This window comes from Simochromis diagramma, unplaced genomic scaffold (genome assembly GCF_900408965.1).
Source record: "Simochromis diagramma unplaced genomic scaffold, fSimDia1.1 OVJJ01000483.1, whole genome shotgun sequence".
In the NCBI taxonomy this organism is placed as follows: Eukaryota; Metazoa; Chordata; class Actinopteri; order Cichliformes; family Cichlidae; genus Simochromis; species Simochromis diagramma.
Window position 1 is genome coordinate 3,354,915 of NW_024386835.1, and position 52,655 is coordinate 3,407,569.

At 41.2% G+C, this 52,655-nt stretch overlaps 5 protein-coding genes across 14 annotated transcripts; 4 read left to right on the plus strand and 1 right to left on the minus strand.

Annotated features, from left to right (window-relative positions):
* The first annotated feature begins 1,327 nt into the window (after positions 1 to 1,327).
* On the plus strand, positions 1,328 to 7,469 carry LOC120731734 (25-hydroxyvitamin D-1 alpha hydroxylase, mitochondrial). The gene is made up of 9 exons (XM_040028917.1): positions 1,328 to 1,817; positions 2,360 to 2,550; positions 2,835 to 3,025; positions 3,588 to 3,788; positions 4,497 to 4,660; positions 4,752 to 4,918; positions 5,021 to 5,102; positions 5,203 to 5,400; positions 6,523 to 7,469. Exons 1-9 carry the CDS (start codon positions 1,590 to 1,592, stop codon positions 6,634 to 6,636), a joined length of 1,536 nt encoding a protein of 511 aa, XP_039884851.1. The 5' UTR covers positions 1,328 to 1,589; the 3' UTR covers positions 6,637 to 7,469.
* Positions 7,470 to 8,814: 1,345 nt separating this feature from the next.
* Positions 8,815 to 15,998, plus strand: mcrs1 (microspherule protein 1). 2 transcript variants are annotated; one of them, XM_040028918.1, is made up of 14 exons: positions 8,815 to 9,094; positions 9,731 to 9,885; positions 10,071 to 10,209; positions 10,334 to 10,498; positions 10,648 to 10,757; positions 10,896 to 11,004; positions 11,202 to 11,340; positions 11,683 to 11,758; positions 11,921 to 11,949; positions 13,473 to 13,565; positions 13,682 to 13,764; positions 13,921 to 14,008; positions 15,359 to 15,486; positions 15,565 to 15,998. In XM_040028918.1, the coding sequence occupies exons 2-14, from the start codon at positions 9,731 to 9,733 to the stop codon at positions 15,649 to 15,651; spliced, it is 1,401 nt and encodes a 466-aa protein (XP_039884852.1). In that variant the 5' UTR covers positions 8,815 to 9,094; the 3' UTR covers positions 15,652 to 15,998. The 2 variants fall into 2 exon arrangements, with proteins under 2 accessions (XP_039884852.1, XP_039884854.1); XM_040028920.1 differs by lacking the exons at positions 8,815 to 9,094; positions 9,731 to 9,885 and having other exon boundaries at positions 10,099 to 10,208; positions 10,332 to 10,498.
* Positions 15,999 to 18,986: 2,988 nt separating this feature from the next.
* suox (sulfite oxidase) lies at positions 18,987 to 29,725 on the plus strand. 6 transcript variants are annotated; one of them, XM_040028911.1, is made up of 8 exons: positions 18,991 to 19,059; positions 19,140 to 19,212; positions 19,501 to 19,633; positions 20,489 to 20,569; positions 24,882 to 24,952; positions 25,773 to 25,938; positions 26,589 to 26,831; positions 27,596 to 29,725. In XM_040028911.1, the coding sequence occupies exons 5-8, from the start codon at positions 24,894 to 24,896 to the stop codon at positions 28,814 to 28,816; spliced, it is 1,689 nt and encodes a 562-aa protein (XP_039884845.1). In that variant the 5' UTR covers positions 18,991 to 19,059; positions 19,140 to 19,212; positions 19,501 to 19,633; positions 20,489 to 20,569; positions 24,882 to 24,893; the 3' UTR covers positions 28,817 to 29,725. The 6 variants fall into 6 exon arrangements, with proteins under 6 accessions (XP_039884847.1, XP_039884845.1, XP_039884848.1 ...); XM_040028914.1 differs by lacking the exon at positions 20,489 to 20,569; XM_040028912.1 differs by lacking the exon at positions 19,140 to 19,212 and having other exon boundaries at positions 19,043 to 19,059.
* A 4,129-nt stretch (positions 29,726 to 33,854) lies between these two features.
* Positions 33,855 to 38,529, plus strand: mmp19 (matrix metallopeptidase 19). The gene is made up of 9 exons (XM_040028921.1): positions 33,855 to 35,277; positions 35,458 to 35,543; positions 35,703 to 35,833; positions 36,317 to 36,529; positions 36,617 to 36,862; positions 37,031 to 37,156; positions 37,341 to 37,505; positions 37,600 to 37,727; positions 37,829 to 38,529. Exons 1-9 carry the CDS (start codon positions 35,170 to 35,172, stop codon positions 38,057 to 38,059), a joined length of 1,434 nt encoding a protein of 477 aa, XP_039884855.1. The 5' UTR covers positions 33,855 to 35,169; the 3' UTR covers positions 38,060 to 38,529.
* A 311-nt stretch (positions 38,530 to 38,840) lies between these two features.
* On the minus strand, positions 38,841 to 51,874 carry LOC120731737 (transmembrane protein 198-like). Of its 4 annotated transcripts, XM_040028923.1 has the most exons (6): positions 51,294 to 51,871; positions 47,964 to 48,046; positions 41,277 to 41,525; positions 40,516 to 41,091; positions 40,045 to 40,193; positions 38,841 to 39,930 (listed from the first exon to the last, which is right to left on the minus strand). In XM_040028923.1, exons 3-6 carry the CDS (start codon positions 41,422 to 41,424, stop codon positions 39,781 to 39,783), a joined length of 1,023 nt encoding a protein of 340 aa, XP_039884857.1. In that variant the 5' UTR covers positions 41,425 to 41,525; positions 47,964 to 48,046; positions 51,294 to 51,871; the 3' UTR covers positions 38,841 to 39,780. The 4 variants fall into 4 exon arrangements, with proteins under 4 accessions (XP_039884857.1, XP_039884859.1, XP_039884856.1 ...); XM_040028925.1 differs by lacking the exon at positions 47,964 to 48,046 and having other exon boundaries at positions 40,116 to 40,193; positions 51,294 to 51,874; XM_040028922.1 differs by lacking the exon at positions 47,964 to 48,046.
* Between the last annotated feature and the right edge of the window lie 781 nt (positions 51,875 to 52,655).

Consider the following 52,655-nt stretch of genomic DNA (forward strand, 5'->3'; position numbering starts at 1 on the left):
GACATTAGATTACACACAGGCGCACTCTATTTAGTCATTAGCACTCATCAGGCAATGTCTATGCGTAACTGACTGCACTCAGACCAAAGGGGGCTGAATAATTACACACACCCCACTTTGCAGTTATTTATTTGTAAAAACGTGTTTGGAATCATGCATGATTTCCGTTCCACTTCTCACGTGTACACCACTTTGTGTTGGTCTTTCATGTGGAATTCCAATAAAATTGATTCATGTTTGTGGCTGTAATGTGACAAAATGTGGGAAAGTTCAAGGGGGCCGAATACTTTTGCAAGCCACTGTATTATTTGTAGACACAACGCAGGTTAACAGTTAAGTGCCTTTTTATGCTTGAATGATTCATACATCAGTGTTAAGTGGCTTAACAAACAAAACTCGTGTTTCTTTGAAAATGGTCAGGTACAAGGACAGGACTGGAAATGAGTGAAAAAGCAGCCAAGGCCAAACCTTTGAAAGACCTTCAGAAACCCTGGAGAACTATTGCTAAAGAGCAGTTTAATGAGGGGTGTGTGGCACAAGGGTTTTTCACAGTACTATATAATATAGCACTTAGAAATGCTTTCTTCCTGTAGCTCCCTTGGTGTGAAATAACAGACTTTCTTTTGAATTAATCAAAATGTGCATTTTTCCTGCACTGCAGTGCCAAAAACATGCATGCAAAACATGTTTGCAGGCTTGCCCTGTAAACATTCAACATGTTTGAATGTGCCATAGCGAATATGAAAAACGAAGAAAGCTGCATGAGCTGAGATATTGCACCCTCATCCAACCTTTGGGTGTGTTTCTGCCTGAAAATGCCGGTCATTCCTCTGCGTTTCTGTGAAACTGGGTGATCTAAGATGGGAGCAAATGTCAAAGCAGATTCTGAGTACAGCCCCAGGGTTGTTACTTCACAGTCCACACACATGGTGCTTTGGACAGCTTCCAGTATGAAATCAGGTCAGGATTTTCTGCTAGGAAACCCACCAAGTCAGCAAAAGAACTGGCCATAGCTGTATAAACAAAGCTTGGGCAGGACACAGACTAGCTCTACCTATTTTCTTCCTCAGTTTCATTACAGATATTTGTCTAGTGTTTCTAAAGGTTTTTAGTTATTGGATCAACGGGCTGCCTGTCATGTTTATTTAAGGCGAAACTAACCTTCAGCACTGTTATCACTGTTAAATAGACCTTATCCCCTTTCAGATAATTTGGATTTACCATAGCATTGGCCGTGGGTGGGTGATGGTGGTGGGGGACTATCGGAGACCAAAGTGCTTCTCGGGACTAGAACCTCAACAGTAACACAAGTATCTTGGGATTCCACGTGTGCCGCCGCTGGGATGGTCTGGGTTCAGCCTTCTGATTGGACACACCTTTTTCTTGGTACACGCCTTCCCCATTTTCATCCATGTGGGGCGGGACCTGAGCTGCCTTTGCACCCATGATTGGCCCAGACTAAGCAAATTTACAGCTTTTGCTCGCCTGGTTCGAGGAGCAGGTCATAAAGGCAGTTATAAATAGGACGCTCAACTGGTAAAACAAAATGAGCGTCGACATCCGAGAGGCCCGCGTTCCGTCACCGCTCCATGATCTTAGTGAGAAGGATGTTGCAGCAAGCGCTCAGAGTATCCGGCCGGAGCTCATTCCCGCTGGTCAAATTGATGGAGAGGTGGACTGAGGGTGCAGCAGCCGGTTCGGAGGGCACCAAGATGCAGGGAGTGAAGACGCTGAACGAGATGCCCGGGCCGTCGGTCACCAGCTTCGCCTGGGACTTGTTTGCCAAACGCGGTCTGTCACGCCTGCATGAGTTACAGGTAAGAAGATGAACACGAAAAAAAACCAACCCTGTATGAGATATTTACAATTATTGCACTTTTACTAAAAATATCCAAAGTGCACGTATCGTCATTGTAGACTAAAAACGTGAGTGTATTATTCTGTGCAGGTGGTTCTTTTTACATAAAACAATGCAAGTACTTTGACTCCCCTCTCAATGTGACATTTATAAAATATCCTCTTAAATTATTTTTCGTCCCCTCTGCGAAGTTTCGCTATCTCACAAAAGCACATCCAGTCTATACCTCCTGCTTCAAGCTGTCTCTCACTTCAGTTTAAAATCTCTGTATCTACTGAGAGCTTTGCACTTCACTCTAAGCTGAATGAACTGTCCTTTGTCAACGTGACAGATCGTGCCTATGTGAAGTGAATGCATCCTTAAAACAAATAACTAATAACTAGTGCATTAAAACGCCTGCAAGGCAAATACATCTCTGCAGTGAGCTCTAAACTGGAGGGAGGAGGGTGCCTCCAAAGGTGATGATTGCAGTGCCTTTACAACCTTTGTCTAATCTCCTAGCTGGAGGGAGTCCAGCGGTATGGACCTATGTGGAAGGCAAGCTTTGGTCCCATCCTGACAGTTCATGTGGCTGATCCATCGCTCATTGAGCAGATCCTGAGGCAGGAAGGCGAGCACCCAATGCGCTCTGATCTTTCCTCCTGGAAGGACTACAGGAAGCTGAGAGGTCATCACTACGGACTTTTGACAGCGTAAGCTTGCAGGAAAATCTTTCTGCTTTACTTCCTCCTCTTTTCCATTTTGTTTCTCATCAGATGATAAAGCTGAAGTAAATGTAATATTTGGCCATGCTCATTCAGTTCAAAGACTTTATACCACTCTTCTTTCAGCTTTCCTTCACTTACAGATAGAAAGAGCCAGAACTTTAGCGTATGCAGTCAGTATACAATGCAATACAGCAGTTAACTGAATTGTGTGCACAGCTGGAGCCACTGTATCAGTTTTTACATTAAAGTGTGTGCGCGCGTGTGTCTAGTGAGGGGGAGGAGTGGCAGACAGTGAGGAGTCTCCTGGGGAAACACATGCTGCGGCCGAAGGCAGTGGAAGCTTATGATAAAACCCTGAACAGTGTCGTCAGTGATCTCATTTCCAAACTTCGCCTCAGCAGACATCCTCAGGGCCTTGTCACCGACATCGCCAGCGAGTTCTATCGCTTCGGCCTCGAGGGTAAGGTTTCATGCCGTCTCAAGCATCTTCACAGGATGTACCGTGCCACGTAAACGCTGTAATCAAAGCCATCTGTATGCACAAATATTATGTCACATTGTTAACATTTTAAACACACATTCCTGTGCAGGCATGCCTTAATAATTCATGCTCATGTGCAGTTTACCATTCTGTCATCATTGTTATTGTACAGCTGGAGGGGAAAAAAGCATGTAACCATGTTTTGATGAGAAATGACCCATTGTTGATCTTACGCAATGATATAAATAGCTACACTGAGGCTCTTTTATAGTCACTTTTGCAGGAGTTAAATATAAATGCTGGATACTTGGAGCTGATGAAAGCTGCCAATATTTAAGTTTTCACTTTGCATGCAGATAGTATTATTTATTTAACTGTAACACCTTTAGTTAATAGGCATTTCTGATAAAGAGGCTAAAAACCTGGCAAATAAATGTCATGCATGGTCACCTCGGAAGCTTTCAGTGTAAAAAAAAAAAAAAAAGCCGCTAGTCATCTTTTCTTGCCTTCGTCATGAGCTTTGTTTTATTTGCTTTGGCAGGCATTTCTTCGGTCTTGTTCGAATCCAGAATTGGTTGCCTGGATCAGGTTGTTCCCGAAGACACGGAGCGTTTCATCCAATCTATCAACACCATGTTTGTGATGACGCTTCTTACCATGGCCATGCCCAGCTGGTTGCACCAGTTGTTCCCCAAACCCTGGAATATCTTTTGCCAGTGCTGGGACTACATGTTTGAGTTTGGTAAGCTATTTCTCACAGCACAACATTTTAAGCTTGGACAGAAAAATGTTTAGAGATGATTGTAGTGGTACTTTAAAATTAAAAGTGATAACAGAAACTACAAGCAGGCTGCAGTCTCCAAAAAAGCACTTGGTAAAATATTATATAAAATGCACAAGTAAAAACTAAATATAAGTCATATACCAGAGATGAGACTACAGGATATTATAAAGATGCTTCTGGCTGTACTCAAGCTGGAGATGCGTTACACAAGCTGGCACTGCAATGTGGAACCAAGACAAACATGATGTTTCCACACTTGATGTTATTATTTTCCTTCTGCTCTCCTCTCTTGTCATTGGCTGCCGCCGGTTTCCACTTAGCCCTGGGTTGACATCCCACGCTCTCTCACACAGTACATTAAGACTCACAGAAGATCTGAGACATCAGACATGTTTTGACGTAATCGCACTGGTTCGAGCTAGATCGGCAAGAGGGAGATTAAAGTCTTTAACCTTCACGCGCTTCAAGATCATCTGCGCTGAAACACGCGTAAATGTTAGTCATGAAATTGATACGTGGTTTTAGGGATTTTTTTTTTTTTTTTTTTAAGAAGGGGAATTTGACCTCACTTTATTGAACCTGACACCGGAAAGTTAAAGACTTAACGCTCTGTGTCATCATCATCGAGGGATAAATGTGTCATGGCTTATCTCCACGTATCTGCAGCAAAAGGTCACATTGACCAGCGTCTGACTGCCGAAGCAGATAAGGTTGCCCGAGGAGAGAAAGTAGAGGGCCGTTATCTCACCTACTTCCTGTCGCAGACGGGGCTGCCCATGAAGACAGTCTACAGCAACGTCACGGAGCTGCTCCTTGCAGGAGTTGACACAGTGAGAGTGGTTCCCTTTGCCGTCTTCCTTTACCAGTTCCTGATTTTAGGCCAGCAAATGGTTAAAACCATCCGTCGCTCTGTTGTTTCAGATCTCCAGCACCATGTCCTGGTCTTTGTACGAGCTGTCCCGTCATCCAGATGTACAGGCCACTCTCCGGGCGGAGGTGTTGACTGTACTTGAAGGCCGAAAGATACCAGAGGCTGCCGATGTAGCTCAAATGCCTTTCCTGAAGGCCATAGTCAAAGAAGTGCTCAGGTATAACTCAAAAGGTTTCAGATATTTGAAGATGTTTTGAGATTTGAAATCAAATTTAGCTTACGCTATTGTGTTTTGTTTTGTTTTCCTTATTTTTTTTAGGTTATACCCTGTTATTCCTGCTAATGCAAGGGTCATTCCAGAAAGAGACATCCAGGTTGGAGGCTACCTCATCCCAAAAAATGTGAGTTCACCATCTGACTCTAGCCAGTATCAAGTTGTAATGCTTCAGTTTTTCCATTATAGTCAAAAACCTATCTGACCAAAATAAAATTCCCTTTCAGACTTTGATTACCCTGTGCCACTTTGCAACATCGCGGGATCCAGGAGTGTTTGCAAACCCAAATCATTTCAATCCCTATCGATGGCTGAACAAAGACCAGACTTATCACCCATATGCCTCTGTGCCCTTCGGTGTGGGAAAACGCAGCTGCATAGGTCGCCGTATTGCTGAGCTGGAGCTCTACCTTGCGCTTGCCAGGGTGAGTTACAGCAATTTTTGTCTTTTTCTTGGTTTTTTTTTTTTCTGTGTGTTTTTTCTTTTTTCATTTGCAATTAAACTCAGACTAAAAAAAACAAACAAACCCTAAAAGCATTCTTAAAGAATATACAACCCCATTTACCCCCAAAATATTAGGAAACTGTAATAAAGACAACATGTCAAATATTTAAGCTGTTGCATTTAATTACAGTGACATCCCTTTCTGTCACACTTTTGTGTTTCCTTGGTGATATTTGTTGATTTTAATCGAGCACAGGTCTGGACTGCAGACAGACAATCTTTCTATCACCCTATCCCGAGCATACTTTTCTATCACACCAACTCTCTGAATGTCCTCCTTCACCACTTCTCTGTGGTCTTGCTCTTTTCCTCCTGCCTCCAGCTACATCGTCAACATCCCTCCTCTGCACATGTCCAAATCCTCTCAGCCTTGCCTCTTTAACTTTGTCTCTAACCTCCAATTGTTTAATTGTTCAAGTACTTGCATGTAGTCATTGAAACAGCTGAACTCGAAAGTGAAAGACTCCTGGAGAATTTCATTTAATAACCAATCATGTCACTAATTAATCCAATTAGCTATGAGATGTTTTACCCGGTGTCTTTTAAGGATTATGTAGTATTTCCAGTCCTTTCTGAAAACTTGTTACTTGCATCTGAATTTAAACTGAACATATTATATCACATATTTTAAAATTTTCACTTTTGATATTTGATATTTTGTCTTTGTACTATTTTAATTAATTATGGGGTAGAAAAGCCTTTCAAGTCATTACTTTAATTTGTTTTTTACTTGCATGTTACACTGCATCCCAACTTTTTGGGGGAAATTAGGTTGTACAGTGTATGTCAGCTTTTGGGAATGTATTTAATTAAGAAAAACACATTCTGTTACTTGGTGTTTGAACACAGTTTGTGTTGTAAGTAATTTACACAGCGTAGGATTTTGATAAATGTGTTAGAAGTTGTTCCCACAAATCTTCTTACTCTATTATTTCTCTGAGTCATGTAAGGAATTGTAGATTTCAGGGTCACTACGAAGCACTTGATTGCTTTTCATTTCAGGCGCCCTGTGCTTAATCTGCTCTGTTTCTGATTTCATTAGATCATTTCAGAGTTTGATGTGAAGCCGAACACAGAGGGAGCTTCTGTGAAGCCCATGACACGGACACTTCTAGTTCCTGAAAATGTCATCAGCCTGCAGTTTATTGAACGGTGACCTAATCTCCTGGAACTGATCAGTTACGTGCCTGTGAGCGGCAACAAGCAGGACAGAACAAGCAGGCGCCGTTATCGCGGTGCTATATTTCAGAGCGGGCCTTCAGCCTTCATCCCAACTAAGACCAAAGCCCTTCTCACCTGCAGCCTGCAGGCGGACATGTGGAGAAGGACAGATGGATGAAGGGTGAGGGCTGATGGATTATTACAGAGGCATTATCAACTGGGAGAAGGGTAACGTCCAGTTTTATCAAAAGGTGCTCATTTGTGCAAAGGCCAGACCCAAAGAAGGGATCTTCTGTCTGTCGTCTGTTCCGTCTGCTGTGCGGTACAATTCATGCAAACTTTGGGCAAAATCTGGGCCGGTGTGGAAAACTGATTGAGAAAGGAGGAGTGGGGAGAGAGTTGAAAGATATACAGTAAGGAAATGAAATCTGACGTTTGCGCCTCGCCTGACGTGTGTGCCCTCGCTACTCGTCCTTCATTTGATCTTTTTAGTCATTGCCGCATTTCTTGGAATTTGACAGAAATTAGTTTCCCTGAATTTGGTAACAGTCTCTTAAATCTGATTATGAACTGTGATCGTGCACGCTCGTAGATACGTGGTATCTGCAGTTTCCTGCGTGTCCTGATTGTGCAAATATTTCAAGAGAGTTTCTATGTACGTCCAGAACATCATGAACTGCAGAGAATTTGGAGCTCAGAGTTCAGTCTTGCACACGGAAGAAAGAAAAATCTACAGAGGTGTCCGTAAACATGATTGTCAGTATGTTGATTGAACTGTGTTTTTAAAGGTGCTTTTATGGTGCAAAAACCTCTAGTGATGGGTTCCTTAAAAAAAGGCAGCTGCTAAGATTATGCTTGTGTATGAATATATATAATGCCACTAAAATCCAAAAATAGGCCACTCTGTACTGTTTTAAAATTCTTCAATACTGTCTTTAGTTCACTGGCGAAGCTTATCTATTTTTTTTATTTTTTTTTTATTCTTTTTTTTTTTTTTTTTTTTTTTTTTAATACATCTAAACTTGAAAGATATTACATCATTTTGTAAGTAATAAGCTTCACGATCTGAACTTTGTATTTATTCTAATTTATCGCATTTGGAAACTGTCACTGTAAATGTCAATAAACTGTTTCACGATGAATCTCTGCCTACTGTTTGCACCATGTGTTTCTTTATGTGATGCCTTTGTGTCTCGTTAAAGAAAATATCTCCCTCCAGCATCATCCACAGCACCATCAGACTAGGGCTCAGGTCAATCAAGCATGTTTTACATGGACCACACGTTTTCTACAAATGTTTGCATAAAATAACGCTGGGTATCAAAGTTCCTGTGTGACATGACCGTGTAAGCTGCTGTGACTCAATAGCTTGGACCACATTGCTGCCAAGCACAACCTCAACCACTGTCATGTGTTTTATAGGTATGTGCTTCAGTTATTACAGTTGTGGTCACAGGTTTACTCATCATGGGCATGAGCTGTTCTTTTTTTCCATAATTCCACCATAATCAAAAATGAATGGGGCTGTACATGTATATTTGAGCGTGCATGTATATTTTTGACCTTGTGGGTATTAGAGAGAATCCAAAATAAATCCAAACTTGTACACAGTGTTCTTGTTTTTAAACGACATGTACGATGATGATGATTCCACCCAGGAAAAAGAACAATTCAAAGAAATCATTGGCCCCAAATAACCATGACATTCAAGTGTGTTCTTGACCCCAAATCTATATTTTGCTATAGATAAATGGATATGGAAGAATCTGTGTGAATACTGTGATACAGTATCTGTTCTGCCAGGCCATGCAGATGAAATAAATGCTGCAACTTATACCCTGTAGTGGGTACATTTGCAAAAGCGCCAGAAATACCATAAAACTCTTCTGGAAAAGTTTTAAAGTGTCTGCTGGGAAAAGGACCAATGAGGCGTGGTGTATTAGATACAAAAGTATCAAATTACAATATTAAAACTGCTGGGCTGGTCACTACATTTACCTGGTGGACAAGATGTTTTTTCATGAAGCTGCATAATTACATTCAAATGTGAAAATGTGGATTTTATTCACTTTTACACATATCGGGATTCACTTTGCCGGTTACATCTATAATAGAGAAGAAGTTTAATAAAAAAAAGTTACGTTTCAAATACTTACGACGTGCATTGTTCTGACAGATGAATATTCAGAGGAAGGCACTGTAATACAATATGTTAAAGATAACGGAGGCCACTGTTACTTTAGCCCGGATGGCGGCGGTGTTGCGAACAGCGGGTGAGCTAGACAGGAAGAAAACAACTGTCTAGCCAAACGGCTATTGCTAACGAGGCAAGCGTCAAGTAAGCGAGTTAGCCATGTAGCCGAAGCAACGAGGGATTTACAAAGAGAAATACTGGACTATAATAACTTAATCTTTTCCTTTAAAGACACAACGAAGGGGGACAGTGTGGGAAGGTGAGTGGCAAAACAGCGTAACTTGTTACTTTAACTCGTTAATAATCAAAGCTAGCAGTTAGCTTAGCTAATGTTAGCTAGCCAACACAAACCAACGGTCATTTAAATCAAATTACGCTTGTTAGCTAAACAGACCTTAGTGTGTTGCTTTCCTAGAGAGAGGTTTGTTATAGATATCAAATTGTTATTTAATATAACGTTCTGAAGGCAGCAATAGATGGCATTTGTTTACATGTCAACAAAGGCCCCTCAAAGCTAGCTAACTTGTTAGTCGTTAATTCCCCTGACTCCTATAAGCAACAACAAAAACAGCAATAATAATATTAGTCAGTTTTATACACAATTGTGAATTTAAACTATTAATAAAATATTTATCCTGTAATCTTTGTGCCCGGAGTAACTTTCGGTTTACGTCTGGAGTTATACTTTTATTGTTATTCCAGTGTTAATAAAATGCTTAATATCATGGCGTTTGAATTGTGTGAAAACCTACCAGAGGAACCCGCAGTTCATCGCAAATGTAAAGAAACCTTTACAGACAACAGCATATTTAAAGTTTAGCGACTCTGTGAAACAAAGTGTTGCTGAGAAACGTTTTAACTCTTTCTTGCTTTGTTTCCTGACGCATTTGAACAGATGCAGGCTGGTGACCCTGTGGTTGGCACCTCGATGGGAGTAGGTGGTGCTCAGAGTCGGTCAGAGGATGAAGAGTCACTTGGAGTAAAGGACCTGAAAAGGACAGCAACACAAGCATTTGGCAGTGGTGTTCCCAAACGCAGAAGTTCATCCAGGTTTGATATCTACTAATGTATATTTCATTATTTCAGTCAGGGTGGTATTCCAGCATAATTAGCAGGAAGAAATGAACCTTCGTTTTCTATGCTGATGGTGTTTCAGTACTGTGCTTTGTTTTGTTTTTTTCCCTGGTTAATCTTTAAATTTTTAAAGAACTACTTTATTATCACAATTTCTTTAGGTCAATAAAGCGAAAAAAGTTTGACGATGAGCTGGTGGAAAGCAGTCTTGTGAAGTCATCCAGTAGAGTCAAAGGTCCACCCGTAATGGAGCCTGTGCGCTGTTCGGGGAGTGAGCCTTCCTCAAGTGAGAAAAAAAAGGTAAATAAGACCAACAAATCCACAGATTATTGAGTGAATTCACATTAAAGATGATAAATATGCACATTTTTTATGATTCTCTCTCTTTTCTTATCCCCCCCCCCCCTTTATGATGCTTTTTCAGGTAACAAAATCAGGAGCAACTCTTACACCATCTCTGACAATGGTACTAAACCCTGCACCTTTAACCAAAAGAGTTAAGAAAAGCAAGCAGCCTTTACATATTACTAAAGACTTGGGCCGATGGAAACCCACAGATGATCTGCTGCTTATAAATGCAGTGTTGCAGGTGAGCTACCAAAAAGAAGATTATTGTCAAAAAGGTTGTCCTGAATTAGCTCAAAGGAGCTGCTTTGTTTAATGGCTTTGATTGTCAGTGTATGATCTAATGTGTATTGATTCATGGTATCTTGTGTGGTATTCTGTGTTTGTCTGTAGACCACAGACTTAACTTCTGTTCATCTGGGGGTCAAGTTCAGCTGTCGTTTCACTTTGCGTGAAATTAAAGAGCGGTGGTACGCTTTGCTCTACGATCCCGTCATCTCAAAGTAAGACGCCTAGCATCTGTTGTTGACTCTGACTGGGTTTTTGCAGTCTCCCAGTCCTGCATATCTCCATATGCTTTATTACACTTGTGTGTTTGAGTCATCTTTTAAGCACATTCTTGGTTTTGTGTGTCTATTTAGGCTGGCATGGCAGGCCATGCGGCAGCTTCACCCAGAAGCAATTGCAGCAATCCAAAGCAAAGCTCTCTTCAGTCAGGCTGAGGAGGCACTGCTGGCCAAGATTGGTTCAGTAAGTTATATTGAGTGGGCTATCATATATATTCTATTATAAGTGCTCCACAGGGAAAATGCATTCCCAGTTAAGGTCACTTTTTAATGGCTCATAATTGTAAGATTTCACCTGGATTGGAATGAAACACATTATTACTGTACATATTGGACTGTTGTATTCACACACAGTGTTGTGTTATGTTTCTCTCTAAACAGACCAGTCAGCCTAAACTGGACGTGTTTCAGGAGCTTTTAAGTAAGCACCCTAACGTCTTCCACCCGTCTCGCAGTCCCAAGAGCCTACTGGTGCACTGGCAGCTGCTCAAGCAGTACTACCTACTGGATGACCAGAGTGGTGAGTTCAGTTTCCCGGGGGATCCATCCAAATTCCTGTTGACAGTTTGAGTATTGAGCAGCTGGAAAACCATACAAGTATAACTCATGTCAACATCAGATGCATTGATCACCTTTGTGGCTTTGTGAGATCTGCAATGTAAACATTTTAATAGAGGAGAGGAGGTTGTTTGGACCTAAGATAGCAAGCAGTTACTCCAACAGTGTTTTGAAAGATGAATGTTATCATTTTCTCCCAATAAAACTACTGAGAATTAACTTGACATACCTGGTTGTTCTCTAAAATATGTACAAAAGAAAAAAAAACTGTTAAAAACATCTTACCTGTGACTATGTTTTGCAGTACAGCCCCTCCCGAAAGGTGACCAAGTTCTCAACTTCTCCGACGCCGAGCAGATGGTTGATGATGTAAAATTAAAGTAAGTCAGACATTCACTTCAGTGTTCAGCAAATTTTTACTGCTTGTAACATTTCCGGTCATGCTAAAGGATATTACATGCTATATTTTCCAAATTTTTAAAAAGCATTGCATTTCCATGACTTCAGGGCACCTATAAGTTGTTTTGTTGCTTTTCACACAGGGACAGCAGAGATGAAGTGTTGGAACATGGTAAGTAATTTGCTTACGACGTAGATTCAGTTAATCTTGCACATCACACATCACCTTTATTCACATTAAAAGAAGAAGAGACAGGAGAGGTCACTGTGGATTACTGTGATTTAGGAAATAGTGGATTTTCTAATGTTCTTCTGGGTTCAAAGTGGTCCATATGTCAGTTTGTCCATGAGATGATACCGAACAGTAGACTGACCCTGATGCACCCATTGAAGTGTGAGTGTGTCTGTGATAGTTGGAAAGCACTGAAAAGCATGAGACAGCACTGTAAATGGGTGTATTTGGGTTGTAATGAAAAGTGCATTGAGCGTTCACTTCAGAAAGAAATGTACTATAAAAGCACCAGTCCATTTACAATTTACCAACCCATTTAATCTGTGAATGTCAAAAGAAGCTCAGATCACTTATTATCAATGTGAGCTGAAGTCAAATTCCAGATCAGATGCGTTTTGTTCCAGTAGTTCTTTATTGCAGATAATTTGTTTTTCCTTGTTAATTACCTGGAATTAAAATGTCTTAATGTATCCGTCTGTAGATGACATGGACGTAAACCTCTGGTTATATTAATATTTACATGAACGTCCTTTCTCCTGAAACCTGTTAAACCTAAGCAGGTTTAGCAAACACTGATGTCTGATTTGGCAACCAAAGGTTGCGAACAACAATGTCATTGTTAAAGAGCTAGACTAAATATTTATTCAGCTGTAATTTAAGAACAGAGATGGCAATATAGATCAAACTGATAAGACAGATAGGTAATGTGCAGAAGAAAAAAACAGCATCATGTAATTAATTAATCTAAACACACTGCAGAGTTTGAATGGTGTAACTTAAATGCTCTTAAAACTAGATCAATAAAGACTCTGGTTCAAACTACATTTAGTCAAGTATTCAAATGTTCAAAAGTCTTTTTTTTAGCTGCACTACGCATGCACTAAAACACTAAAAACAGTCAGCCAAAGTCTGAAATATTACATAATCTGAACCATTTACATAATCTTCTTGATATCTAGGACATGAATGTTCCAGCAGTATGCCCTGCCAGAACATGAGAAATTATCATTCATGTATTTTGCTCTTTTTCATTCAGGCTTTTTAATTATTCATTGATTGTGCTGATGTGCAGCAAATGTAAAAAGTTAAGGGGAACTCATTGGCTCATTGGTCAACCTGGCTGTTCACTTAATGCGCTTGGATGCATTGGGGCATTACAAAAGCCATTGTGTAGATTTATTCTGAATCCACAATGTGTATCTTTGAATGTCAGGACATTGCTATGTTCTGACCAGGGATCCTAAAAGCTGCGTCATTACTATGAGTAGGCATTGGATAAGAAACTGATGTCTAAAAGGAACTAAAAGGAATTCTGCTGTTGACATCTGTTTGTTTTAATGTCCTTTGTATGGATGGGGAAGTTCACACTGCTGCGTCAGGGGTTGAGTTTAAGTTCACAGTGACTCACTGGAAACTGACTCAGAGTAATCTCAGTTGCTCACCACACTTTTTTTTTCTTTCAGAGCTGATGATTTCAGACCGTCACCAGAAAAGAGAAATCAGACAGCTGGAGCAGGAGTTGCCTCGTTGGCAGGTTCTTGTGGACAGTATCACAGGTTACTTAAGCTTTCATTCATAAAGTGCAAATGAAAGCCTTTATATTTGTTTATGTTCTGAGGAATGCAGAACTTATTTGTGTGCATATGTTTTTATTTTGTTTTCGGGGTTTCAGGGATGAGCATGCCTGACTTTGACAACCAGACGCTTGCAGCATTACGTGGAAGAATGGTACGCTACCTTATGAGATCAAGAGAGGTAAGTAATCTTTCAATAATAGAAACAAGGACTAAAGAGAAAATATGCTTAAGGAAGATGTTTGTTAGAAAATGTCAAGTAACTGTAAAAGAAAATATTTTTTTCCTTTTTGTTGGAGTATGATACATTTTTTTTGTTTAACCCGTATTCACACAGATTACATTAGGCAGAGCAACTAAGGACAAACAGATCGATGTAGATCTGTCGCTAGAGGGGCCTGCTTGGAAAATCTCAAGAAAACAAGGTAACTTAGCATTTTCTTGAACAACACCATGTCGTTTCATCATTTGCTTTCTTTTTTTCCTAAGTCCAATCACGCACACACATCACTGTTAGTCCCTTCATTTGGATTTTGGCCAAACGCATGCATAAAGAAAGCATGACAAGTATAGCTTGTCTTCATGGCTTATCCAGTAACCATTTAGAGACTCTGAAATCGCACCATTCCTTCTTGTTTGAAGTTGTCATGGACAGATTAATAGATAAGGTCAGGCAGGATTCTCCATGGATTATGATGTTTACAGATAACACTGTGATCTGTAGTGGGAGCAGTTGGAAGAGAGCATGAAAAGGTAGAGGAGAAAAGCAGAATGAAAGTCATTAGAAACAAAACAGAAAATGTGTGTAAATGACAGGGAGAGAGTTGGAAAGGTGAAGATGCAACGAGTAGAGAGTGCGAAGGTAGATGAGTATAAATACCTGAGGTCAACCATCCAAAGCAACAGACAGTGCAGAAGAGAGTGCAGGCAGAGTGGAATGGGTAGAAACTAGTATCAGGTTATTTGTGACAGATGGATGGCAGCAAGAGTGCATGGGAAGGTTTACATCATGGTACTGAGACCTGTTGGGATGTATGGTAACAGGAGGTCAGTTTGGAGGTGGCAGAGTTGAAGATGTTAAGATTGTTATTCGGAGTGACCATGCTGCTGCTCGGTTCCTCACAGGCACCTGAAAAAGACATCAGATCTCACCTGTTTTAGCTGCTTGGCAGTAAAGTTCAGAATCGATTTCAGATCATCTTGTTTGCCTACAAAGGCCGTAGTGATTTGACTCACTCATTAAATCTCTGACCTCTTACACCCCTGATCAGCTTCCAGGTCATTCTTGTCTGCTGATCCGATGCATCTGACTGTCCCTTGCTCTGGAGTTAAACTCAGAGGAGACTGTTCTCTGTGCTGTGGAACAGCATTTCTCTCACAGTCAAATCTGCTCCCTTCCCTCTGTCTGATTGCTCATTGTGTCTCCTGTGCCTTTTACAGCCATGATTATTGATGTTTCTCACCCACATGTATCTATTTATTGGACATGGACATGTGCAGAGGAAGGATTATAGATGTATTGGTCAAAGGATATTGAATATGGAGCTGCCAGGTAGAAGGAAAAGAGGAGGAGCACAAAATATTCATAGGGAACGGGTGAGATGGAAGCAGATAATATACTTCTGTGACCCTTAAAGGGAGCAGCTGAAAACAGAAGAAGAAGAACTGAATCATTCTTTTGAAAATGGAAGCATCAGTTTGTCTGGTTAAATTTTAGTGTTTCAGCTTGGAGAGGTCGATCAGATGTACTTGATGTTTACTGTTTGTTTTGCCAGGAATTATTAAGTTGAAGAACAACGGAGACTTCTTCATTGCCAATGAGGGCAGGCGGCCTATTTACATAGATGGCAGACCGGTCCTGTCAGGCAACAAGTGGAAATTAAATAATAACTCAGTGGTGGAGGTAATGTCAGAATCTTAACCAAGTTAAACGGCTGTTTAATCTTTTATTCTTGCTTAAATAACCTGTCTGTTTCTTCAGATTGCAGGTCTTCGCTTCGTGTTTCTTATTAATCTGGAGCTCATCTCTCTAATAAAAGCTGAAGCGGCCAAGATGACACAACAGTGATCGTCAGCCTTGCAGCTGCAGAATCGGCCTATGGCAGCAGAGCATGTCATATCAGGCAGTCTGCTCAACACTGGTTACAGGTGCTCTTGTGAGGCATTGTAGTGCTTCGAGGGGATAGGACTGACAATGGCCTTCTCACCCCTCAGCCTGAAATGTGATTTTCACACAGGCTTCAGCTAAATCCTGGAGCACGACAGCAACAGGTTTTTACTTGGTGTGTGGATATTTTATGTTGTATGTAATGTAGACATTCTCACAGAGCCTCGCTTTTTCCAGCTTTTCACAATATTGTATTTAAATTCTGTAGTAAAACTTTTTCAAATTAATAAACTTGTATACACAATGAATGTCTGGCTGTTTGAATATTAAATTTTGCATGTTCCCAAAAAAGAAAAAAACAGTTTTGGACGAAACAAACTTGCAAAGAAATCTGTTTGTAAATAAGAAGTTAATAGAAAAACAGCTGAAAACACTGAATATTGACTTTACACAAGATGACTCGAGGTATAAGTCCACTATATCTTTTGACTGAGACTCTTTATATGCTTATTTAGCATGCAGCAGGTATGATGAAGCATACTGACTAAAAATGAACTCCCTGTTTAACTTAGACACTTTAAGTGCTGAACACCACTTAAAGTGTCTGAGAGCACCAGTGATCGCTAGTTCCGCTTTTCAAATTAAAAAGGTAATACATGTGAGCAAAACTGAGTGTGTTACGTTGTTCCTCTTGGGCTGAGTGCCTTTAACTTAAGTTTAATCAGTTTTATTCCATCATCTCAACAGTAAGAAAGATTTTACTAAACTATAACAGTGAGGTCAATGCACGGATTGGGAGAATTTGAGGGGAAAATTATTTATGGTCTTTGCTTTTCCTGTGTGATGTTAGTCTGCAACAGCTTTATTTGTTGTATAAGAGGCGCCCTGCAGGCCTTTGCCCTGTTCTTCTGTTTAACTAAGCTTAATATGCCTTAATTAGGCTAAAATATTGTTTGCTCACAAAACTAATTTCATTCTCTATTATTAATTTATTAATCCTAGAGGAAGTTATCTTGCCTAACATTCAGTTACTGTAGGATGGAGTAGAGTCATTAACTTTTACATTAAACTTTATTTTCACCATAGAGCTTTGTTGAATGATAACGAGTAATGAGGCATGAATAGTCAATGGTCTTCCCAAAATACATACCAAGTGCATTTAAAGGACTGACAAAATAACACATTTCATTAAACTGACAGCATGTCAGTGCAGGTTTAACCATCCTGCTCTGATTTGTTCGAGATGAATTTTAAAGAACCGGAAAATCCAGACTCCTCTCAAGTGTCACCCTTTTTGTTACCAAAGTGCTGAAGTATTAAGACACGAGGAGTACATTTGACCAGTAGATGGCACTAGAAAGCCAACCAGTTAACAAAACAACAGGATCACTATTCTAGGTGTTATTATGCACATATGTGACAGAATTTTCCTACAGAGACATAAAAACACTTACACACTCTTCCCACCTCTTTCACTGCTCAGAGAATAAATTCTATAAGCTGTTGAAAATCTATATGAACTCCACAGCAATAAGAACATAATCCATTCAATTTTTTCACCTGAACTGAACCCTATAGGGATCTTTACAACTCTTGTAAATTAGTACATTCCACCGAATTGCAACAACCTACACACCACTGGCAGACTGTTAGTATTACATAAGTAACTCTTAAATATTTATATAAGGTGTGTGTAAAGTTTGAATGTAACCTGGTGGCTCTCTTTCCATGTGGAATCTGTCATTAACCAGGTTTTGTCTGTGAATTGTTAAAATACACAACATGAGTACCTGTTTCACGGGCTACCTAGCAACAACATGAAGAAACAAAAGAAAAGGCAATGTATCACTACTTGGATACGAAAATATATATTTTGATTTACAAGAAGACTATGTGTGCAAATGTAAATGGCCTGTATTTGTATAGCGCTTTACTTAGTCCCTATGGACCCCAAAGCGCTTTACACTACATTCAGTCATCCACCCAATCACACACACATTCACAAATGTACCAGGAGATTGCCAAAATAAAGATAGGGCAGTCCACTAAATCTGCTGTTGACATAGCAACCCTGTCCTCAGACCAGTTTTGACTGGATTACTCAAACATGGCAAAGCTCACATATTGGCCAAGTTTAAACAAAGGAAAGGGGCAACACTCTGACACATCAAACACAAGAGTGGACCAATGTGGACACACTGCTAAGTTCTTCCAAAATGTGAGTCACTGCAGGGTTTTCCATTTGCATGTGTAAAGGAAAGTGAAACTGCGGGCGTGACCTCAAAATGAAACTGAAAAGATGGGATTAAAAGAGAAAACAGGTTGCCATGCCATCATAAAAAAGGCATTTTGTCTTCATTTTGCAGTTTCATTCACCTCTTCCTGCTGAGATGCACAGAATAAAAACGTTTCTGAGTTCAATTCCACTTCCATTGCACGTTCTCCCTGTGTTTGTGTGGGTTCCCTCCAGGTACTCTGGCTTCCTCCCACCGTCCAAAGACATGCAGTTTGTGGGAATAGGTTAACTGATTAATCCAAATTGCCCAATGGTTGTCTGTCTCTGTGTGTCAGGGCGTATCTCACCCTGAAAAGGATAAGTGGAAGCGAATGGATAAGGATCTATGTGCCTGGGAGCAATAATGCTCAATCATAATAATATCTGCACTAATTTGAGAAGGTATTGTAACCGTGTTGCCAACCTGTCAGAGCTATCGTAACCTCTACAAATATGAATGCAGATGGATAAATGTCATGCTACTGGTCCAAATTTTGGGATTCACTTCAAATTCCTTGCATTTGAAAAGAAAGTACAAGGTCTTTTGTTCTGTCTTCCTCCCCTCACCCCTGTCCCTGTGCCCGCTTCTATTAAACGTTTGTTCCTGTTAAAAAGGAGTTTTTCCTTTCCACTGTCACCAAGTGCTTGTTCATATGGGCTCGTCTGATTGTCGCTTTCTCTGTATTATTATTTAGGGTCTTTACCTTATAATGTAAAATGCCTCGAAGTGACCGTTGTTGTGATTTGGCGCTATAAAAATAAATAAATTGAATCGACTTTTATGTTTATCTAATATAATGCTATACTGATCAGAAATGTTGTAACAATTAATGATTAATCAAACGACCAGATATAAATTTTTAGCAGAACATCTGCAAAAGTGTAGAGTAAGGCGGCAGCCACCATTTCTGCAAGTTTACCATGCATAAAGACTAGTGAGTGTAACAAGTGTCACCTGGCAGTTTGTTGCTCTCTGCCAGGTGATTGGCTGAAGAGCTGTGAAAAGGTAGTGGGTGTGTGGGGGGAGTCAGCGCTCTTCTGTGGAAAAAACCAGAGGCAATTAATTCACTCAGGTGCGAGTGGGTATACTGTCGGTAAGAGACTTTTGCCATTTTTGTTTGGATCATTTGCTATTGCATGTGCCTATTTTTAATGTGTCATTGGACTTTTTTAGTGTGACCACGAATTTTAATAGAAGAATTGATCAAGCCCTAGATCGACTGCGCGCAGGGAAACTGATCAATATTGTAGGTATATTGAGTGTTTTAGCTTCATGATTTTGAATGGTTTCATAAAATTGATATTTTATTGGGTAATATTTTAATTGATAATGTTGTTTGTTTTTCAGCTGTGCTGTCTCCGCTGTCCTTTTTTTCGTCCTTTTTTCGTTCTTTTGATTAATTTGTAATTTTGTTTTGGTTAGTCCGTCCAGCCGTAAAGGCGGTTATTGATTGAGAGTAAGTTGTGTAAGGGCGGACTAACCTCCCTTTTTGTTTTTTGTTTAATTGTTTGTGCCACTTCCCTTTATCTCCCAGATCGCAGGCCATGCATAGCACTGATTCCCAGCTCCGCTGAGACCCGAATTGTTTGCGGTGTGTGCCACGATTGCAGTGTCGCTAAGCGGGGTGTGACGGGTTGCAGTGTTGTTATTTTCGCACAGTTTGTGTGGTAAGTCTCATGTGCAGCTGGGATATCAGCAGGATGTGTAGTAAGTCCTGTCTGGAAATGACTGGGAATTTGTATGTCTAGCTCATGTAATAAATAAATGATCAATTTATTTCTTTGCCCCGTTTACTCATCCCTTGTCCTCGATTACATGAGCAAAGCGGAAAACTGCTGTGCTGATTGAAGAAACAATACATTCAGTTAGTCTTGTGTCTGGAACATTAGCAGCTCCTTCAGAGCTTTCTTGTCTCTGTGAAAGTGAGGCTGTTCCCATTCATTATATTTGCTCGTTTTAGCAGCGCATGAAGGCTTTTCGTGGCTTCTACATTTGTGCATTTGTTCAGGGTGTGGTCTCTGTGTTTTCTGTTCTCTTGCTCTATCTCAATTTTTGGTGTGGAGGACAAGCTGTATTCTGCATACCAGTTAGTATTTAACCTGTCAATCAGGTGCGTTCAGGATTATCTGGTCATTTAACTAGAGCTGAGCGTGTTAAAGTCACTGCTGGCACAGTCAATTTAGCAAATTGCTTATAATGCCTGTTATGTAAAATTCTGCCATAGATGTTGATATCACATTAATAACTATATGATAATACGCTAATAAATGTTTTATATTTTGCAGCAAAAAATAATAACGAGGTGTACATGGTTAATTAAGGGTATAAAAAGGGTGTTTTATTTGTTAAACAGTTAGTAGTGAAGTTGTTGTTTTTTTTGTTTTTTAAGACAGGAGAATATTCAAAATTTAGTTTTATTATTAATTATTTCGGCGGATGAAGCGTGCCCTGTGCTGTCATTACGTGGACGATGTAAGTAGTAGCTTTCTTGAACGTTCCTCGTTCACTGTGTGTGTGTGTAGGTACGTTCAGAGATCCGCAGGGTAGCTGTCCTTCGGGCATCTTGAGCAACCCAGAACACTTCACACAGAAACACAGGAGAGGTGAGTGCGCTGCGGTTTGGACCAAAAAGCGGGAGAAAACAGATTTCTTTTGTTCATGAAGACTTATTTACAAGTTGGGTGAGGAAGGGCTACAAGAAGCATGCTTGCTAACTGAAATGTTAGCTAGGTTAGCCGTGAGGATGGTGATGAAGCGCAACGCCGGCATGTTTGTTACGTAAACATTGAAGTGCTGCCATTTAAAAAAAATTAAATTAAAACTGTGTGCTTGTGTTGAATTCGTTAGGATTATTACCGCCTTGGTTCGCTGCGGTTAATATAAAATAGTCAGTGAAGATTTTTAATAGATTTTTCCCTCGCTTGTCATCAGAAGCCTCTAACCGGTTTAGCTAATGTGTACTCAGCGTGAACCAGCAGGGACCTGGAGCCTCTGTGCCCTCATACTCCTTTTTTGGTATTATTATTATTATGATGATGTTGTCCATGCTGGTTGTTTTGCCAGGTTTGACCAAACTAAAAAGGACATTCCTCTGTATTTTATTTCTGTCTTGGTGGTTTTGAAAGTACATTGTCCTTTTAGTTTTTCTGAAATGCAGGATTTTATATTGTTTTCATTTTAGTTTCATACATTTTATATAAGTCTGCTAATACATGTAATTTACTTTTAGGGTAAGGGGTTCAGACTATGCTGAAAGGTCATGGTGGTAAACATATGAAGTGTAAGTGTGTCCTGTCCATATAGTGTTAGCTTTGAGGAACACCATGCAGATACTACAGAAACAAGGTGATTTAGCACTTTACAAAAAATGTTGAACCCGACCAAATATGGGATTTTGCAGATTTTGTTGATTTGTAAATTCAGTATTCCAATATATTGGCCAATATTTTTTTTTTTTCTTCGAGGCACATATTTACATAACATTTGTTGTGTGTTATTTATTTACTCCTTTATGCTCTGCCCGACCTTGCTGGGATCAGTTGTTCTTGTTGCTTTCCAAAGATTTTACCAAAGATGTAGTTTGTCCAGCCAAGGCTGGACAAATTACGCAATGTTAACACTCATAACATGGGTGATTGGCGTTTATCCTATCCCTTTCTTTTTAAAATTCCATCTACTGGATGATATAAATGCTGATGGTGACTGATTAGATCAGTTGGTAAGGCTGTAACATACATTTATTCATTTGTCCTTTCACCATTCAGAGCTGCGACAGTGACTGAGCTCTGCCCTGGCAGACTGTGCTGGGGGAAGTTGTGTCTGTGGTTGTGGTTACTGATTGTGGTTGAATTTCAGAGGTGGGTCGAGTATCCAAAAATTGTACTCAAGAGTAGCATTACTTTAAAATATTATTACTCAAGTAAAAGTGAAAAGTAGTCTTCAAAAAAGTTACTCGAGTAAGAGTAAAAAAGTACTTGGTGAAAAGACTACTCAAGTAGCAAGTAACTGTTTGAAATGTCCGATTTATTTTATAAATAAATGCTATCAGACAAACAAAAATAAATAAATATACAAATTTTAGTATTTTCAAAAGGAATATATGTAAAAAGATCAACAAAATAAGGCACAACAATTCTAATTTCCAGATTTCAGATTTTCACAAAATTTTTCAAACAAGCTTTTTTCACCAATACTTACAGTAAACAATATATATATATAAACAGTGCAAACAATTTCCAGTGACAAGATATGCTGTAAACTTTATATTCATTTTTGCTCCAAATGGCACAGCAGCCTCAGAGAAAACCTTAGAACGAGGCATCTTCAACATATGTACATACAAGGCAGCTCAGTTTACCATAAGTTGTATGGGTGTGCATCTATTCCTGCATATTTAGCAAAAATGTGCCATTTCTTCACTCAGTGAGGTGATGGTTAAGCTTCAGCAGCAGTTTGCTCTCAAGGTTCTTGCTGTGAAGCTGTCACTGTTTAGAAGTGAACAGGAGTCCTGCATGACTGAGAAGTCCTTCACAAGCTCCAGATGCATGAAGAGCTGTATTGATTTTGATCGACAGCTTCTTGATGTGAGGAACGCCATGCAATAGAGCCACACCTCCAGTGAATGGACATGAAAGGTACCTCTCCAGCCCTGCTTCTGGCTTTCCTGACCCCATGGATCCATCATCTTAGTCGGTTAGGCTGCTGTTTGTGCTGGCCTCATCCAGCTCTGTCTAGGTGATGTCTGATGAAGTTGAGACCTGTGGAGAGATGCAAGGTTTTCAAAAGAATTAGCTCTGGTCATTATAGTGCTGTATTCACTGCAAAGCTGCGGATGTTTGGCAAGAAGATTCGATCACACTGGAGATGTTTTTTACTAACTCTTGTAGAAAAAACAATCTTGTCATTCATATCCCGCACAAACAGTTTGCAATGAATTCCAGATTAAGTTTAAAATAAGAATGCGTGCAAGGCTAAGCAGTGCTAGCCAATAGATCCTCCTGTTTGGCTGTTACTCTGGGAAAAGACGGTGATGGAAGTGTGACTGGAGCTGCGACGTAGCCTATGTAATATTTATATTGTACGAATGTGATAATTCTGTATATTGTAATAACGTGATATTATATTGATATGCTTCCGTATCCAAGGCTTTTCAATGTGGCCTCACAAAATTATCACAATTACAACAACCATGAAAAGAGTTGGATGGACATTGCTGCTCAATCACAGCTGCCTGGTCAATGTCTTTCATTAGTAATTTAGCAAAGTTGACGGTGGTGGTGTGTGCCTGTGTGAGTGAGTGAAAGACAGAGAGAGGGAGAGCGAGAGACAGATTTTGTATGATAAGCTTCATATTATGAATGCACAGTTTGAGCACTCAGGTCGCATCAGGCCGTATAGTGTGAGACCCTGCACCGTGGCCTATGAACTTCTACCCATAAATTCATATGGATATTTCACCATCTATCACCATTCAGACACAAAGAGTCTGTGATACCTTATTTAACAGGATTTTATGCATTTTCTTGTTATTTCAAGCCTTTTGATGAACAAAAATCTGTTTTTTCAAGTTGGAGTAAATCAACCCCCGCTTGAACAGGTTTTATGTATTTATTTTCTATATCTATTCATCTTTTTCTTATCGCTGTGGGTGCCAACAAAAACCGCATCATTGTGCTTTTGTCACATGTTAGCATACTTGTAACAATACTGCTGCATGTAGCTCGTCTTACACCCATTCATAAAGTAATGTGTTACCAAGAATCATAATTGCTAGTATACATCCACATTTAAAACCAGAACCACGGTGAAAGCTGTCATCTTTTAAATACAGTCTGTCCAAATCAGGTTTGTAGTTGAAATCAACAGTGCAGAATCGTGCAGAGCGTTGTACCAAGTTTGGTCCCAATACTTTATATGATAAAATATAAGGTAAGCTTAACTCTACAGGTTAGACACACACACAGATGTTTTTCTGTAGCCCTGTTGTTATTTTACACCAATACAGTTGTGTTTATGGTGATATGCTCAGTTGTAACATCTCCGAAAGGAAATAAAATTTGATGAAGTTTCTGCTAAAAAGTGAAATTTTCAGTTGTCATTCTGAGTGAGACAGACTGAGGTCATGGCATTACTTCTGTTCAGCTTTGTGAACACATGACTCGGTGGTTGCACAATGCTTTCTGTTAAAAAAGAAAAAAAAAAAGAAAAAGAAAGTGCTTAGATTCAGGAGTTAATGACGTCATTCTTGAAAGTCTTTGAAAATCTGAATTTCCTCAGTGACTGTAATTGTGCTGCTTCTTTAAAAGCTGTCAGATAAGTCAAAGTAATGTTTATGGCTGCTGTGATAAGATATGTGTAATCACCTGATAAAGCACAGCTACGTCATGTGATATCCTCTGGTTTATCAGTGGTCTGTAAATAAGTTTTTTGTTGGTAGTTCTAGTTTAGTATTGTATTGTTCTCGATTCTCGGGTTAGTCAATCTTCTATTCCTCAGTTTTTATTGTTTGCTGGACAACATACAAGAGTGAATTGAACCCTTGGCCTCCTTGTTCCCCTCCTCCCTGCTCACTCCCCCTCAGCTGGTTGGCTATTTTTTGAAGGATGAAGTAACAGCTTGTTGGTCAGTTGATTAGAAATGGAAACATTTTAAGGTTCTGTTTGTCATTTACTCAAAACCCATTGGCTGTAAGTGTACACACAGTTTGGAGTTTCTCGAGGAGTGCAACAACACTGAATTATACAAGTAAAAATTGGGATCTCTGTTGAAATGTTTCATATTACTGACATTTTCAGAAGTACATTTATCTGCCCCTAAGACCTGCTAACCAAGTGTGGATGGAAAAATAATGATCAGCTACCAGATGATGCTCATGTGCTTTTTTTTTTTTTTTTTTTAAATTTCTTTCTTTGTCAGAACGTCAGTGCAATGCTGCTCCTCAGACGCTGCCACAGGCTGAATCCAATTGGCCCGCTCAGCATTGACAGGTACATTATTCTAACAACGTAATTCTAATGTTTATTTCATATAATTTACTTCATTTTTACTTGTGATGTAGCTCAGTAGCTGAGCTCCACTAAGACAACTCTTTCTGGTTAACAGACTGTGTACCTGCAAATTAATTTAGTGTTACGAGTTGTTAGGTTACATTTTAGTGTACAATAAATCTAAAAGCTTGCACTTTATTTTGGTGCTACAGTAGCAATTAGCAACAGATATTCCAGGTTTTTCCTGGTGAACATTTAAAACTGACAGAAAACTGACAACTACAGGATGTCTCTTAGTTTTCTTTTTTTTTTTTTTTTTTTTTTGGTCTTGCATTGTGCACTTCTGCTTTCTGTCACAGGCATAATCTGTAAACAAATGATGGCTGTAGCTTCCAGTGAATAAAAAGTAAAGAAAATTCAGAAGTGCCTTAAACCTGGAAAGTGTCTGATTGACAAGAACATTTTTCAGCTTAACCCAAACACATTGCCAGTGTAGTAAAAGCATGCATCAGTCATGGATTGGCCATTCCCGGAGCTCAGACCTCAACTTTACTGACCCAGTGTGGGATCATTATGACAGAGAACCGAACAAAGAGCAGCCATCTTCCAAAGAAGCGCTTTAAATGTCCTTCAAGAAGCCTAGCCTTCTGAAGACTAGTTAATGAAATGACAAGAAAGCTGCCTAAGAGAGTCAGACTGTGTTTAAGAATGAAGGTGGTCATACCAAACATTCACTTTCATTCTCATTAGAATTTTACTAGTAGGTTTTGCTGTGTGTATATATGTCAAAGTTATATTTCAATTTTTAAAATGTTCTCAGAAATCAGGTGGCACCTGTAGTTGCATCGTGTGCAGTTCGTCTCTGCAGCAGCAGCAATGACCAGAGGTTTCACCAACATGGCTTCAGTGCCAGCTGGAGACACGTCCTGGCAGGACTGCTGGCTGGCACAGGGGCTGTACTAGGATATGGTCTACACCGTCACAAGGTTACAAACAGACAATATCTGTCCATTTTTACTTTCTTTTTAAAGTTTAATGCACTTTTTTTTTTTTTGCCATAATTTGCTAAATTATGCTAATTACATATGTTTTTAACCACAGCAGCAAATGAAAATTTAAAATTGCACCGTCTCAGCAAAAATCTACATCAGCAGATTTTGTACCTTCAGAGCTTGTCAAGCAAAAACAGAGCACTGCCCTACAAAGTCCACGGTCGTTACAGAAACCCTTTCTCAGCAGTACAACCAGATTAACAGCACCGACAGCATAATTTTCTCAAACTGCCAAGTCTGAAATTTTCTAACTTTAACAGTTAAATATCAACTGATGTCTTTCCAGGAATTAGGCTGTACCTAATGAGGCTCGTATGCTAGCAGTCAGTGCTAACTCTCAAGGAGCTGCTTACTGGTTGTTTATTTAATCAAATAAAAAAGGCCACACGGTTTTATGTTAAGGTAGTAAGCAGCAGTAGCGCTTCAAATTTGAAAAGTTGAAAGCTCATATATTTTCTTCTTTTGACATCCCACGGAACTTTTTGGTGTTTTTAATATAAGTAGGGAGGATATAGGTCTGTGCATGACCATTAGTTTATTGCTATTTTGATAGAAACTGATGCCTGATGCCTCTTTCTGTGCAGGCTATAGAGAAGAGCTCCCCGCTTTCTATCATCAGCCAGGAGGAAGTTACAAGGCATCGCTCCCTGAAAGATGGCGTTTGGGTCACCTACCAAGGCGGCGTCTATGACATTACAGAGTTTGTTTCCATACACCCTGGTGGGGAGAAAATCATGATGGCAGCAGGTGGTGCCATTGAGCCCTTCTGGTCGCTTTATGCGGTACACAATCAGGAGCATGTGCTGGAAATCCTCTCTGAGTATAAGGTGAGAAACCCGCTTGTTTCTGTTGATTTAACTAAAGCGCTGTTACATACTAAGGAGTTAAAATGTACTGCACTGGGGTTTGTTATTCAGTATTAAAAGATCAGGTGTGACCACTGAGCTTGGTTAGTTTAACATAATCAACCCAGTAGTAAGTTAGCTAAAGGGGAGCGTGGGTGTAAAAGCTTTAGTAACACTGCTATTCATAGAAATTTACCAGGAAAAAAAAACTTTCTTATGGGTGGAAATAGTTGTGTCAAACGGGATATTACACAGTATAGCTGTGTGGAAATTTGCACTTAAACCAAACTGCAGACCTCAACACATGTGTGAGCCTTTCATTTGACATCAACACAGACATACCCACTGCTAAGCTTGCAGAGCTCTTTCTTTTAATAAGGTTCTCACTCAAAAGAAAAGCTGACATAATAATAAAACAGTAGATGCTGTTCATTAGATGTTTTTGAAAAATTGCAACAGAGGTTGATGAGCTTTCGCAGCACATCGCTTGAATTTATCCTTAAATTAACTTTTTAAATGTATGTTGTTCATCTTGCCCTTCTGTTCAGTGCAGACACATATGAAAAGGTCTGCTGCACACTATATACTGAGGAAAACCTCATGGCTGTAAGCTGAATGCTGGCACTCCCTCAAGTGGTCACTGAGAAAAAATGTGTGGCTGATGTTTTTATTAGCTTCTTGAGCTGAAGAGAAGTTCAGTTGCAGTTTTGGTCTAATAAAATCTTTGTGTCTGTGGTTGATGCAAGATTGGTGAGCTGAAAGCAGAAGACCTGAAGAAGCAATATACTTTTAAATCATCAGACCCCTACTCTTCTGACCCTGAGCGTCACCCTGCCCTGCGCGCCAACAGCCTCAAGCCCTTCAACGCTGAACCTCCACCTGAAATCCTCGCTGACAGCTACATTACGCCCACTGCTTTCTTCTTCAAAAGAAACCACCTCCCGGTTCCTCAGGTGGACCCCGATTTATATCGCCTACATGTGGAGGGGCTACCCAGAGGAGTGCTCACACTGTCTTTAGAAGAGTTGAAGACTCGATTCCCCAAACACACCATCACAGCTACCCTGCAGTGTGCAGGAAACCGCCGTAGTGAGATGAATAAGGCCCGGCAGGTTAAGGGACTGAACTGGGGCTTTGGTGCCATTGGTAATGCGACATGGAGCGGCGCCAAGCTCAGGGATGTCCTGCTGGCTGCAGGTTACGGGCCAGATGTAGCCCAGTGGGCTCGCCACGTTCAGTTTGAAGGACTGGATAAAGAAATAACAGGGAGTGCGTACGGTGCTTCAATCCCTATAAATAAGGCAGTTAGCGAGGAGGGTGATGTGCTGCTGGCCTATGAAATGAACGGCAAGGATATTCCGGCCGACCATGGCTTCCCCATTCGTGTGGTTGTACCAGGTGTAGTGGGCACACGCAACGTGAAGTGGCTGGGTAAAATAGTAGTCAGTGCACAGGAGAGCAGCAGCCACTGGCAGCAGAAAGATTACAAAGGTTTCTCCCCTGGAATAGACTGGGACACAGTGGACTACAATTCTGCTCCAGCCATCCAAGAGCTGCCTGTTCAATCTGCCATTACCACACCTGCAGAAGGCTCCGTGATCGATCGCAGCGAAGAAACGCTGACTGTGAAGGGCTATGCTTGGAGCGGCGGGGGCAGAGAGGTGATACGCGTTGATGTTTCTGTGGACGGAGGGAAGACGTGGAAGGAGGCCAAGTTGAAGAGCAGCGACAAGGAAGGAGATCAAACTTCTCCCCCACTAGGACGAGCTTGGGCATGGAAGCTGTGGGAGATAACGGTTCCTCTTCCTCCAGAGGCCCAAGAGCTGGAGCTCATTTGCAAGGCAGTGGACAACAGTTACAACACGCAGCCGGACACATTCGGTCCGATCTGGAATGTGAGGGGCTTGCTGAGTAACGCCTGGCACAGAGTGAAGGTGAAGATCAGCGAGGATGACAACGAAGAATAGGCTCAGCGGTTGAAGTACAGAAATCAAAAGACTTAGAGCTTAAACAGAGTCATCTCAGAGTGGGCTATTTTTGTCTTTTTTAATTACATTTGTGTCATGGACTCAGCAAATGTAGGATCAACCAGAAGTAGCACTACATTTTGAAATATTTTTGACAAACAGCCTTAAAAATTTATTCATTTTGTTGCCTGTGAGATTTGCAGCGGTACGCACATGGGATGAAGCTCAAGGCTGTGAACAGCCAAATTAAATTATGTCTGGTTATCTCCATTTATTAGTCACTTTCTTTTATTCTTAAGCAAAACTGTGGTTCAGTTTGACTCTGAAGCTCTGTGGTTTATAATGATGAAGCATTTATTTTTTATAATCCATATTTATAACACTGAAGATGAACTTTGAGCTATTCAAAGAAAATCTACCTGTAGTAACCATCTCGTTGAAGTAATCGATGTTTGGCTTAGGTTAGCGCATCAGTGGTGGACTGTGGCCCTCTGACTAATCATGCTGTGGGCCTGTCCTCTGCTCTTTCAGAGGAGATATGAAATACAAAACTACAGTGTGAAGTTCCAGCTGAAGTCCAGCTGTGTACAGGACAACGCTACAGCGCAGCAGAGGTCCCTGTGTGGTAAGGAGAGGCCAGAAAAAATATACTGTTGAGAAGTGAGTGCAGACTCCTTACACTCAGAGAGAGGACGGGGGAATAATATGTAGGACCAGTAAAATGTAACGGTTAGTCATTTTAGCATTTGTTTGAAGAACTGGAGAAACTGCAGGTTTTATTTTTTACAACATTATGAAAATATGCCGATGCACTGCTCTTAAGTCTTATTAACAGGTGGATTATATTTGAAAGTGTGAGAATCATGAAATGTATTTAACTGCTTACAATGAATAAAGACTTGGACTTTACACTGGCCTACGTCTGGTTATTCAGCTTTTCCTGATTTTGGCCTTTCACACTATTTTTTTTTTTTTTTTTTTCTCAAATTAATGTACAAGGAATAATTACACCATGATGACAGATGGCTGTTGTTACAGATGGATTTCAGCAACTTTCAGTCCAGCTGGTACACAAAACGCCTCCTGTCAGTCACGTAGCTCTGCTCTGTTTGCTTTAGATACTTACGTGTGTGTGTGTTTGTCTTATGATTTCAAAAGCAGCCCGATCCCAAAAAAAGAACACTTTGTACATACTAGTCTTACTTTCCCTCCTTTTGTTCCTTTTTCCCTTTTAATTACATAACTAACTTTCACAACGATGACAAATGCAAATGGCAGGAAGCACAAAGCTGACGCCTGAGGTTTACTGCAAGGTCGGCAAACACAGAACTGTCACATTGATGGTAATATTTTGCCAGTATGATGCGAGATTAAATAAAAATCAAATAAATCAAATTCAAATTTTATTTGTCACGTACACAGTCATACACAGTACGATATGCAGTGAAATGCTTGGACAACTGCTCGTGACCCAAAGAAAACAAAAAAAGGAAAGGCTATGAATAAGATAGGAAATAAATATGAAAAATTAAAAAGAAAAATTAAAAAGGGTAAATTTAACTAGGAAGGAATAAAATATAAATTAAGGTTAAAAATGAAATGACTGTACAACACAACTGAACATAACATGACTGAAGTCTGCAATACAGTTTTTTTTTTTTTTTTGTAAATTTTTATAAAAAGACAAATATTAAGAAAAGATGTTTCACCTCTCATTGAAGATGCTGCTTCATTTCTAAAAACAAATAGTGGAGAGAGAACAATGTATTTAAACCCTAGTGGGGTTTTGGAAGTAATCCTGAGAGTCCTCATATGAGCCAAGTTGTGAAAAAAGGCGTGGGTCATTACCATCACCAGGGGTTAAGGGTGAAACCCGCTGTGAGACCTTGCCCCACCCTGCCATGTGAGGTCACCTAAGGAACAGTGTGAGTGTTCATTGAACAGCCTGGGAAGAGATCTCAAGACTGCATTTTAGGTGGCTAATAGCTGGTGTAAGTCACCGCCTCTGTTCAATGATGGTTGTTCACATTGGACATTGATGACCTCTTTCACTCCTGTTTCACACCATCTGTCTTCTCGGTCATTGATATGATGAGAAAGAGTGACCTTTGCCCTTTAGGTCCAGATCTACAGCTGAGGCACGAGGTGGCTCTTCTATGCTGTGCTGTGTGTTTGTGGAGTGGCTGTTTGGTCTCTTGCTGCACTGCACAGTGTACGTTATGTTGTTTAGCTTGTGTTTGGGAGTTGTTTTTTTTTTCCCCTTGGAATGAACCAGTTTCTGTCTGAGGGTGTTGCTGGGTCTTAAGCACTGTGGGATTTTCGTGTTGTCAACTACTTTTTTTTTTTTTTTTTTTTTTTTAAAAACAACTAAAAGAACTGAAGAAGTCCAGTCAACTTTTCAGGCTCTCGCGCCTACCATGAACCTGGACAGCTGAGACATAAGTCATTCTTGTTAGCTTAGTACTACTATGTAAATCAGTGCTAGAACTGAATAATTATAAGCAAAGACACATCACGTTATAAAAGTTATTACTCTAACCTAATAAAAAATGTGGATTCAGACTCCTCTGCTGGTGTAACAGACTGCCTGTGTGGTACCTGTGAGGCTATACGATGCCAACCATGCACTCACATCTTGAGACCAGCTGTTTTACTGCCTTTAATGCTCCTGTACATTTATACCACTTCAGTACACAGCGCTCTATTCCAATCATATCGCAGACATTTTCAAGAATACACATCAAAATACAATGTCAGCCTTCCATCATCTGCAATTTTTTCATTAGATGCCAAAGCAGGGTTGAATGAAATCAGGAAATCTCCAAAATGAGCTAAGCTCGTCAAAAAGTATGACTAGCTGGACTGGCCATCGGGCATACCGGGCATTTGCCCGGTGGGCCGCTGGCGATTTTTTGTTTTTATGGGCCGATCGATTTTTATTTTTATTTTTATTTTGGAAGGGTATAAATAACAAAAGGTGTTGGATTGGCCAATTGGTCATGATCGACTCTGGGCTGGACCAATTACAGCCGAGGAGGTCGGATGCACCCTCCCCCTTGTTTAGCAATCTTATAGACGAAGTAAAGAAAATGGAGAACAAAAAAAGGAAAGGAGGTGCAGAAAAAATTAGGGCCAAAAAGAAACAAGCCCTTCAGGCAGACGCTGCCAAATGTGTAAAAATAACTGAATTGTTTGGCGGTAGCTATGGCATAGCTTCCACAGATTTAGCAACATCAGCAAGTGGTGGAGGCCAGCAGGTGGATAAGGGAAAGGGGAGGCAAGAGGAGGAGAGACCCGAGGCAGCCGCCGGTCATAGTGGCAGAGGAACTGAACTTCAGGTAAGAAGTTATGACCTGCTGTCTATCTGTGTCAGATATAAACAGATATAAACAAGTTTAGTTGTAGTTTGTTTTCGTTGTGCTGACTTTTTACAGTCGCTTAGAATAACTGGTACTGCGTACTAGCTAGCATGACGGAGTTTATATACTGCTGGGCGGGTGCTATGAAGTTACTGATAGTAAATTTTATTTTATGCTTAAGGTTAGTTTCTCAAACTCCTCAAAATCTTAACAAATTGTGCCAATCCTTACATGTTGCACCAGGCTGATTTATCATCAAAAGTGGAGAAGTCTGTGACAGAGGAGACAGAAGAGCAGCAGAGAGAGATGGCGCAAGAGAGAGAAATAAAAGAGCAGGAGAGAGAGATGGAGAGATGACTTTATGTCATCCATGAGGGATGCATTTGACATGTTTCACATATTATAGCCCAACAAGTTACTTATAGCAATTTAAATACGAGGAATCAGTTTTTGGCAGACAATCACTTTTTGGCACAACACCGGCTATTGCAGTTAATAATACAACAGCTTCTTGCCATTTTTTGTGTTTCTCTTTATCGCTGTGTAACTGAGTTCAATTGAAAGCCTGCATGCGCTAGTACCTCTTGCCACAAGTTCCCAGAATCCTTTGCGGTTCCCCGCTGAATGACGTCACATGTTTGGTGGGCCGGTCTCTAGTCAAAATGCCCGGGCCGATTTTTTGTCCCAGTCCAGCCCTGTGCTCACGGAGGGGAAAAAAAGAAGGAATAAAACTTTGGCTGATTATGCCAAATTATTCTCTCGTTATAGAAATAGTAACATGATTTTTGTTTAGATCTGATCAGTGCTCATAGCTCACTTTAACATACAACATAGCCACTGTCTAACTGAAGCATCCCATCTTCTTTTAACAACAGCCTGTAAATAATCCGAGGAGGCCGGCTTCCCGACTTTTGGGAGAGAAATGTTGTCCCATTTACACGGCTGATTTGAATTTTAGCTGCTCAACAGTTCTGAGTCTTCTTGGTCATGGTTTTCATTTCATGGTGCTCCAGATGTTTGCAGTTGATGAAAGGTTTGCACTGCATGCAGGCCAGCACCCAGACTCTACTATTATGAAGCCATACTTTTTTTACTAGTAATGCAGTATGTTGTTTAGCATTAGCTTCCTGAAAAAGACATCATATGAATAAATGAGCATATGTTGCTCTAAATCCTGTACATGGCTTTCAGCATTGACGGTGTCTTTCCAGATTTCCAGATGTAATCTGTCAATTCCAAAGGAACTAATGGACCCTTTTACCATCAGAGATGTAGGCTTTTGATGGAGGTCAAGAACCTTGTTATCAGCTAGACAGTCCCTCTTTTTTGAGATGTGTGTCTGCCATCAAATTAAAAATGAGCTCATGTTTTTCTTGAGATCATAAATGTCTTATTTTAACCGTTTGATTTGTTTTCTAAGTTCTATTGTAGGTAAAATATGGATTTCTGAGATTTCCAAATCATCGCAATATGTTTTTATTTACATTTTATACACAATCTCAAGTTCTGTAGTTTGAAGTGGAGTTGTACAAAAAAACCTGAAAAAGATACACATGCAGCAGAAGAAATCGAAACCAAAGGCAAAACTAAACATGAGGACTTGATCATGAGGACTGGTTTTTATATCGCACCTTTCTGCCTTACTTGAACACTCAGAGCGTTTTATTGTAAATGTCATGGTGCTGAGTCTGTGGACTCAGTGGTTTTGATTATTATCTTATGTTTCAGGTTAATTCTTGTTAGGATTTTCTTGTTCTGACGTTTGATATTTGTTTTGTATTTTGAGCTCCTTTTGTTCTGTGTCTCTGTGCCTTTGCTGCTCCCACGTCTCTGTGTTCCCTCCCTGTTGCCATGTCTGATGTCTTGTGTTAAGCTCGTGTTTGTTCATACCTGTTGTATTTGCTGTTTTACTTTGATGGTCCCTGTCCTGTGTGTAGTGTGTCTGGTTTTGCTTCCCCTTGTCTTGTCAGTTCTGATTTCTCCCGGCTTTGTTTCCTTCCTGTCTCCCATTCCCTGATTGCTCCTGTGTGTATATAAGCCCTGTGTTTTCTTCTGCTTGTTACTGGTCCGTTTGTGTTTCCTCCGTGTTTCTTCCTGTGTTACCTCCACGTGTCATCCCGTGTTCCACCCTGTATGTTTTCCTGTCAGTTACGGATTCAGATTTGTTTGTTAGATTGTCCCAGTTTAGGTTTGTTCTTAGTTCCCGTCTGTCCCATCTCTGCTCTGTCTGTATTATCACCTCATGTAAATAAAGCTCACTCATTGCATCGTCAGTGCCCCCGATTGGGTCCTTTTCCCTTCAACCCCACACGACTGCCGCCGCAGCTGTGACAGTATATTTTTTCTTATTTGTGAAATTAAAGACAATAAGGAGAATCGCAAAACAACATTTTTAAAAAATGGGAAAAAAATAAAATAAAATGCAGGTCCACTAAGAATACTGTTCCACAAATGGAAATACAAAAGCTTTTATCTGTTTGTGTATTAAAGATATCTGTTCCAGGTAATACAGGTGTGGGGGTGACAGGAATGTGAAAACGGAGGGCAGGGCAAATCCTGTGGTTTAGGCCCATACCTGAACTCCAGTCATGTGTTAAGGAATGAACAACTCTGCTGTGATCCTGGATAGTGATATATCAGTGTTGCTGTGTTCAGGAAGAAGGCCCTCTCTCCACCAGCTCATAAAAAGACCAAACTAAACCCACATTACTGTAACATTTATTACATCTTATGTGTAGAGCATGCAGGCGGGGGGGGGGGGGGGCTTTCGGTCTTCCCTGACAGCTGTACAATTTAACAGCAGACATGTTGATAGTAGGTCAACTGGCTGCTCTTGTAATCCTCATTCTTCAGAGGTGGATCATCACAGCCGCGGGGCTGACTCATGCACCGGACGAGTTAAAAACCGCTGGAGCGCCAAGAGAACAAAGAGTCTGCTGTGGGACTCCGCTGAGCACGTCTCCGGAGCGCCGGCTGTGAAATCTAAATCTGAGGATGATTATGGAGCACAAAGGACTGCTGCTGGTGCTGCTGCTGCCGGTGTTCAGCCTCAAAGGAGTATTTTGCGCAGTGGTACCATGGACGGAGTTCACTGAAGCAACGGTAAGATGGCAGGTCGTTTTGTGACTTGTTTGAAAACTTCTCTAAAAGCAGACCTTTTTACTTTATCTAATCAGAGAGTCCTTATGATGTGTTTATAGATGTCTCTTTATTTTCCTGCCAAATTAGTTGATTTATCGTGGTCGCACATGACAGCTTTGTTGTTTTCTCACACATGCACAGGCTTATTTGAGGCAGTACGGCTACCTGAATGAGCCCATCGATGCACTGGACCCTCGTTACCTAGAGGAGGTCATTGAAGGCCTCAGGTAAAGTAGATTATTGCTATTTCTACAGAGAACACACTTCCAGTAACATCTGCTGTTAGATCAGGATCTGTTAGAGCGATACTCCCTACACAGAATGTGGGGTGGAGTGTTTTTTTTTTTCATTACTTTGCAGATATTTGATTTCCTTGTATTCATCAGTGTCTTCCAGAGAGTGAATGATCTGCCACCTACTGGAGAGTTAGATGAAGCCACACTGGAAGTGATGAACAAGCCCCGCTGTGGTTTGGAGGATCCTTTCAACAAGAAATTTCACAAGTACAGAGTGATGGGTGAGAAGCAAATTGTGTACATCGGTGGTTTTAACATTTACTTGCAACTGTTATACAAAATACCCAGCCAGTGTCACAATTTCCTGATTATTTTGGTTTGTTTAGTTTTTTTAGTTTCATAAAACCACGAGCAGCAAGACATCAGTGTTTCTAGTATGCTGAGGCTTTAAAGTTAAGAATATATGTATATTACACAAGACAAGCTGTCATGACCGGGTATAGTATGATTTAGTACTCGTTTGTTAACTTGTTACAGCTGCAGATTAGCATTAAAAAGCTGGATCTTTAAAGGCAACAGCTATGATGTTAGTTTAAACACACTCCTGAAACAGGCTTTTCCATGCAGTTTCAAATTCATCCACTCTACTTGAGGAGCTGACAAAATGCATTTTCAACCACCCAACTCTCCACGCATAAAGTACATAAAGTCTTGATTTCGGTTTTATTATGATGACTTAGAAACAAAATGTTCTTCTCTTTTAGGCCGCTGGAGGAAAAGGAGCTTAACCTATCGCATCTACAACTACACTCCTGACATGATCAAGTCAGACGTCAGGAACGCCGTCCGTTCTGCCTTCAAGTACTGGAGCGATGTGGCGGCTTTGACCTTCAGAGAGGTCGATTATGGCAGAGCCGACATAAAGATCTCCTTCCATAAGAAAGATGGATTCTGCTCTGTCCCATTTGATGGCCGTGGTAAGTCTTGTTTGTAAATGCATGTGTCACTAGGTCGTCTGTGACTGGGTTGCTGGGACTGTGACTGTTTATTTGCTCTGGGTACAGGTCATGTACTGGCCCATGCTGAGTCACCAGAATCAGGTATTGTCCACTTTGATGAGGATGAGTTCTGGACTGAGGGAACATATTATGGCACTAATCTGCGTATTGTAGCTGCTCATGAAATTGGCCATGCTCTCGGCCTGGGTCACTCTCAGTTCAGAAGCGCTCTGATGGCACCGGTCTACTCTGGTTACCGTGTCAACTTCAGGCTGCACTCAGATGACGTGAATGGCATCCAGGCACTATACGGTGAGTGTGTCGAGGGGGTCCTGCAACATGATTGGTGCTGTTACTGGACCTGGGCTGTCAATGTTGCACATATACAACATTTGTAAGTTTAAGGGTGATGATTCTGGGCTCTGATTGCATATAAGAAAACATGCAATCGTCCTAAAATGTTTAACTTATCTGTTTAAGGCAAACGCATCATAAGCACGTTAGCCAGTCCCACAACTCCAGACAGTCTGGTTCCCACAGTGAGCAGCCAGGGGACTGAGAACATCCCTGATCCCTGCACAGCAACACTGGATGCAATTATATTAGGTAAGTTATCGATCAGTGTTTGTTAGACCAGCTAACTTTACATTAGGCCATCAAACATGAAATTAGTTTAAAGAATGAAACTTCAATATACCAAGATTACAAAGTCGCCATGAGTTAAAAGGGTTAATAGATCTTGTTATTCAGATCGTTTCTCATGAATGGCTGTTATTATTTGTTCAATCAGGTCCCTGGGAGAAAACCTTTGCTTTTAGTGGTGATTATGTGTGGACTATCTCTGACCTGGGACACAACCCACCTATAAGAATTGACAGACTGTGGAGAGGCCTCCCAGGAAACCTAAATGCTGCTGTGTACTCTCAGCGAACCAACAAGACATATTTCTTAAAAGGTAATTGTAGTCCAGTCAAGCTACACTTCAGTTACCCACCGCTCTCTGGGTCGGAATAGTCAGCGTAAAAGGTTTGTGCTCTTTCTGGTCACAGGCAATAAAGTGTGGAGGTATACCAGTTTTGTTCTGGACTACGGCTACCCCAAAGAGCTGAAAAGGATTCCCCCTAATATCGATGCAGCCCTGTATCTGAAGAAGAACAAAAAGCTTGTCTTCATTAAGGTAGCTATGAAGAGAAGCACTTAAACATGCATCTACATCCACACCTTCTATTCCTCATTGCCTCATTTGTTTTTTTTTTTTATTTCCGTCACCCTGTGTAGGGATCAGAGCACTGGCAGTGGGATGAGCTGAAATACAACGACCTAACTTTCTACCCCAAGCCGCTCAGCATGCTCTTCACTGGAGTGCCACCCGCTCCTCATGCAGCCTTCACCTGGACCAATGGCAAAATATACATATTCAAGGGAGACGACTACTGGCGAGTGAATGAGCAGCTGAAAGCAGAGAGAGGCTATCCACTGAGCAAGAAGAAACGCTGGATGCGATGCTAGTGCTCCACCATCAGGGGGCAGCAGGTACCAAAAGGTGTGAAGCACAGGGCATTTACAAGCCACCCTAACCTCAAGAGCAGCAATTCATCGTAAATAATCACTGACCACATTAATGGAAAAGCTAGTGTGGGAACCTGTACCCTCGAGAGCAGGCTTGTGTTTGTGTGTCTCTGAATGCAGGATTGTGCAAACTTTTGTATTATATGATCCTTGAGAAAAATCAAAGCTGTTTTGTTTTTTGTTTTTCCCATTTAACATGTGTGTTGGATTAGCTGTCACTATACACTCAGTAAGACGTAATACGATGACGGGAACGTGCACTTTCTGGTCAGTTGTGTTTATGGACTTCATTGCGTTCAATGAGTAACACTGGTCTGCGAGAAAAGCACGAGACACTCACTCGTTCCCTCGTTTAAAGTGAAAATGTATCATTTTCTACGAATAAACAAGACATAACATCAACAATAAAACTGCGTCTCGGATTGCTCACAACATCTTCACAACAGTTGCTCACACAGCCACATTGAAAGGACAGAAAAAAAATATTTACTGTGATGAAAGGGCGGTCTGTCTCACATTGTGTCTGCAAAGAAAAAAAATCAGAAAACTGTGCGAGCGCCATGGCAACTCCAACCAATTGCAGAGTAGGAAATCCTCCCCATGACCTCTTTATTGCCTATGAGAAATCTGGTGAGTAATGCCGGCAGTGTTGCTAAGAGCCCGGAGAGACAAACAGTCTCAATAACTCCCCCCCCCGATTCAACAGACGACTAAAAACTGCTTATTATTAAACACATTTATTAATCTTTGACACTTCTATCAACAGGTATTTACAGATTCGGGCAACACGTGTGTAGTCACTGCAAAAAAAGATCCCAACAACGTCTGGATAATTATTTAAAAATCTACAGATCAACAACAAACATGCTTTGTTTTTGTTTAGTTTTTTTCTTCTTTTTTACTTAGCGCTACTAAGGTACTTGAACTTTATATAAATTAAATTATAAAAAGTGGACTCTAAAATCACCGCCCATTTTATTCTGATGGGAGCTACATTGCAAAAACAGAAAGATCACAGAATTTGTTAGAGTTCTGCTAGAAGATCCAGCAAAAGGTTTTTTCCTCTCTCACATCATTTAGTTTTCACTTCACTTTGTCTTACTCCACACAGCCAGGTCCTATACTTCACTTTTTCATCATACTCCATCTGAAGAAATACACAAAATAAAATTTACTGTGATGACAAGACCCCCCCCCCAAAAAAAAAAATCCTACGACCAGACGGGAAAAGGGTAAAACGGGTAATAACACGACACTTGATTGCGATGACTAACTTCTGAAGTACAGTACATGTAATGTCAAGCATTGCTTTATGATGTTCACTATCAGAACAGAAACACATCTGTCTTCGAGGCTCATTGGGCTGTTATGTGCTCAGTGAAGAGTGGAAATGGTCGACCTTTATTTTTGTTCGTGTCTGGGGTTTTTCTTGTGTTTCTCTGTGAAACACAGAAGTTGCAGTGGTTTTAGCCTCATCCTCTTACATTCTCCAGCAGCGCTGTGTTTTGCTGAACACCTGCGACCCACTGAGGAGAAAATCAGTTCAAGGGCGACAAACACCCCATGGATAGAAGAGCAGTTATTAACTTCTACTCTACATTAGGAAGACACAGTTGGAGAACCAGAGTGCATTAAGTAGTCCCTTCTTATGTTTGTGCTGCTCAGACCCTGACGACTGGCGTTGTGGCTGTGAGGGGCACCGTGGAGCCAGTGTCGTAGTCCAAGTCGATCGTGGTGTGGTTGGTGGTTCCCACGCTGCTAAGGGAAGTGCCGGTGCCCATCTGTCTGTCCCGCAGACTTTGCAGGTAGCTCTGAGGAGAAGAAGAAGAAAAACAGAGAGATTAGTGAAGCGAACAAAGAGCTAGAAAAAAGTCCAGCGTCTAACGTCTAATCGCTACCGCACGCGGCATGTTTGTCACACTGACCGGTGCCAGTAGATCCCCAGCGTAACGTTTCACTGGGGTGGGTTTACGGCGGTAAGTGCCTTCCTGCCCACCTGCCTGCTGTCGCTTCTTGGCGTCTTTCTCTCGGATCCGCATCAGCTGGACTCTCTTCTGTCTCCGACTGATGACAACTATGAGGTGAAGGGAAAGTTCGAGAGCAACTTTTATCAATTGTGAATCGTGATTGAAAAATGTGAGTCTATATTTATGAAAGTAATATAAGAAAAAAAAAATGTTAATTTTGTGAAAGTAAAAGTTTGCTATTTTCACTTCATGCGGGAAACCTAAGCTTGAAAAATTCCAGCAGTTCAGATTTAAATGATTTCACACAAAAAGGTCAGAAGATGTGATGTGATCGCCAAACTTTGCTTTCATATGGAGAGAATACTTTGATGCTAAGTTTAAGCCTTGGCTTGATTTGATTCATCGGAGGAATGAAAGCGCCACGCTTACCCTCTGTGTGTGAGAAGCTGTTGTCCGTCAGTTTCCACTGGACCAGCACTCCTATGAGGCTGAGAGCAGGCCAGATGCCCAGAATGACCCAGCTGTACCAGCAGAGCGCCTGTCCGGGTGTGAGGCGCAGGCATTCATACACGTACATTCCCAAAACCAGCATCTCCACAAAGTAATCGGCACACACTGTCATGATGGCCGCCCCAAACACAGCGGTGGACAGCATGGTGAACATCTTCTGCCACTGCAGTGTCAGCACGGCAAACAGCATGCCCGATCCCAGAAGAGCGCCCAGCGGCACCCACAGTGTGGTAGGTGTGTAGAACTGCTGAGTGACCAGCAGGGCGGCGAGAGCCAGGAGGAAGCCGAGCAGCAGGCCCGTCATGAAGAGGCCGACGCTTCGCACGAGCATAGTGACGAGGCCGCACAGGAGGCCTATACCGAGGCCGATGCCCGCGCTGGCCTCGACGCTCAGCTGCGTGTCCAGCACGTGCTCCTTGTGGCACAGCAAGAAAATGATGACCGAGCCAAACATCAGGCCAGACAGGAACATGACAGCTTTGAAACACCGGTAACCTGGCGGAGGAGGGCACACAGGAGAGACGTGTAGTGAGGAAATTAGAGAATGAAGAACTGGAAGGAAACTAAAAATGAAGTTAGGTCAATATATGACCAGAAGATAAAAACAGCAGACTGCACGTGCGCCTGCAGTCTCATGTTGCCCCAAGTTTCAAATTCTGTAAGCCAGCAGAGATCCTCACCAAAGAAGCAGTAGATGATTCCAAACAGGCAACACATGGAGCAGATGACGGTAGGGATGACATCATACTTCCTCTCTATCTCCAAACTACAGGCATCTGCCATGGCTGACCCTGCCCCCTCAGAGCTCAGTCCAGTGGGATCCGTCATCGTGTTGAACTTTGAGGCTCTGGGACAGGCTGAAAGTCAGGATAAGGAAGGCGGGGACCGCTGTGGGCGTTATCTGAAGTCCATCAGAGCAGGTGTGGTGACTGCAAGAGAAGAGAAAAGTGCCGATAAAACAAGGAAACCTAAGAAAGGGTGACCGTATCCTAGTCAGTGAAGCGTTTTTAATGCTGATTAATACTGAAAATAAAGTAATTCAAAAGTAGGGTGTTAAATCTTCGGCTCTGTATGTGCAACTCTCACTGCAACTCAATAAAACCCTAAATGTTGCAGTCAAACATCTCATTCACTCGCTCCGCTCATATGCAAGCTCAGATCTTCCTGAAAAGGAATTTTTATATGTCAACAAACTCTGGTTTCATGGTAAAGGAATTATGTTTCTTCACCACGTTTTACCGTCTCATGAAAACCACTCTTCTACACCCAATTTTTTAACACTAACAGATTGTGTGTTTAATTTTCTCTCCCCTGAGTAATTCACCCTTTCCTTAAAAAAAATAAATCACCAATCGTTTCGTGGAAAACAAAGGCACAGATTTATCTATGGGCTAAATTGGCCCAAAGTCCACTTTTGTAACTGCAGGCGACTGTTAATATTTCCCCACCACCTTCTCTTCTACTCTGTTATAATCTCTTTTCAGAGGAAGGGCACCAACAAGCACTCTTAAAAGATTATATATGCTATTTAAGCTGGCAGGCCTGCAGATCGCCACAGAGGGCTGCAGTGGGGCTAAAGACTTATGGGTGGACTGCTCTTTCTGAGGCTGCTGGCAGGACTCCTGTATGAGCTCACCGCAGCTGAGATCCGATTACAACTAACTCACGTTTCTACTTGAGACACTCAGGAACATTCGGTGCTGCCTTTTCTCCTTAATAACCAGCTCCTCTCTTTCTGTCCATCTTACCTCACCGTGTTTCACATCGAAGTTCCCCCACCTTGCAGCTGTTTTCTCTTTAACTCTACACACTTCTTCTATCTGTTCCTCAGACAGAAGAATGACTAATTTGGATGTCCTGCCTAAGAATGACTTTACATGGAAAAAATGAACTGGCCACTGGAAATTTCTCTTTTCTTTTGCAGTCTCTCACAGTTCTTCTGCCTTTTTTCCCTCTCTGCTCCTCTTCTTTCTGTCACTGAAACTGCAAAGTCCCAATTCTGTGGTCACTGAAGAAAAAATACATGATCAGTGCCACTCTGCTGGGCTTCCCCTGCATTTCAAAACTGATTAATGACTTAAAGATATGCATATCTTACTTTTCTCATAATAAAAAAACCTAATTCTCAGACTATAATGACTCCTATTTGTCAGTTTCTTCATTGGAACAGTAAACCAAAAGGAATAAGCTGTTGTGCAAATAGAAAGATTGCAAATAAAATGTTTGTTTAAAAAAAAAAAAAAAAAAAAAAGTAATGAAACCAAGCTGTGCTCTCTGTTGACTACAGCAGGACAAATAATAAAAAGGAGAAAAAAAACTTTTCTAACAAGAATGACTGCTGCGGGCCAGATCTCTGTTTACAATCATGACTATAATCTTCACATCAGCCCTCGCCAGCTTACAATGAAGGCCCATACTCAGCTCTGGGACGCAGCTATGCACAGAGGTCCGGGCAACATTGGTGGATCAGTGCAAATATGACAGCTGGTGGGCAGAAAGGGTGGTAGTGTCTTTCTTCGACATTTTTGCATTCTTTGTATGATTATGGGTTAATGCTACCTCCTAAAATTCAGAGTAAGCACTAAATTTCGAGCAGATGTTCGCGTCAGTGTGTTGTGAAAGAGGTTTAGAAGGGAAAAAATCCCTTACTGTTAGAGGCTTTTGTTTACCTCCGGCTGGGGAAGTACTACGGTCTCCCTCATGTTACCAAAGGTGCAGTCATGTGAGAGAAGGGGAAAGTTTTGTTTATGCGTGACTCTCTTTAGGTGTCAAATGAATTTGAATGAAGAAAGTTGGCTGATGCACTTTATTTATGAGTAGAGCTGACTTTTAGTGTACACTCAACTCAATGTTAAACCCAGCTGGTTTGTGTCAAAGGCTCTTTGCATTAGCTGGTGTTATTATGACACCTGGTCAGTGTTGATATGAAACAGCTGCTTCAATTTTTTCTTCTTTTTTTTTTTTTTTAACAGTTTTTACAAGTTTGATGGCTTCTTCATATTCCAGGCATCGTTACTCCTTTAAATTAGTAGAAGACTAAAGTCCTGGGTAGGTAACTGGCTCTAAACAACTACAGCAACACCAACCTGAATAATGTTTACCACGAAGATTTGTGGGCCGTTATTAAATATTATTACTTTTATAGTAATTCCTGTTATTCCACATTAAGAATATTCCACATTTACACTCACAGGCCGGACTCTGAATGAACACTTTGTCGTCTTCTAATTAGGTTTAGTTAAACAGCAGGAAGACGGCGGCGGCACTAACACGAAATAACAACCCAGGCCTCTTCCTTTCTCTCACATATCTGGTTACTGTTGGATCTCATATCTTAACTGCTAAGATAATGACTTAATTCACTCTTAAACTAGAGATCAGCTCATATTTCAGCAGGATTTTAACAGTAATCTGCCTCAGCTTCACACACATATACACCCATGTTTTACTCCCATGCCTCTGCCTCATGCTCCCTTTTCGTCACAATGGTGTCTTATGTGTAGCAGCCTTGGGAGTCATTGCCGCTGTGGGAGAATAGAGCCATTATGGGGAAAAACAAAGACTCTGAGGCCCATGCTGTGACCTCTAGTGGCACTCGGAGGAAACCATGCGAATGAAAAACGAGACCGCATAAAGATGACTGAGCGCAGCAGCAAGGACGCTGCTACATCCCAAGTCGTTTGCTTTAAGAGGGGAGCCAAGTATTTGCCTTCAGACGGCTGGTAAGTGATGAAGGGTGGTCCTAAACTAGAAGACAGAGCTATCAGTCTTAACGCTTGAACTCCCTGGAGCCCCCCCGCCAAAAAAAAAGAAGCTTACAATGCAGAATTTTCAACAAGCTGCCTGGCAACAGATTCATTAGAAGTCAACTAGACTTTGAGTCTGCAGCCACACAGGCAGCTCTCCGAGGCTGCACTTTGGCCTGGCAGCGCTTTGAGTCAGAAGGTAGCATCACTGGTTTTCCCCCATGCAGCAAAGTACTGCAAAAAGGTTAATGAATTCAATTCTGACGACTCAGTGGAAATTAAAGTGAAATTCGTTTTACAGCAGCTATTTGGGAAATTTTCAAAATATGACACCTAGATAAGCTAATAATAGGCACCAACACATACACAGGACCACCAGCCAGGGGGAGCTTGGGTGTAGTTGGACAAAAATGGGCCTTTCTAAAAACCTTTCACAAGAAAAGCCTCTTTTTAAATTTTCCTTATTTTATTTATACAAAGACATAAAGAGGTCAAATAAAATTTTACCTTGTCTTCCTATAATGCAAAAAAAAAACAAACAAATCACCCGTAACCTTAAATCTACATTTAAGGTGAAGTATAACACCTACCCTTCCTCATGGAGGGTCTAACAACAGAGAAATGAGACGCATCAGGATTTTAGGGCATTCGTGCCCGTAGCCTGAGCAGAATAAGAATGAGTGAGGACGAGCTATTTACTATCCCCCCGCATGACAGGAAGACCAAGCGGTGAATGGAAATTATTGCTGTGCTTACACGGTGGAAAACAAGGGCTTTAAGCAACAGGTTAAAAAGCTTGACGTCAGAGGTAGACAACAATTTTCAGTGTAATCATGCGACCGTGGTGTGCAGCGCTACAAGGTTAAGTTACTTTAGTTAGTGTTAAGTACATATTTTATAAGTTTACTTACATTTTCTGGGGGGGAAAACTACCCAAAGCTACTTCTGTGCTTACGTTTGATATTCGCTGTATCACTGGATATAATTCTGCTGCAGCTGCTGCTGGCACCTTGTTTACATACTTTGAATTAGGCCGTGCGTCATCAATGAAAGTAACTCATTAGAAAACAAGCCCGGAAAATGCCCTTCATATAAGTATTCTTATAAATGCTTACCATGTGTCTCAAACTGCCACTCAAAAATAGGCCCATGCATCTGTCGCTTCTTAAATAAAACATCCCAAAAACTGCCAGAAGCTCTGCTGTGACAAACCGTCAGCTAATCCAAAGTGTTGCAGTGTGAGTACAATGAGGAATTAGCAACACGAATCAGATTTCTGTAGCTTCCCTTCATTAGTTCACACAGTAAAGTCCACAATAGCTTTTAACCCTTTAAAGCACCTCAGAGTGCAGGTTTGTGGTTCCTACAGTTTTAAAAAGTCTTACTCAGGCAGACAGTGTAGCTCCTTTTATGAACGGGCCTGAAAGTTTCTGCACTGATCACACTTACAGTTATTGCTCAATCAATTCAGTTTTTACTGGAGAATCTCATATCATGAATGCCCTGAGCTTTGCTTCTCTCTGGCTCCATAAATTTCTGTGCCTCTGCTGCATGTCATTATGTCGTCCCTCCCATAATTTTATCTTTTTCCTCTTTGTCTTCTCTCTCTGTTGTAGTCTCTATTGTATTTTCTCTAGTCTCTTCTGTTTTGTCTCCATTGAGCTGGATCGGCCGCTCCCAAGTCTGCTTTTGCTGCAGATTTCTTCCAGCTGAAAACAGAAAATAGTTCCATTTCTCTTTGGGATATTGCACCATTGGAAGTTCTATACTTTACAACATAAAGTGCCCTGAAATTACTGTGAAATGCAGCTTGTACAGTTTAATAACTCTTTTGCACTTCATTTCCCTCCCTTCTTTGTGTCCTGTCTACCTCTGCACTGTTAAAACACAATGAACAAGTAATAATTCAGATCCCTTCTACAAAGCTCACTGAGCTCACACTCAGTATCAGCTGCAGCGCTATTGGAATAACGTGTTGTCCTTGGGTATCCTCCCCTTGAACACACCCAGCAGGGTGCTGTCCTGAACAGCACAGATTTGAGTGCTCAGCTGCTGGAACAGACAAGGCTGACTAAAAGTTCCCCACATAGCTAATGCGGGTGTGTTTAATCAAGGGGGTGGGCGTGCGCGATCACAGCCAAAGATTCTGGGAGCGTTTCTCCGACTTGACGGCCGGGGCCAGCTGAGAACTGAAAAACCTGCAGAGCTATGGCCTGGCCATCTGACAGCTTCACTTGGAAGACCCTACCAAGAATGCGAGATGCACTGGGGTCTCAACAGTTGTTGGTATAAATTATGTCTCCTCAAGGTGAAGACCCCAACCAGCTGGAAGACTGAGTCAAGAAAATAAAAATGTGAATAAAGCGAACTAATGTCACAGCTGGGGTCTTTAAATATGATAATACATATTGTGCTAAGCACAAAACTTATCAAAATAACATCTGCTTTAACTCTAAAGCAGACAGAGCAAGACTTCAAATGACCCACTGCTGAGCTTCCTGCCTCGCCGTAGCAGGAAACTGAGGACCACATGAGGAAGTGGAACATCAGGTTTCAGCAGGAACTGACCCCCTGTGTTTGTGACATGGACCAAAAAGGCTATCAAAGAGCTGGATTATCAACACACAAAGCTGAGGAAAAACAACGCGGCTACCTGGAAGTCAAAAAACTAGCAGTGTCTTTAGAAACCATTTCACCTGAGAAATTTGACCAGTAGGAAGTTGCAGGATAGGCAACCTTATGATGCAGCGTTAATAAGCTTGTAATCTGTCTGGCTCACGGGCTAAGCTACACATAACACTTTCAATTATGTCATAATGCCCCAGCTTACGTGATTGTGGCTACTTTCAGAAGGGGTTTTTTGCATAGCAGCTACTGCCATGTTTGTATGCTAAGAACTTACATAACGAACAAAGCACCACATGACAGTCAGTTTTCACTTTGACCAGACTTTGAGTCCCTGCGGGCTTTGCATTTCTTCTTCATATGCATCCGTGTATGAAAACAGATTAGTAGCTGTCACAAACTCTTGGCTATAGTCCTTTTATTATTCATTCTGATTACTAAGTGCCAAAAAACTAAACACACAATACACACAGAGATTTATAAACTGAGCTATAAAACTAGGGGCAAGCTATTTGGTTCAAAACCTTTAAAAAGCAGCATTTTTCAAAGCTGTTGAGGCGCAGGTAACTCAGGTCTCTCAGTGTTTTTTCACTCCATTGTACGTGAATTAACAACAACTTGTTTTTAACAACTTTCCACATATCAATCCAACCTTTCAAGAGCCGTTTTAGGGCCACATGTGAACTACGACATCAACATAAACCTAATTTTTCACTGCACAAATCTGACCTGCAACTCCCCCCCTCACTTTAAAGTTCTTCATGTGTTCTCTGCCTCGTGGTCCTGATCTATACTAAAGAGATACCTACACACGCAGGGATCCGTACATCTGTCTATAAAGAAATGTCACAAAACTCAGTGCAATCGATGCCTTTAACCAAACAATTCAGAGGGGATAATAAACTGCCTTGTGACCACAGTCTCTTAAATGCTGAGTTCAAGTTAAACAATTTCTTCTATTTGCCTCCCAAAACTGACCCAGGTCAAAAAACCAACCTCATTTTCCACAGTGGGAGGTCCCTGAATTAGGTCATCACCCTGAGGTATGGAAATGCACATTGGCAGTATTTTCGTGTACTCTGCAAGACAATAAGAGAGCCACTAGTTGAATTTCTAATTCAGTCTAAAACATTCAGTCAAGTTTATATTTTCACTGCAAAATCATTTCCCCTGTAGTCCTGGGTCCCAATTACATCCATGGCTCCCTTTTTTTTTTATATGAGCAGCAATCTAACTTTTTTCCTGCTCTTTAATCTCTCCATTTCATGCTTGCCTGATTTTCGCCTCAATAAAAGAGATCCTTAGAGAGCTATTCATAAAGAGGGATGAAAAAATCTGCAATACAATGAGCAGCCTTTTGAAGAGAGTCACATGTCGGTGGTGCATGAGTGTATACTGTACCTCAGAGAAAAAGGTCATTAACACAGTGAAAATACACTAACGTGTAATGTACATTCATCAACTGTGCTGTGGTAAGTTAGCACTGTGAGTGCACCGTATGTGCTGTAAGGAGGGGCGGGTTCACAAACGCTCTATTAACGTCTGTGGTGGGGGAGCAGCGTTTAGCAGGCCGTGTGGTGGAGTCTGATGTCCATATGTTAGCGCCAGCGTGGCAGTGTATGAGATAATATAAGCGGCTGATGAACAATGACATCCAGGCCGGAGGCTAAATATAACCTCCAATCGTGAAACTTTGAAAAAAGGCCACTCACTGAAATGTAAAGAAAGCCCAGTACAGAGGAAGGGACGTCAGAGCGTAACACAGCAGTGGTTCGGACCTCCAGTGCTGTGTCTATATACAGTACGTCTGCAGCACTTCCAATGCAGCTCTGTCATTTAGAGCAGGCCTTTAACCCTCTCTGTATAATTCCAGCCTGCAATAATTGTACCCCCTACAGCGCCGTCACAAGCCGAAAATATCACACGTCCTTCATTTTCCCCCCAACTCAGCACCACCCTCATGTCACAGCTATAGCACAGAGTACTTTAAATAGTTTTTGGATGTTAGAGAATTCAGTTCAATTCAATTCAAACTATACAGCTCCGAGTTACAATAATGGCTGCCTCAAGGCACTTTATATTAAAAGATAGAGACCCTACGATACGATAATACAGGGAAAACCCCAACCATCCAATGAGCACCTATGAGCAAGCACTTGAAGACTGTGGGAAAGAAAATCTCCTTTTTAACAGGAAGAAGAACCCCCTTCAAAATTATGGTCTTTACTTCTTTAAAAGCTACATGTAACACTCAGTTTAGCTTCGTATCAGTACAAAGGACAACGGTTAGAGTGAAAGAAAATTGATGAAAACGTGATGAAATGCAGTTTTTTTTCCTGCACTGTAACAAAGACACAATATATACCGAGCCCTGGGTTGCCCCTCATTCATCGGAGTGTAAGTGTGTGTGTGTGTGTGTGAATGTTAGATAAGGCGCCTAGCCATAGAATAAAAAGCTTGGTGAATGTGTATGTGAATGGGTGAATGAGGCTTGTAGCTTCAAGTGCTCATTCTTTGCCCTCGTAAATGTAAAGCAATATTTTTGAATAAAATCTAACTGAAATATATCAAATCGAGGGTTTATTTTCTCATATAATTAATCATTTAGGAAAACATGACTGACATAAACTAAATGTATACCAATCAGGTACATTTTATTTGACCTGATTCCATTGCATTTGATGTTTTACGTTGTCGTTATGTAACACAGTTGCATGGGAAAATCTACATGTTGTCAAATGATTTAAATCAGCATTTTGGCCATAAATATTTGTGTGCGTGTAAAGGTCCATTTAGCCCACATCTATTTAAATTGCACTCTGCATTTTTGCCTTACTTTAGTACTGAAGTTTTCAGAAATACACCTTTGCTGTAGTTTCCTAGCAGCTGAGGGAGTCACGGGTACAGAGTACTGGGGTCAAGCATGTGGCCTGACACACTAACACATGTCTTGAAAATTTCAGAGGTGAACTTTTCTAAATAATCATCATCCAACAGCATTTTGGATGTACAAGTGTATTTGTGTTTCTTGTTGCTTAAATGTTACTTGGCAATGTGCTGTAAGACATTGCATTTGGACATTTAACTTAGATATTCCATCTTTAGCAAAAACATATCTCATATAGGTTTGAAACTGCAGATAAATAAAGACGGGCAGCAAGTCAATGCTTTAGTCAGAAGAATAAAAACCAGCCTGTGGTCACTTTGAGAGAAAAAATGTAACAACACAGACTGTAATCTACGTCCTACCGAGATGTCAAGTTAAAGATTTAAATGTGCATACACTCACTCCAAAGAGTGTTTGACATTTTTCTGAAATGTCACCTTGTGTTTCAGTGATTTTAGATGAGCAAGCATATTTTACTAACATCAAAAAGACAAAAACTGAGACCCATGCATCCACGCTGACATCTGCAGACTGACTTTCATCAGCCCCTGCTCTTCGCGCTTCCTTCTCCTCCTTCCCCAAAGCAGGGAAGGGCTTCCTCTCAGCCTGTTCAAAGGAGTTTTTAAAACCATCTGATGCAGGCTGAGGGAGAAGGTCGTGTAGATGGCGGTGGGGGGGTGCACGGAGGGGCTGTAACTGCAGACTGTGGTCCCCCAGTAAAGACGGGACCTGAAGGTTGTCATCATACTGCCCAGAAAAACCAAGAGGCACTCCTACCCTGGATCACACAGCAGAACCACAGGGCAGGGCTCTTTGCACGCCATCCACAGGCATAAAAAGATGTAACTATATAGTTATCCTTGAATGCACGCTGGGTGGATACAAAAGAAGGTAGGGTGCTGTTACAAACCACCTGTGGCTCTCACATAAAACCCGGATTAAAAGCACAAATCAGCAGCGGTTGATAACTTCAACTAAGATCTTGACTTTTATTTCTCCCCCCACACACAACTTCAGCATAACTAACATTGAGTTGTTAGCCTCCACTGATTAAAGCACATTACTGTGGGACTTTGGTGTAAGTGTCCGGTTCAGTGCGCACACAAAAAGCCTGCATTATCCCGGATCATTACGTCTTTGCGCCCAAAGGCTCCGGGATAAGTTGCATTACGTGCCTCAAGTTTAAAAAACTTTAAAAGAGGAGCAGCTGTAGAGCTTGGCATCGATCAGTCAGGATCTGGATTCAACTATAATCAGCCATCAACAGCTCTATCAGTGGAATATATGCGGCTATTGTCTCCATACGGCTATTAACTGAATTCAGATATCCACTGACACACTTAACACCGCAGATGACATCCAGAGTAGGCTGGCATTGTGGACGACACACACACACAAATATGTTTTAAGTTAGCCTAAAGTTAAAGTTACAAACTTACCGACGCGCCCGTGAGCTGCTGAAGCCTCAAACTTTTCTGTGACACTCGGTCCTGTCAGGCAGGAAAGGCAGCCAACCATTCAAAAACACAAAAGCAGCGGCGGTAGGATTCAAGGGAAAACCGGTTTTCTCTCCTCAGGCTCTTCCTTTTTTCTTCCCCTAACTCACAAGCTCCACTAACCCGACAACAGCGGCTGCATGGTCTTGCTCCCCGTCCCTGCCTTTCCTTATGCAAATCTCTTTAAAAAAAAAAAAAAAGAAAGAAAGAAAGAAAGAAAAAGAAAGGCTCCGACTGCAGATGTGCGGACCTTCAGCTCGCTTCCATTCTCCGGGTAGAGCCTCGGTCACTTCGACCCAACTTTCAAACTAAAATGTTCAGTTTCCGTCTCAGTCCACCTCTCTGGAAAATCTTACCAGTCCTCCCTCTCTTTCACACACACAAACACACACACACCTCCCCTCTCCTTTTCTTCACACTGAAATAAACGACACTTAAAAAAACACAAAAGAGGGGGAAAAGTTCTCCCTCTATCCCCCACCCTGAGCTAATCCCCTCTCTATCTGCATCCAGCCTCGGCAGTTTGGCCGTTGAAAAGCGGGAGGGAGGGGGAAAGGGAGTGGGAGGGTAGTGGGGCCCAGCTCAACGTTTTACTGTGGCTGCACCTGAGGGGGGTTCATGTGAATGTAAGAGAGACAACAGCGTACACGTACTGCATATAGATTACAGAGTAGTGGGTTTTAAAGGACACGCTAAACGGGAGTTCATATTTAGACAACCTTTGCAAAGGGTTTATAAGTGACAAAGAATGCCTAATAAATCATTTACTATGGATTTATGGGGCATTTAAACCAACTAACTAAACCAACTTAACAGGACTATTTGTTTGAATTAGTTACAATTACAGGGGCGTATCCAGGATTTTTTCTTAATGAGATGACAGGGGGTGTGTGTGCGCGTGGGGGGTGTGTGTGGGGGGGAACAAGGCTAGGGGGGAGGGGTTATATTTACTCTGAAATAACCTCAGTTTGGCCAGCACAGTGGTTGTTAGCACTGTCAGTGCACACTAGGTACTGAGTTCCAGTACAGCCTGGGGGCCTTGTGACTTTGCATGTTCTGCCCATTTGTGGTAGAGATGGGTGGAACGATCCAAATGTCGATAGTATCAGACTGATACTAGTGCTATAAGATCGATACTTGGTTTCTGTCCTCTAAGTCAGTGGTCCCCAACCTGTTTTGCGCCACGGCCCGACGATATTTTCACGAACCGGCCTTTAAGGTGTCGTGGATAAATACAACAAAATAAAACTAGTACCGGTACCGAAAAAAAGAAGATTTATTCATAACACACGTGAAAAGACCCAG

Excerpts from the sequence above, each read along its gene's own strand:
- mcrs1 (XM_040028918.1), top strand. The coding sequence starts at position 9,731 with ATGCAGGCTGGTGACCCTGTGGTTGGCACCTCGATGGGAGTAGGTGGT. Across the intron at positions 9,886-10,070 it reads AAACGCAGAAGTTCATCCAG|GTCAATAAAGCGAAAAAAGT; the intron begins GTTTGATATCTA and ends CAATTTCTTTAG. Across the intron at positions 13,765-13,920 it reads ACCTTATGAGATCAAGAGAG|ATTACATTAGGCAGAGCAAC; the intron begins GTAAGTAATCTT and ends GTATTCACACAG.
- suox (XM_040028913.1), top strand. The coding sequence starts at position 24,894 with ATGCTGCTCCTCAGACGCTGCCACAGGCTGAATCCAATTGGCCCGCTC. Across the intron at positions 24,953-25,772 it reads GGCCCGCTCAGCATTGACAG|AAATCAGGTGGCACCTGTAG; the intron begins GTACATTATTCT and ends AAATGTTCTCAG. Across the intron at positions 25,939-26,588 it reads ATGGTCTACACCGTCACAAG|GCTATAGAGAAGAGCTCCCC; the intron begins GTTACAAACAGA and ends CTTTCTGTGCAG.
- LOC120731737 (XM_040028922.1), bottom strand. The coding sequence starts at position 41,424 with ATGACGGATCCCACTGGACTGAGCTCTGAGGGGGCAGGGTCAGCCATG. Across the intron at positions 41,092-41,276 it reads AATCATCTACTGCTTCTTTG|GTTACCGGTGTTTCAAAGCT; the intron begins GTGAGGATCTCT and ends CTCCTCCGCCAG. Across the intron at positions 39,931-40,044 it reads CTGGGGATCTACTGGCACCG|AGCTACCTGCAAAGTCTGCG; the intron begins GTCAGTGTGACA and ends TCTTCTCCTCAG.
- mmp19 (XM_040028921.1), top strand. The coding sequence starts at position 35,170 with ATGATTATGGAGCACAAAGGACTGCTGCTGGTGCTGCTGCTGCCGGTG. Across the intron at positions 35,544-35,702 it reads GAGGTCATTGAAGGCCTCAG|TGTCTTCCAGAGAGTGAATG; the intron begins GTAAAGTAGATT and ends TGTATTCATCAG. Across the intron at positions 36,863-37,030 it reads TGGCATCCAGGCACTATACG|GCAAACGCATCATAAGCACG; the intron begins GTGAGTGTGTCG and ends TATCTGTTTAAG.
- LOC120731734 (XM_040028917.1), top strand. The coding sequence starts at position 1,590 with ATGATCTTAGTGAGAAGGATGTTGCAGCAAGCGCTCAGAGTATCCGGC. Across the intron at positions 3,026-3,587 it reads CTATCGCTTCGGCCTCGAGG|GCATTTCTTCGGTCTTGTTC; the intron begins GTAAGGTTTCAT and ends TTGCTTTGGCAG. Across the intron at positions 5,401-6,522 it reads TCTACCTTGCGCTTGCCAGG|ATCATTTCAGAGTTTGATGT; the intron begins GTGAGTTACAGC and ends TGATTTCATTAG.